The 72089-nt window shown below is 35.7% G+C and overlaps 1 protein-coding gene across 2 annotated transcripts; it reads left to right on the plus strand.

Moving 5' to 3' along the window:
• The first annotated feature begins 21064 nt into the window (after positions 1-21064).
• On the plus strand, positions 21065-46077 carry LOC131079763 (U-box domain-containing protein 35). 2 transcript variants are annotated; one of them, XM_058017806.2, is made up of 10 exons: positions 21065-21341; positions 21415-21605; positions 33206-33327; positions 33476-33597; positions 42871-43097; positions 43201-43820; positions 43988-44089; positions 44202-44630; positions 44721-45473; positions 45651-46077. In XM_058017806.2, exons 2-10 carry the CDS (start codon positions 21428-21430, stop codon positions 45825-45827), a joined length of 2730 nt encoding a protein of 909 aa, XP_057873789.2. In that variant the 5' UTR covers positions 21065-21341; positions 21415-21427; the 3' UTR covers positions 45828-46077. The 2 variants fall into 2 exon arrangements, with proteins under 2 accessions (XP_057873789.2, XP_057873788.2); XM_058017805.2 differs by having other exon boundaries at positions 21066-21605.
• Positions 46078-72089: the final 26012 nt, after the last annotated feature.

Consider the following 72089-nt stretch of genomic DNA (forward strand, 5'->3'; position numbering starts at 1 on the left):
AAGCAATGAGTAATATATCGGTAATGTAACAAACACATCTCAATGTGGGTAGCGAGTCACCATTTGGAATGCCACACATTTTAATTTCAATTCTAATGGTTGATCTTCCAATTTATCATCTTGAGGAAGGTTCTATTTTCCTTCTCTTCATCTAGGAGATGGCAAGACTCTTGTTGGTGGTGTGTAGAGCCATCATAGAGAGACTAAGCAGGGTAAGTGCACAAAGATGGTGGTCAAAAAGGGGGTATAAGTGGACACTTTTTTTTCGAAATCAGGTGAACCTGAACTTAGAGGCAAAATTTGAAAGTCATCCGCTCAAGATATGAAGATAATCAAAGAACAAATATTGTAGTACTCTGAATCTAGTTTCCAAACTACTAAACTTTTTCAAAATTGGATAAGATTAAGGGGGTCAAATCCTTCATGCACGAAAAACTGACCTTGTTTTTTTTTTTCTGAAAAACATAACATAGTGTTTGACGTGCGCATCAAAAAAGTCATAGTTAGATTTAGTATTTTGACAAATCCTTTGGCAAAAAGATAGTTAAGAGTGAGCACTAGAAGATGTGTATTTTTTTGTAATTTTTTATTGAGTTTATTTTTTTATGATTTTTCCAATCGAGCACATCTTGAAAATTCGGTACATGTTCGTGCGCAAAGCATAAGTTACACTAAACAAATCGAAAATACAATTTTTTTTTTTTAAAATTGTAAAGAATCAAGTGCATTACAATAATGTATAAAGTTTTTTAAATTTGGATATGTATATCAAAAGTTATTCAAAAAATGGTGCACCTATGTCTGTGAGAACTATGGAGACACTAGTAAAAGAAATTCAATAATAATATGTTATTGTTGTTCAAATTGAAAAAAAAAAAATGGTTAGAAAGCTCAGAAGATGGGTGAAAATATGGTGGCAATTTTAGAAATACCCACTTTATGAACAAATCGAAAATACAATTTTTTTTTTTAAATTGTAAAGAATCAAGTGCACTACAATAATATATAAAGTTTTTTAAATTTGGATACGTATATCAAAAGTTATTCAAAAAATGGTGCACCTATGTTTGTGAGAACTATGGAGACACTAGTAAAAGAAATTCAATAATAATATGTTATTGTTGTTCAAATTGAAAAAAAAAATATGGTTAGAAAGCTCAAAAGATGGGTGAAAATATGGTGGCAATTTTAGAAATACCCACTTTATGAAGTGTAAACCTGATGATGACAAAGTTGATAAACCAAGTTGATAAAATAAAACACGTCAAAAATGAGAGAAATGGAGGAAAATCAAACTTTCAATCCGTAGCTTTGTCATCCAAGCCTATTTCCAAGCCTAAAAATTCAAAAGCGCGTACGGGGTACTTATGGTTTAAAAAGCGCGTACGAGGTATTTATAGTGTAAGAAGTGTGTACGCGCTTGTTTCCCTTTAAACAGCGTGTATGCGCTATTGTATAATATGATATTCTATGTATTATATGTGTATATTCATATAATATATGTAATATATAATATGTGTATAATATGACATTGTATATATAATATGTTTATATACATATAATATATTAAACATATATATACACATGTAAGTGTATCGTCTCTCCCTCTCAAACACATACAAGGTTTCTCTCTCTCTCTCTCTCTCTCTCTCTCTCTCTCTCTCTCTCTCTCTCTCTCTCTCTCTCCATACCCCATCCCTCTTTCTCTTCTTCTCTCCCTCCATACCCCACTGCAACTATGTCTGCACTTCTATAGAAGTAAGTGAATTTATTTCTTATCTGCAACTTCCTCTTTGATTTTTATCATGTATTATCTCCCTCCCTCTACCTCTCCCTTCCCCCCATGTTCTCTCCCTCTCTCCCTCTCTCTCCTTCTCCCACCCCCCTCTTCTCTCTCTCTCTCTCTCTCTCTCTCTCTCTCTCTCTCTCTCTCTCTCTCTCTCTCTCTCTCTCTCCTTCCCTCTCTCCCTCTCTCTACCTTCCCTCCCCCTCTTCTCTCCCTCTCTCCCCCCTCTACCTCTCCCTTCCCCCCATGTTCTCTCCCTCTCTCCCTCTCCTCTCTCTCTCTCTCTCCCTCTCCCATCTCCTCTCCCTCTCTCTCCCTCTCCCACCCCCTCTCTCTCTCTCTCTCCCTACCTTCCCTCCCCCCTCTTCTCTCCCTCTCTCCCTCCCTGATGGGATGGGGTTTGGGATAGACTAGCCTAGTCTATACTCTTGGATCCTTCCCTTGGATCACCTAGTGTTCTCTTCACACCCTAGGGTCTCTAGGTCTTCCCTTGCTTGAGGAATCCCCTGACCTTGCCCAATCCACCCACCAATGAGTTGCAATGCTGCTCCTAAGGTCTCACCTACTCATGAGACTCAAAACCCCTTACTATGGCTAATAAGGGTTGGGCTTATCCTACTGCTTCCTAGGTCCTAACAAGGTTAGGACAGGTCTTAAACCATGTTTTACATCCATCCATGTGCCCCCAAGAAGTTGCAACCTTCATCCCTCCTACCAATTCCACCATTTTTCTCATTCCCCACAAAATAGGGCTACAAGGAAAAGCCCCTATTAGGCCTCCAATCCGGACTTTTAGGGCTCTCTCTTGCAAATGATGCACAAAATACCCAAACTCCCAAAATGGACTACCATTCATTTGGTAAGGGCTCAAGGATTTCTCTGGTTTTGGGCCTCCAAGTGGCCGTACAATGCCTTGGGCGAATTTTGGGGTTTTTAAGGGTTCTGTGAGGGTTTTTATGGTCTGCCTGGGTCACAGTGTATGTTTTGTGTTTTAAACCTCGTCTAGATTGGTGGAGGCTCCTTCTTCACACTAGTGGTTCTTCACACACTCCTCTACACCTCCTCCAAAGGGTGCACTCTCCTCTAACCAACCTTTCTCTCCAAGACCTCTGCACCAACAACCATTCCTAACCGGGCACTGTCCAGTCTCACCTAGGAGTGGCTAAATGGTTGGCTTCCTTGCATTTTCAAAGGCCCTGCTTGCATTGCATTATAGTACAAGGTCTTCACTTCCATTCCCCATGGTTTCATGGTGGCTCCATGATGGAGAATGGAAAGTTAACCCATTAGTACAAAACTGTCCCAAAACTAGGCAGTGACAGAGTATTATACAAACTATTTATAAAAGGACTTAACCTGCACCACACACACTATCTAATTGCCAAAAATGAAAGATCAAACACTACACAAAGCTTTCCACATAGTTTAGTCTTCAGATCAAACCATTAACTTGCTCGGTTGCTTCATTCAAACTGATTGGTAACCAACAAAATAGTCACAGTCAAGCTTTCCTTACTTGGGTCGTACAATAATGATTAACCCCCACCATATTTTAGGGTTTGAAACATCTTATACTACCCAGACCTCGGTCGGTGTGCCAAAATTAGGGCTCTCCACGCTCAATAAGGGTCTTTGACCTTTTGGGTGGAAAAGTTGCTTGACAACTTTTAAAAGTTGTCATGCAACTTTTGCATCTTTTGAGCAACTTTGCCATTGTTGCTTTTCATGACTCCTAGGCCTATTTTGGGCTATCCTAAGGACAAAATCATGCCAATAAGGCCTAACACACATCCAAGGCACACTCAACCTCTCTTGCACAAGAAATCACAACAAAAACACTAAGGATCTAAAACTAGGACCTAGTCAAGAACAAATGAGCTCATGGCTCTTATTACATATACAATGGATTCAAAAGAAGCATAACACCAACAAAACAAAGAAGGAGGAAGAGCTTGGAAGGGTGCTCCTGCACCACTCCCTCTACCTCTCCCTTCCCCCCATGTTCTCTCCCTCTCTCCCTCTCTCTCCCTCTCCCCTCTCCTCTCCCTCTCCTCTCCCTCTCTCCCTCTCTCTCCCTCTCCCTCTCTCTCCCTCTCCCCTCTCCTCCCTCTCTCTCCCTTCCCCCCCTCTTATCTCCCTCTCTCCCTCTCCCTTCCTCCATACCCCTTCCATTACTTTTTTAAGGCTTCATAGCACGTACGTGGTACTTATTACTCATAAGCACATACAGAGTACTATTCCCGTTATTCGCTACCCTAGGATAACATTTTTAGGCTTAGTAGCACGTACGCGCTACTTATCAGCTGAGAATACCGTTGGGCTTGCCAACATTTTATGGCCTAGTAGCGCGTACGCGGTTATCAATGTAGCACATATGCAGTTTATAGACATAGTTTTAGTTGCCCAAGAGCCTCAACGACCTCAAAAGAAGTTTTTGAGGTCATTGAAGGCCCCACTGGAACTGTGTCTGCACTTCTATCACTGTTGTATACATAAAAGTAAGTGAATTTTTTGTTTTTTGCATGATTTCAAATGATTGAATTGTTGTTTTTATTAGTTTTTTGTTTTTGCATGGTTTCAAATGATTAAATTGTGATTGTTTAATAGTTTGATTCTAAAAAATGGTGATAAGATGCATACTTATGGTTATTTATTTATTTTTGAAAGTAATATGATTCTATTTAGGTCAACTAATCTCAACCATGGGAAAGAACAAGCGAGGAATGATGGAACAACGAGAGGCTCAAAAGGAAAGACAAAGGCAACGTATGAAGAAATTGTGTGACATAAGAACAATGGGAGAAGAAGGTATGTCAACCTCAACATCTCAATTCGATTTACCAAACGAATATAATGCACCTAATGCAATTGAAGAAGAAACATTTGATAATTTACCGTTTGAACCTAATGCAATTGAAGAAGATACCGCATTGAATAATCAATTAAATGATGAACATATTACACCTTTCTCTACTTGATGAATTGAATGTACATAATGCACCGATGTTAACACCTCCTAGAATCATTCATAGGAAACCAAAGTATCTAATTGACATTGATGAGAATATATTGAAGTCAATGCCCAATAAAATGAATGAACGAACTTGTAGGAGAATGGTTAAAAGAATATGGCAAAACTATTTTAAAAACGTAAATCAAACCGCAAGATGTCAATTAATTGTTCAAATGATTAAAAATTTGAATTTTAGAGAGACAATGAAAATTCTAGGCCTAAGATCATCTGAAAGTAACAGTGAAAGAACTATTGTCAGAAATCTATTTGATGCATATCAATCTATTGGTTCAAAATCACGTAGTAAAGATTCTAATGCTACTCGACGTGTCATTACATCAACCATAATGAGCAAGAAAATAAAAAAAGATCGTTTGATAAGCAAAACAAGTAAGTCATTGAACGTTAGTAGAACAACATTAAGTAAAGCATTAAAGAGGCGAGAAAAAATAGAGGAACCTAACAATAATTCTCTTTGGGCATTCTTGGGTAGACTACCACGCAAAGACAAGGTTGTTGTAGATGCACTAAAAACATTAATTGAAAATTTTTGGCATGACAACACAAGAGTATCGCCCAACCAAAGAGATGTTGTTAGAAGGCGAATTGGGTCTAAAAATCGTGAGCCACATGCGAAACACCATTTGGATATGACTCAAACTAAATTTTATGAAAGATTCCTTCAAAAGTTTCCTCAAATAAAAATTTCTCAAAGACTTTTTGAAATGGCAAAACCTTTTTATATTAAGATTAATCATGTACACACCACGTGTTGTTGTAGGATGCATATTGAATTTTCCATGCATTATGATATTTTTCGTCATATTTGTTCTACTTTGCACACTAACGATGTTTTGCAGGAATGTAATATACAAGCACCTCCTAAGTCGGCAAGAGAATTTATTTCAAGTGTGTTATGTAATAGACATGATGGTTGCATTTATTATAAGATGCCTTGTTTGGAAGGTTCTTGTGCTATATGTGGTGGTTTGCAACATTTACCAAGATGCATACATTTGGAGAGCACACATGAAATTGGTACGAAACTAGTTTCTTTTGGAAAATACAAGACAATCACATATGAAGTTAAAGATGGAAAAGATTTGAAGAGATGTGAGCTAGTGAAAAATGATATATGTGTAGCTCACTTTATGAAAATATTTCAAGAGAAACTAGTTTATGAGTACATAATACATACACATAGAGCTTGATGGTTAGATGAGCAATTCAAGTTGTGTAAGGACACATTTCCTCTTGGCACCATTGTCTCTATCGTTGATTTCGCTGAAAATTATACACTACAACCTCAAAATGAAGTGCAATCCATGTATTATCACTCTACACAAGTTTCTATTTTTGTACACATAGCATTCATGCATGCAGATGATAGCACAAAGGAGGATAGAAAGGTTGTAAGAGAGTATCACTTCTACATACGTGATGATCATAATCATTCATCGAATTTTGTACAAGGATGCTTTAAAGTTTTCTATGATAGTTTAAGGGAAAGGAACATACAATACAACCGACACTTAATATGGTCAGATAATTGCACCGCACAATTCAAGAATACAAGGATGTTTTATTGGCTGACAAGGATGCATGTGACAACCGGTGTACAACATTTTTGGAAATTCACTGAAGCTGGACATGGTAAGGGAGAGCACGATGGTGCAGGAGCATGTGTGAAAAGAGCCCTAGCCAGGGAAGAATTGAAGTACGAAGGTGGTGTTGAGTTGGTAGATGTAGAAACAATTGTACGATGGTGTAAGTCTACGATGGGTCCAGGTAATCTAGGTACGTCATTGGTTTGTAGATATTTTTGGTTGATTACTGAATCTAACATTGAAAACTATCTAGATTGTTGTACAATTGTAGGATCGAGTGACATGCACTCATTTATGAGTTCAAATTCAAGTTCACTGGTAATTTATACGAGACAGATGGTATGTTTTTGCTCTTCATGCATGTATTGTTTGTGGGAAGAATGTGAATCAGAAGAGTGGGTTGACAAATGGTCTTGTAGACCGTTGGTTCCCATTGATTCATATCAAATTCCCAAAGCACTACAATTGAGCCAGATGGAGACATCAGTGGATTTTGACCATGTATCCGACCTAGTGGATTTAGGTGATTTTTTGAGTTAATTTTTTTGCAAGTATTCTTTTTGGTTCATTTTGTTGTACATCATACTTTATTTTTGGTATTAATTAACACTTTATAAAATGCAGGTCATGTGTATGCAGTTGTTGCAGAAGAGAACAATGAAGAAGGAACATATTACTATTTGTGTCGTTGTGTTGAACCTAAAAGAAAATTGACAACCACAATCATTAACGGAGAGGGTATTGAGTACCCAATAGGGTCTGTTGTCATGATAGGAACATGGCTTCGGAGATACCCTATCAAGAATTCTAATGTTTGGTTGTTCAAGGACTTTGAAACACACAGACATATTCTTCATTTCTCTAACCTTGTTGTTGCAACAAATATTCATTTGATGAAGTATCGTGGTAGACCTCATAACAAGATTTTATGGAAAGTTCATGAATCTGACCACGAGGCAATACTTGACACAATACGGGTTAGAGCCAATCCTGAAGGCTCACTTGATTGATTCTACGGTTCAGAGTAGAATGATTTTGAGAATTTTGTATAAATCATCGACGAATTGTTCTATATTCATTTTTTGTATATATAAATGCCCATGAGCTGATTTTTACATGTTTAGGGGCATAATTTTGTATATTTAAGTGGCAATGAGCTGATTTGTACATATTTACATGCCAAATTTTGTATATTAAAATGACAATGAGCTAAATCGCACATATTGTAATGCCAAATTTTGTATAAAAGCCCATGAGATGATTTGTATATTAAAATGGCAATGAGCTGAATCGCATATATTATAATGCCAAATTTTGTATAAAAGCCCATGAGATTATTTGTAAGACAATTTTTTGTATAGTCAAATAGCCAAGAGTTGATTTGACCATATTTAGAGGCAAATTTTTGAATAATATGTGACAATGTTTTGTGACTATTTTGTGTGTCAATGTTTTGTGACTATGTTTTGAGTATATGTGATGTGTCCCTAGTCAATCATGAGCATTCTTGATTCTTGTATAATCATGGATAATTATTTGAGTCATTATCGGGTCATAGGGGTGATAGATTGAGACTAGATACAATTTGAGCAAAAATTGTCATTGTTGTCAAAAAAATTGTCAAAAAAGTTGTCAAGCAACTTCTACATTGCGTCGGTAGGGTATGACTCTCGACATTCTGGTGCTTTGGGATGCACAAAAGGGGCATGCTTAGCGTAAACATGCCCACCTGGACGCGCTCGCGACGTCGGTTTGTGCACACGAGGAACATAATCAATTCTAGCCAATCTTGCAACTTTTCCTTGCAAGCAACTCACGGTTTTTTGAGTAGGCAAAAAAATGTTACTAATTGAAAATGGCTCCGAGCCGTCAAAAACTGAGATAGGCCATTGTATAGGAGCCTCACGTGACCCCACGAGATCAAACAGATTGATCGTATGTGTCGTGGATTGGAAGAAATAGCTCGTCAAATTTTGACAATTTTTTGGACTCAGGGCATTTGAGAGATCTCACCGGTAGGGTATGACTCTCGACGTTCTAGTGCTTTGGGATGCACGACAGGGGCATGCCTAGTGTAAACATGCCCACCCGGACGCGCTCGCGATGTCGATTTGTGCACACGAGGAACAAAATCAATTTTAGCCAATCTTGCAACTTTTCCTTGCAAGCAACTGACTGTTTTTTGAGCAGGAGAAAAAATGCTACTAATTGAAAATGGCTTCGAGTCGTCGAAAAATGAGATAGGCCATTATAGAGGAGCCTCACACGACCCCACGAGATCAAACAAATTGACCGTATGTGTCGTGGATTGGAAGAAATAGTTTGTCAAATTTTGACAATTTTTTGGACTCAGGGCACTTGAGAGATCTCACCGGTAGGGTATGACTCTCGACGTTCTGGTGCTTTGGGATGCACGATAGGGGCATGCCTAGCGTAAAAATGACCACCTGGATGCACTTGTGACATTGGTTTGTGCACACGAGGAACAAAATCAATTCTAGCCAATCTTGCAACTTTTCCTTGCAAGCAACTGACAGTTTTTTGAGCAAGCGAAAAAATGCTACTAATTGAAAATGGCTTCGAGTCGTCAAAAAATAGATAGGCCATTGTAGAGGAGCCTCACGCAACCCCACGAGATCAAACATATTGACCGTATGGGTCGTGGATTGGAAGAAACAGTTCGTCAAATTTTGATAATTTTTTGGACTCAGGGCACTTGAGAGATCTCACCAGTAGGGTATGACTCTCGACGTTCTGGTGCTTTGGGATGCATGACAGGGGCATTCCTAGCGTAAACATGCCCACTCGGACGCGCTCGCGATGTCGGTTTATGCACACGAGGAACATAATCAATTCTAGCCAATCTTGCAACTTTTCCTTGCAAGCAACTAACGGTTTTTTGAGCAGGTGAAAAAATGCTACTAATTGAAAATGGCTCCAAGTCGTCGAAAACCAAGATAGGCCATTGTAGAGGAGCCTCACACGACCCCACGAGATCAAACAGATTGACCGTATGTGTCGTGGATTGGAAGAAATAGTTCATCAAATTTTGACAATTTTTTGGACTCGGGGCACTTGAGAGATCGCACCGGTAGGGTATGACTCTTGACGTTCTGGTGCTTTGGGATGCACGACAGGGGCATGCCTAGCGTAAACCTGCCCACCCGGACGCGCTCGCAACATCGGTTTGTGCACATGAGGAACAAAATTTGACCATTGCGAGCGTGAGGGTGCTCTCGCACCAAACACAATGTTGTTTAAATTCATATTGTCGATTTTTGTTGTTTATATTCATATTGTTAATTACATCTGCAAATATTCATTTAAATTTATAAAAGGGAAGCCACCAAATACAACGAATACACAATAATGAACAAAATACAAGGAGTTTTGTAGGGTTAATTCAACATTTTAGAAATTTTATCAAATCATATTCCACGATTGCAATGCTTTATATCATATTTTTTTGTTGTTTATATTCATATTGTTGATTACATATGCAAATATTCATTTAAATTTATAAAAGGACAACCACAAAATACAACAAATACAAAATAATGAGCTCATTACACATTTATTGGATCAAATATCGATATTTATAAATAAAAAAAAGGCATGTCTGCTAAGTCAATACAAGTATTACAAAAATGTGGCATATGCCATGTCCAAATCGATATACAATAAAAATGTAGAATATATCTACATGTATTGGTCATTCTATGACCAAAACTAACACTATATGATCCTAAACTTCTGGTGGATCATCAAAATCAAGCCTCTTCGGCGTAGTACGTGGCTCTGTAGATGGCTGCAAAACCACAATTCAAAAGCCAAGTTAGAATTCTTCTGTAGAAAATAGTTCACAATTAACATCATAACTATGCATTTAACTTTAATTCTTTTGCAATTGAAATGTAGATTACCTCATCGATTGATCCAGGAGCTAATGTTTTCGCTCTCCTCTCCTTGTCACTCTTAGGAGTTTTCTTGAAGACATACTTAAATTGATCCACATTATGTCCGTACCGCGAAGGAGTCTATTGTAGATTAAATGTACAATTAATACAATGTACTAACATAAATATATCAAAAACACTTAAAAGCTATAATATAGAGAACAATGATGTACCTATGCCTGAGATGCTTCTCCAATGGACTGAGGATGGCTCACTATCGATGTAGAAACTGACGCTATTACCTATACAAAAAATGTACAAAGATTAAATACAATTAATATAATGATAAGTATTGAAGGTTGAAAACAATTAATTTTACATATCAAACAAAAGTGTACTGGATCCTAAGATGCTTCTCCAGTGCAAGGAGGAGGGTTCGCCTTTGACGAAATAGGTATGGATATTTCCTGTATGAAAAAATTATAAATTATAATATATCACAAGTTCACATGTACGCGTGCATATAATCATGAAATCAAGAAAATAAAGTAGAGATACATACCTCCGCCCTCTCTTGATCCACAGGCGAATCAAGTGCATTCAACATATCCACAAAGCTCAATGGCCGTTGTACATGTAAAATAGACAAAAAACACTAATCAATCTACAAACCCCAACTAATACTTGATTTCAACATTTTCAAACAATTGTACAACTAAAAATGTGTTCAATTACCTTCTTCACACGTTTTGGCGTCTTCAAGGAATTCTTTTTCTTAGGACGAGCCCTAGACGCGGAGGGGGTACCCTAAAAACACAAAATTAACATGAGATATTAGTACAGATAATAAATTAAACATAATTTTAAAAATCTAAAATGAAATGACTTGCATATTCCATCAAAACAATACATAAAAAGAGTTGTACAAAATATCATACCGTATAGCCTTGTAGGCCAAAATCGATCACTGAGAGCATGATGTCATCAATCTGGGACATTTCGTCCCTGTCAACACCTACAAACCAAAAATTGGACCAAGCATTAAAGATAGTTAGTATATCTTGTATTTTTTTGAATTCAAAGTGTACTATTCTATTTTAACATGTTACAAAATTTATACCTCAAGCGTCGAAGTTGCAGCTGTGGTAACTGGGGGAGGTGTATGGGATACCACTGCTGCATCTTGAAATGCATATTATTTGTCTCAATTTAAATCGATGTATAAATGAAAATTCATTTATGTAATTACAAAATTAAAGTGACTGATAAATAAAATGTTATGAATTCAAATCAACACACCTGTGTCTGTGGCTCATGGGCAAACACCATGTCCATCAACTCATCTGTCAGCGTGACATCCTCAATCATGTGAGCCTGACATCTACAACCGCAAATCATGCATAGATGATATGAGTATCCATCTGCATCGGCTGCATCATCTATCCTCGAGCATATCCTCGAGCAACTGACACACATATGCTCGATGGGCTCTTTGTCGCCCTCTAATGGCTCATCATCCAATACAATAGGGTGTGCTAATGATGTCCCATGCTGGATGATGGCACCAGTCAATGTTGTGGCCGCCTGAAGAGTCTGTAGCTCCATCGACTCTTTCAGCTCTAATGGGACAGCCTGGTGCACCTTGGGTTTGGGTGCTAGGGGGCAGCGACTCTCCGCGGCTAATTGCCTATGGGCTCCAGGTCTATCTTGGGTAGAGCCACCACCTCTACCATGAAACTCTCTCATGTCAAAATAATTTGGGTGCACATTGAGCACAAACTCACAATATATTTTTCTCAAAAAATATAATGGCACCTCATAATTATTACAAGGTGGATCGTCAAAGACCATCCACCACCTCTACCAAAAAAGATTCTTCATCTGCACATTGGTACACCAATGTATGGGAAACCTCTTTGCATTAGGAGGTAATGACTGACCAGTTTTGGGGTCAACAAAAAGGGCACATATTTGTTGTTTAGAAATATTTTTGTTTTTAACTCCATCGTATGATAGCCCATTGGCATAGAATGACGATACCTATCCCTAAAGCTTCCCCATTTGGTAATTTTTGTGGAAACAACTATGACACCACTAACTAATGTTTCTAGGCTAGTGGCGAGGGATTGATGATGGTCAAGTTTAGAAGTTTTCAATTTTACAATGAGTCTATTGATTTTGGATGTATTTTGCCCTAACTGATTAATTAATTCTTCCTGTGTTTCAACTGTGCGGTCAAAAGGAGGAATTGGGGGTTCTTGTGTGTTTTCAGGAGGTGCATTTGGTTGTTCTTGTGGGTTTTCAGGAGGTGCATTTGGTTGTTCTTGTTCTGGATTAGAAGAATCTGGTTTTTGAAACAAAAAATGAAAAAACCTAATCAAAATTAATGAAATTAAATTCAAAATGTAAAACAAATTGCATAAACCAGAAAGAAAGACAAAAATAAACAAAAACTAACCTTGATCCATAGCCCGGAGGACAAATTTAGCACCCCGTTCGCGGTTTAGGTTATAAAATGGGAAAAAAATAAAGTAAAAAATGTGTTTTTCGGGTAAATGAGGACCTAGTTTTTTTATCAGGCACCGCGTACGCGGTTTTACTAGGATTATTAGCGCGTACGTGCTCATTTTCCTATAAGCAGTGCGTACACGCTAATTTTCCTAGGTGTAGCGCGTACGTGCTCAGTTTCCTAAACGCAGCGCGTACGGGCTACCTTTTCTAGGCTCGAGAAGAACAAACCTAAGTGCGTACGCGAGAATTTGAAATTTTAAAACCGTGTACGTGCTGCCTGTTTTTCCAAGTTTTTTTTGGGTGGTGTCCACTTTTCTGACCACCATCTTTGTGCACACGCCCAACAAGTGTATGTTACTGCAAGTTTGTGAGTAACATAAGGATATATTATTTACAAGTTCACAATTATTAAACTATGTTGAGGTAGATATAAATTTTACAATCCAATAATAATAGAACGAGGAGTCATTTCTTCTTAGTTTGAAGTTTTTCATCTAAAATTAGTTTTCTCTTAGAGACTAAATTATGTGTTTTGTTTTGATATTTATTTTCACATTTTGTAGTAGTTAAATTCAATGATTTATTATTGATTTTTTTTATATTAACAACTATATTAGATGATACAAAATGTTCGCTAAGATGCATTGAAGAGAGTAAAACATTGTATCTATTTATTATTGATTTGAGTGTGGGGAACTTCCACCTCATTTTAGAGATAATAGAATCAAGAGTTAAGGACATACACGATATTTCTTATCAACGGTATGAATTTTCTCATGGAAAACCACGTATTAGGAACAAAATTATTTTACTTGCACCTAGATTAGGAGTAAGTGCAAACTTGAGACATCATTTTGCAATTGGCATTTACCACAAGCCCTTAGTTTAATTAATATTATTGAAAATCATTACCAAAACAAAATGTTCTAAGATGTTACAGAGATGGCTAAAGGAAATATTACACATGGCCCAATGTTTTATTAAAATATTGTTGCACAAATTGATAGCAACTTTAATAGATTTATCTTTATGAATTCATGTAAGAGAAATCTCATTAAAGTTTGTGTTTTGAAACATCTTTTATTTGCATACATCCTAGCATATTTAATTATGCCAATGGCATAGTCCAAGGGGTTGAGCTTAACTGGTTAAAACACTGGGTTCTCACTGTGGAGACACAAGTTCAATTCCCAATAGGGACATCTAAAGTGGAATTCTAAGCTGTGACTCTTGGCCTTCCATAATGGGGAAGGTCATGGGTCAATCTAATCAAACATAATAATAATAATAATAATAATAATAATAATAATAATAATAATAATAATAATAATAATAATAATAATAATAATAATAATTCAAAATATTGCAGCTTCGGCCTATTACCTATCAAAAAAACAAAAAAAAAATTATGCCAATGGCATCCACCCAACTTTTTTATCGTTGTAATTTTAATGATAAATAACGAATAATTTAAAAATAAGTTATAGACTATAATCTAAATTAAAAAAGAAACTTTCTATTATTAATATTTATTATGACTAGACAATGGATAATTTAAAAATAAGTTAAAAACTATAATCTAAATTATAAAAAAAAACTTTCTATTATTAATATTTATTATGACTAGACAACGGATAATTTAAAAATAAGTTAAAAACTATAATCTAAATTAAAAAAAACAACTTTCTATTATTAATATTTATTATGACTAGACAACGAATAACTTAAAAATAAGTTAAAGACTATAATCTAAATTAAAAAGAAACTTTCTATTATTATTATTCATCTAATATAAAAAAAATAATTTTAAATCTACATTTAAAAAAACAAATCTAAATTAAAAAACAACTTTCTATTATTATTATTTATTAAATGTAAAAAAAATAAAATTTTAAATCTAGATTTAAAAAAACTTCTAATTTAAAAAATTATGTTTTTAAATCTAGATTTAAAAGAAACTTCTAATTTAAAAAATTATATTTTTAAAAAGAAACTTCAAAATTTTTTTTTCATACAAATCATTTCATATTCTAGAAACTAAATTCTAATAAATATTAATCATATGAAACTTATTATTAATCTATGCTTAAGGTAAATATTTTTTAAATTTGATATCTCTTTGCTTTGTCTAGATTTTATTTATAAAATATAGGTATGCTAGTTTTAATATATGGAGATACATTATGTCATAAATGATTTAAATAAATTTTAAATTTAATAAACAATCAATTTCTAAAATAGAAAAACATATTCATTTATTTAAAAAATAGAATGTTGGAATCATTAAAATCATGTTTGCACTCATTAAAATAATAAAAACTTTTAAATGGAAGCATGTTCATATTTTTATGGTGGCGTTAAAAAGCAAATCAGATCTAATATGAAATTAAAATTTTCTAAATAGAAACATGTTCATGTTGTATGTTTTCATGAATGTAATGAAATAATCTTAAAAAAAGCTAAAAACAATTCTAATTTTTTAAAAAGTTGTCATAACCTTCTAATTGAACTAAGAAAATTCAGATATCCATTAAAACCAATTAGAAAATATATTAAGGTAGGCTTCTCCATTTCTTATGTATACTATTTAGTTATTAGTGAAAGTATAGATGAAACTGCATTCCCTAGACATGTTTCAACATTAAGAACAATGTTAGAGAAAGTAATTATATATCTTGAACAGATTGTCTAATTGTTCCTCCTTTAAACAGGAAATTCATTAAATCTTGATCAAAACTCTACGTGGGTTTAATTCACACTATTCTCCAGAGATTATCTTGTTTTCCCATTGCCAGGACTTATTAAAATCAATTCCATCACTATCGTTCTTTAATTTAGTCCTTTTAAAGCCTGAAAACCTTGCAAGCTTTTTTTTTTTTTAAGGTAACGTAGGGTTATATGTTTTCTCATCTAAAACACCGAGAAAGAATCACTAGAAAAGAATTGTCATTTTGTGTTTTTGTAAGTGCATTTTTTAATTGGGAGTAAAAAATTAATTTATAATTCTTAATTATGTCATTTATCAAGGATCAATTTAAAAAAATATAATATAAGAAATGAGATTTGTATTATGCTTTAGACAATTTAGGGGAATGGATATCTCCCAATCTTAAAATCTTAGCTGAAGAGATATCAGGTAATAAAAAAATCATAAATAAAATAAAATGGACCTTTATAAAAATATAATTGTTTGCTTTAAAATATATGCATTTCCACTGAAAAAGATGTAAAGAAAAGATAAAAAACTTTTGTTTGATTGCATAATATTCATATTTACATTTTAAATATGCTTTTCATATTACATTTATAAAATGACATAATTTAAAATTATATCTTAGAAAATGAAAATTGCATTTACACTTCAAATTAGAAAGAATTAGCATGAATCGCATTCAAAAGATCTAAGAACTCAAAATTTGTATTCACATTGTAGGAGCAAAAGATCTAAGAACTAAAAATTTGCATTCACATCGTAGGAGTTTGCATTCCCATGGTACGAATTCGTTTTTTCCATTTCATTGTGAATTTTATATGTTTCTTCTAAACTTGCCTGATTGTATTTTATTGAAAAGATATAGCAAATGTATTGTTTTTAAAATTTAAAATTTTCTTTTCATTATCATTTAGTTAAATCTATTTGATAAAGTTTATCTGTTGAACTTTGCAATGATTGTGTTTTTAGAATAAAAAATACAATGTTAATTATATTTTATATTTTATATTTATTTCTAAATTTTATAGATTTAAATTACTATTGTTAGTTCAGTTTTTCATTGTTGTCAAAATGTTACAAGACTTTTAAAATGATCAGAATAACTCAAACCCATTTACATCACATATCTATGCAAAATTACAATTAATTCCTTGTGTTGGGGCAATCTAATGTGTTTTGGGCACAAATATACATAGATAATAGATTGTGGTAAGTGGTGTTTATCTCTACCTAAAAAACAAACAAACTTCATAGGGGAGGAGGATCAACAAGTCCCTATAAATCTCATTAGAAGAACATGCAAGCCTCCATTTCTATCTATTCCTCTTGATCACCAACACCCCAATGATAACCACCTAGACCACATATTGGTTATATTGGTCTTTTCGTGGCTTGCTTTGGCCAAACCCCAAGAAGTCATATGCTACAATTTTTTATCAACATAGGAACCTCTTACCCTAAGCGTGTGAAGAAGAATGAAGCAACCATCTATCATTCAACTTTTGTATTAGTGACAAGCGGTGTACTTAAACAGTGGGATTTCAACATATGATTTCTAGCCTTTCAAGCAATGATGACTAGACCACACACATTAATTTTGTGTTGCAAATGAGGAGGTATAATATCAATAATATTTGTAAGCTAAGAGTGCCGAGAGAATGTGGCCTTGGAGAAAAGACCTTGAATAGTTTGAATGCATTTTTTGAAAAACTTGAGGGCATGGATCTAAGGAACTTTAGCTCGTGGAACATCATGTCAAGGGATAATAGGAGACCACCAAACTGAAGGTTCATTAAACAAAATCCCATTGTGAAAGCCATTGCCTTTTCATAAAAGCCAAGGTTTGACAACTTCCCAAACCTTATAGATACTTATAGAGGCAAAGATGCCCCAAATATTAACATGGGGCTCTAATAATAAAAAAGAGTGGAAGCCCAAATTTTTCCAAGTTGTATGATCAAATGGGAGACTCAAGTAGGTGTAATTTTTCAAAAAAAAATTCTAGTTCAACTCATTCCCTCAATAGAGAATAATTCATTAAGCTCATTGGACTATGCCTTAATGATGCACATCAATAGGCTAGACCACCAAAATCCTTGGAAAGGCAACACAAATCCTAAGTACCTAATGAAACCCTTTACCTTGCTTAGAATGGGCCCAAAGAAAATAATTCACCAATTTTTTTTGTCTTGCTATATGCTTCTTTAAAGTAACCCCACAACAAGAATGTTAAATATGCATAGCTAATATTTAACCTTATAACAAATATGTTCTAGAAGGCTAATTTTTCTGTCTACTTTATTGTGGTGTGTTGCCATAAGGAAGAAGGAGAGTCTTGGAAGAGAAAAGGGGTACCATAAAAGTAAAACTTCACCATGATTAATCCACTTTCATACATAAATTTGCAACTAAGTAGAAATCAATACGAGAGATTGTGTTATTTCATTGGGTTTTATGCCATTGAATACATTGGATCTTGAGGCTAGGTGGAAAATGTCAAGGCACTTCAAGGCTTGCTTAATATTCTTATCCTCCTTACTTAAAGTGAGGAATGAATGATGCAAAGTGCCCATTGATTGACTACTAAGAATTTTTAGAAGGATGATACTACAAACCAAATTTTGATAAATGACATTGGTTGGCAAGTATCCAAATCCTTTAAGAGTGTAAATAGTTTAGATTGGTGTCATTGACTAATATATAAGAAGAAGCATCAACAAAAGGTGGAAAATGTCAAGGCACTTCAAGGCTTGCTTAATATTCTTCTCCTCCGTACTTAAAGTGAAGAATGAATGATGCAAAGTGCCCATTGATTGACTACTAATAATTTTTAGAAGGATGATACTACAAACCAAATTTTGATAAATGACATTGGTTGGCAAGTATTCAAATCCTTTAACAGTGCAAATAGTTTAGATTAGTGTCATTGACTAAAATATAAGAAGAAGCATCAACAAAATCCTAATATGGATGATTTGTATTGAAAATTATGACTAAAATGTAGAGCCCTATGCGTAGCAAGAATGAATGGCCATTTAATCTTATATTAGGCTTGAAATTGAAATTTAATTGCAATGGAAATGGATTGATAGTTTAAAGCCAGACTACACTTTGCCAAACTAGAATTGCGTTGTTTAAAAGTACATGTATTTTCTTTTGATACAATTTTATTTTGTATAAATGATGAGCAAGAAAAAAACATGAATTCAAAACACCAAGATTTAATAATAATTTATAGGAGCAATTGAGAAAGGTATTTGCTATACAATTGCAAATTAGCTTAGCATTGCCAACTTTGAGTGTGAATTTTATATTTCCTTTATTAATTGAATGACTTAAAGTCTTGTTATTATAGGCTTCTAGGAAGACCTAGAAAAAGGTCATTGTTAGTAGTTTTCCAAATATTTATACTTAATAAATATCAAAAGTCATCATAAGAGCCTTATCATTGACCATGCTTAGGATAAACTTGTGTTTATTGTCCATGGTGGTTTGTTGCAAGCTAGTGGTTGGACAATTGGAAAACAACAAGGAATCACATCTAAAAATTGTTCAAGAGCTTGAGTCTACACAAGAGAGGGCTCTTGGGCTAAGATAACTTGCTTACAATATGTTAAAAAAAGCTTGAATAACCTATGACAATTTTCTCAAGTGCATATCAACCTCACAAATGGCACTAATTTTTGTGTCACATGCTTGAAATAAAGCATATGAAAAATAAATACTTTGGAAATTCTATCTCCAATCTTTTTTTAAAAGAGGGTTAAACGATTTTGATATGGAGCTATGAACCAACGAGGTCACAAATTGGGGACCTCATCCCCAATATACACTCAATAATAACACCTCATTGAGGTTTGAGCTTTGGTGGAAAGGATAGTTCACACCACATGTAAACCATCATATTATACCAATCTTGGCAACTCTATTTTTAATCTTACATGAATGAAACTTGGCTTGATTTGAGCCCCTCTAAGGTCATGCACATCTAAAATTTAGAATTGATGGTATAAGTTTGCAACGTGGAGCTATAAAGAAGGCTCATGAAAGGATCGAGACTCAAGCACAACAATGAATAACTAAGCTCTACAATCATATTGACATATGAAATGGCAAATAAAAGCAAATTGGTGGTTGTAAGTGTACAAAAAGTGGGTAGTGCAAGTGATGGAATCAAACCACCAAGTAGTCCATTCATTTTTCCCCTAAGGATGTGGCACCAAAATCCCATTGAGTATGTGAAAGTGTGGTCTCATGTTAGAGAATAACTTAAGTATTACTTAAAAACTCCATTTTTTTTCAATCTTGGACCATTTGATGTTCTATCAATGTAAAATAAAATTGGAGAATAGTTAAAAATCATAAAATTTGATAAGGGCTCCATTGAAAGAAATAACAAATAGCAATAGAGAAGTAGGGTTGGAAGGAAACCATTATTTTATCAAGTCTCCTAATCAGTCTCTCAATTCTAGGGTGGAGGTTAGACCATATATATCAAATGGTAGTCTCTTTATCGTAGTCCACTTGGGATCATAAAGGTAAACTTTACTGTAGATATAGAGCCATACCTTTCTCTCCAGTTATTCATGATATTGGGAGATGGCCTTGTTTGTTAGATGACATCTCCACCTTATTAAAGTTGCTACATAAGATCCACTATGTATTGGATAATTTGTTAGCAAGTCATCATCAAAGCCAAGTCCTTTTGACCACATCATTCAATGCATAAAAAATAATTGCCTAGAGATCATTAAAGCCAAGTCCTTTTGACCACATCATTCAAGGCATAAAAAATACTAGAGATCAATTTTTAATATTGAAAGAAAACCACAAAGACCTAATTAGATTACCATTTGAGGGAAATAAAAGCAACCACTCTTCAACTTATGGAAAATGTCAACTCTTTATAAGCATCTCTCACTCAAGATCTCAATTTGATAATCTACCTTATCTATCAAGCAAATTTTTATGATGGTTATCCATTCAAAATTTTACACTTCATATATATATTTATGCTATAATTTTTTGTGATGGTTATCCATTCAAAATTTACACTTAAAATATTTATATATAATTTCATAAATAATTATATTATATGTTAAAAATATCTTAATATAACTATACAACCATCGAATTTAGACTTTGAACCACACTTCATTCTTCATTCTTGGCAATTAAGTAGTACGCCTAGAAAAGAATATGATGGAATTTTTTCCGTCCAGAAGACAAGAGAACCCATCATTCTAGGATTTACACTTCTAAACGACTGGTAAAAAGCTTGATGATGAAATCTGGGTTCTGGGTAATGACCTGCCTTACTAGGAAAGATAGATCATTTAAAAACAAATTTGCACTATGAAATCCTACCCCATTTTGCCAGGCTGTCGCCGCTTCGGTCGTGGACAAGCAGCGTTGACGCGTTATTCATGGAAGCCTCTGTTTCGGTGACGGCATTCGAGAGCGACCTCCAGAAACTGCCGTCCACACAAGTTTCTATTCTATTCTATACGAAAGTACCTCGTTAGATCCTTGTAAATACTTATTCAGCCTGAATGCTTTAAGTTATCCAACCACATCACTGAATATGCCTCCATGGCCTCAAGGAAACCTGTATGATTCAGACCTTGATGCAACATGGATGCCTGGTGGGCTCTGCGTGGGACCCAATTCCATCTACGCATTTAATTTAGTACTATCGAAATTAAACTGACACAAGTACAATTTGCAAACTACGAAGAAAGCGGGAACCTGGAGGAGAAAACAACCCGTGCACCTAATTAATTACTGTTTGAATAGTCGTTCTTTGCAAGAAATGGTAATTTGGTTACATGCTGACTTGGGTTGTGGGAGTCTTATTTGCATTCTTATTCTCTGCCCCTGATTTTCAGCGGAAGAGCTCTAATGGAGATGGAAATAGAAGAAGCCACCGTTGCACCTGCAATAGGCGTAGCAGTGGCCGTTAGCAAAGATACTAACAGCAAACATGCAGTAAGGTGGGCATTGGACAAGTATATGTCCCCGGGTCAATCTTTGATGCTCATTCATGTCAGAGCACGTGTTCTTAGAATTCCTACACCAAGTATGATTCTTTAATCCTTACTCTGTGTAGGATAAGATGGGATGACTGATTTTGGGTAGGTGTTGATCACTGGGTATTGAATTGTAATTTATGATTGCTCTAATTTTATTGTATTGAAGAGTTTTCCAGTAGCCCCTAAATGACTCGGTACTCTCATGTTAATAAAATCTCTTGCACGCTGTCTGTTTCTATCATATGTATTGATTGTTTTAGCAGCACTTGGGCTATTCATTAAACGTCTTATGATGCACTGTTTTGGAATTGAGATTAACAAAATGAAATCTACATATTGATGAATGCATTTGGCAAACAGAGACATATCCCGTGGGAACAAAATGTAAGAGCAAATGTGTTGAATATGCCAAATTGTCAATGCATTGGTACTTATTTATGCAGTCGATTGTAATTGTTTTGAGCTGGGGAAGAAAAAGTCAGCTTCAGAGAAATTCCCAGAAATGCCACATAGCGGTTACTGGAGCCTGGTGTTCTCAGTAACCTGTTCATCACGCCTAGCCACAAGAGGAATGAACCCAGCCCTGGCAAAGATAAAACCCGGAAGTTTCACTTCAGGAACCAAACAAGAACAAGTAATGTTGCCCTTGAAGTGTACAAGTATATACGAGGGCAATAAACCAAAAAGATATCCTTGTTAGACTGAAGGAGGTGAAAAATGTGTATATTAATGGGCAGCAGCTATACTAATAAATAAACTTGTAGCTAATATTTCATAAGTACTTAACAATAAGGAATATAAACAAATATGAGTTACCAAAGACACTAGGGTTTTTCCCTTACCTTATCTGTAAGGAAGGATAGATTCCATGGATTCTTCAATAAGATCAGTTGGTGAAGAATTGTTTAGCAAAATTTGTTTGAAACTACAAAGTGGGCCTTTTAATGGACTCGGAGAAGGCTGCTTGGAGAGTCAGTGAATCGCGGCCTTCGAATGTGTTCTGAATGTTGAGAGTCAAGAGACTTAAGAGAGTCAAGGCCATACACAATATTTCTTATCAAGGGGACCTTGCTCGTGGAAAACTATGTATTAGGAACAAAATAAATTCACATGCTTTTAAGCAATGAGTAAGTGCAGTCTTGAGACATCATTTTGCAATTGACATTCACCACAAGCCCTAGTTTTAATTAATATAACACAAATCCATACTGAAGCAAAATCATCTAAGATGTTACAGGAAATAGCTAAGGAAAATATTATATAGTCCAGAAGCATTATTGAAAGATGGCCACATCAATTGATGCCAACTTCAACGGATTTGTCCATATGAATTCATGTAAGAGAAAAGCTAGAAAGATGGTGCCTTGGAAAAGCTCTCAGACTGATATGAACAATCTTGAAAAGGATTAGAAACTGTTTTAAACTGTCTAGCAACTATTTGGAAATGGCCATAACCGTTAACTAAATTATAGAGAATTCAGAAATACAATAAAATCCATAGGAAAATACATTCGAAGGCATCATATACAATGATATCCTGCTGTAAATGGGCTTCTCCAACTGTTATACATTGGTACCTCATGTTGCAAGTGTATATTGAGGAATCTTAAAGCATTTGATGACAGCGGGCATGTGTTCTATATGCTAAAAAAAATTCTGCAAAATACTAGAAAAAGCTAACCTGCATGAAAAAAGATTTTCTAAGATTTAATGCCCAAACAATTTCTGCAAAACACTAGAAGATTGTAATCTGAACGAAGAAGTTTTCTCCAAGATTTATATGCCAAACATATAATTTTGTGTGAACTTCAGGAAGGCTTTAACTATCAAGACAGAGAGAAATTCATTTATTTTATGCTGTAAAATCTATCAATTCTCTAAACCATCTAAAATGTGCCAACTAAAGTCCATACAATCTGCACAGCCAAAGTCTTCTAGAAGCCATTCTAATTGCTAAGATTTCCTCAGGATGTTTGAAAATTGTACCAATAGAAGTTTCCATAGTTTGAAAATTTAAAAAAATACATAAAACTGAATTTAGAGAACTGATAAGTAGTTTTTCATTCATTTATATAATGATAGATCGAAAAGGAAGTTCAATATACTATTAAATATCATTGATCATTTCATTTACTTATTACTGTCAAGTCCAAATTTTCAAGAGTCATAGTCTAAGTTGCTGGTTTGGATAAGGGTGGTATGGTAACCCCCACCTCCCTCCTCCCTGCTTTCCTCCCCTTGATTGGGTACAGCTGTATTATATAATATATTAATATACTGATAATTTGCCAAAAGAAAAAAGAAAAAGAGAAAGAAAATATACAGAATTCAAAACACAGCATATGCATTCAAGTTGGCCTTTTCAAGGCTTATGCCCCAATTTCTTCATTGCCCCTTTCTTGTTGTTGACTTCCTTATATGATAGGAGGCACAAATTGGACTGCACATAAACCAAATCATACAAGTAAAACATGTAAATGGGCAATCAATTTTAATTGGGGGAGACCTCTCCAGAACTTGCTGTTGTTTTAGAAAAAGTAAATATATAACTGCAATAGCAAATATCATATACCTACCTAATGCTAAGTCCAGCGAAGGCCATTTTCTTCATCCATGCTTGTGTCTATTAGGCAATGGATCCCTCATAAATTTCACAACTAAAGTTCTTGAAACTTTTATTTATCTATTTTGAAAACAATAAAGCTTGCAAAGCAAGGAAAAAAGACTTAAAATTTCTTCCCACTGATACTAAATGACCACAAAGGTTTTCCAATGTTTATTCTTTGATATACATTTTTAAAACAATTTTTAAAAGGTCATCAACACAAAGAAAAAGGAAACTGAAGCCACCATGGTTATAGTGAGTTTGGTGGAATAAAGAATTATTGAGTGCACCATTTTCCACATGTAGAAAGACAACTAGGTTTGCTAGATTCTCTTAGAGATCTAAAACTCCAAGCTTTAAAATTTGTTTTTGGTTTTTGGCCATAGGTTCTCTTGGAAATAAACATGCACAACTCTACCATTCTTGAAATCCTATGGGTACATTTAGGTTGTAACCACAACCTACAAGGTTCTTGAAATGGCAGGTTGTGACTCTGGATTTCCCAAAATCACTATTGCTCATTCTTTTGTGACTGATTCAAGAATGACCTAATCAGGTCATAATAGAAAATAAATATGTTCATAAATCTCAAGCATCATAGTCTCTAGTGGAATGTCATAACACATATGTGATCAAATTTGTAATTATTAATAATGTTTTGTGCCGCTACATGTGCCAACATCCATTTTGCTTCATCTCATATTAAGAAAGGAGAGCTATAGCCTCTTGCATAACATTGGGCTCTACTTTATCACACAAAGAAAAATCACTTTCACAAATCCATGCAAGATGTTATTTGAGGCAGTTGATGCCTTTGATCTTCTTCCCACAATAGTTACATACTACTTGTGTTTTTCTCCCTTTGGCTTTCCATTCTTCCAACCAGGGTCCCTAGGATTGCTACCCAATGCGATATCTGAACAAAAAAAAACTGAAATTGAAACCGTACCATAAATAAAATAAATAAATTGAGGATTAGAGTACATTTTCTAGACCAGCTTTGCACTGAGGGTGAGATTTTGAAATTTAATGTCTCTAACACCAGCCCCACTGTCCATTTGATATCTGCAAACCAAGTCCCAATTCATTAAAGGGATCTTGTGAGCCGTGTTTGAGCCCTCCCAAAGAAATCTCTTAAGTATGCTCTCCATATCACCCATCGCCTTGGTTGTTAGCTTCTGGCATGACATGCCATAGATCGGAAGGGCACACAAAACAACCTTTGTCATAGTAATGCGCCCGGCTAATGAAAGCCACTTACCTTTCCACAAGGCTGCTGTCGGTCTGCACTTTTCTACGCATTCTTCCCATAAAGACGACTGAATGGCTCCCTTGAACAAGGGGGCTTCGAGGCATTTTGTGGGGAGGGACTCGATTGAGAAACCAAGAATGTTTGCCACCCTCCTTTGACAAGCCTTCTTTGTAGTAAAAAATGATATCTTGGTTTTGTGTTTGTTAATGATTTGACCAGAGCAACAACTATAATAGTCGAGTGTTTCCTTAACTATTTCACCCTCTTTAACTAATGCCTCTCCCATCAATGCAGTGTTGTTGGCAAATTGTATATATGACCTAAGTCACCAGGTTCGGCCGAATTTCATCCTTGAAGTTCGAAATTCGCCGAACTTTAAAACATGCAATAAAAATTGTTGAAATTTGTTGAAGTTCGATTGGTCAAAAAAGTGATTTTTTTTCTGTTAATATTTTTCTGTTGAAATAGTTGTGACTGGATAAGTCACCGCATTCGCCAAATTTTCGTCGTCAGGTTCAAAATTCGGCGAACGTATAAAAAATGTATGAAATTCGCCAAAAGTCGTTTAAAATTCGCAGGAAATAGGCAGAGGTGTTTTTTTGCTGTCGGCAAATGACCAGTTCACTATTGCCGTCGGGAGGTACGAGGGCTGCGGATCAATGGTCGACGCAGTGCTTGCCGCCAGTAGGGTTTTTAGATGGCCACATCGGGAGAAAGAGGATATAGGTAAATGTTAAAATTAAAGAAACTTCATAAAGTTGCCCGATAAATGTGAACCTTTATTAAACATTTAATAATATTAAACGTCTAATATAAGTTGTTGTCGGATGTAATGGTGTTGCCCGATAAAATGTTAATTAATATTAAAATTTAATATAAATGTTAACTAATAATGTTGTTAATATATTAACGTTTAGTATAGAAGTTGTCAGATTTAACATTTAATATATTAAAAATTAAATATTTTTAAAATATTTAATTCAAATTTTTAATTATTCATATATTAAATTTGACAAATTTAAATGAAAATATATAAATTAAATATTGTTTATTCTGATATTTTTAAGATATATTATTTATATTTTTAAAAACTCAATTTATATAAAGACATTTAATGACAAATTTTTTTTCGAATTTTTACCTCTTTTCGAATTTCATCCGAATTTTATAGTTGGTCAATTCGAACTCGAACTCGAACACGGTGACTTAGGTTGTGAGTCATGTTTGTGCAAGGATTGAGAAAAAAACATCCCAGCCAAGTGCTCTTGATGACTTAGAGTTATTTTAAAGTTCTAAAGTCTTTGACTATTATTGTAATTTGTACCTTTTTGACAAAAGAACATCTTTGCAATCATGAAAGCATATGTTTCCTATGGTTTATATTTTATAAATATGTCATCTCTTTGTAATGATTTCAAATCTATTTATCAATGTTAAACTATCTAGGCAATTTTATAGATATGTTACATATATTTATTAAAATTTTAAAAAAATTACATATGGCGAATTTAATTCGAATTTTATACATTTAGAATTTTAATTAGTGTTCCACGGATGTTGGGGACGGGGAGACGGGGGGACGGGCTTCGGGGACAGGGGGACATAAGGAAAAAGTTTTGGGGACGGGTTTCGGGGATAGGGGGACTTGGGCCTGGGAGGGGGAAACGCGTTTCCGTGGAACACTGAAATTTTTTCCTCATCGAACTTCCTTCGGATTTCAAAGCTGTCGAACTTCGAATTCAAATTCGAACCTGGTGACTTAGTATATGACAGAGGGGCCATGTCACCTACCACATGCACACCACACCAAATGCCCCGAGCCACTCTAGCCTTGGTCAGTCCACCCAACGCCTCGACCATAAGGACAAAAAGAAAGGGAGATAAAGGGTCTCCCCATCAGAGGCTCCCGAAAGATTGAAAAAATCCACATAACGATCCATTTACTACAATAAAAAACCTGACAGTAGATACATAGCTATAGATCCGCTCAATGCATGGACAATAGAAACCAAGCCTCACAAGCACTTGAGTTAAAAACCTCCAGCTGACCATATCATATGCTTTTTTAATATCTAATTTGATCAACATACATCTCAAATTTGCCGAAATGATTGAGTGGATGGCCTCATTTGCCAAAATAATGCTATCCACAATTTCCCTTCTAGGCGTGATGTCACATCCCCATCCAAGCAGTCAATGGGTAAGAATAAGAATAAAACAGGAAAAAGAAATAATAAAAGGATTCTTGAAATCTAAAGAGGGGACAGGAGACACAACATGCATTAAAGAGGAGAGGGTGCTTGTTATAGAGTACGGTCACATAATAAATAAGGTATGGTGCCCTGGTCATTACATCAAGGAATGCTATGTGGAAAATATTGGTACCGGTAGTTAATAGAAAAATAGACAACCTTCCCCTGTTGACACACACAGAGACTGCTGGAAGCAAACATGAGTAGGTGAATATAAGGATGTGAGGATCTGTCATGGATAAATTTGTGTGGAAAAGGTTTTAGAAACTTTGAAGCAAAGATGACTGGCAGGTGCAAAGCCTAGCTAAAAAGTTGATGCTCACATCTTCCCTGTGTATGTTACAATGTGAGCTTTAGAACAGAGAATAGAAGTGCGAGCAATGGAGGAGGAACGAAGAAAAGAAGCCAATAGGAGAAGAGTGCAAGGTACAGGTTGAGGGTGAATTGTGGTTGTTTGGAGGCATGAATGAGAGTTTTGTGTGACATAAGGGCAAGTTTTACGGTTAAGTCCAGAATCCACAATTGATGATTATGTCCTCTCTTGTGCCACCATAATGAGAGCTTGTGGACAGGCGATGGATGTCAGTCAAAGCATAAGTAAGAGAGGAATTTTGGCAAATGTTGTAGTTAAAATTGTTCTGGTAGAATAGTGTGAAGAATATGGAAGCACAGACAAAGCACGTGAACTATTTGACATAATGTCTAAAAAGAAAAATGTGGTCTCACGAAATGCAATGAATGCAGTATACGCACAAAATATATTTGTTGAAAAGGCTTTTGAAACTATCAAGCAAATGCAATTGGTAGGCATAGAGCAAGAATCTACAACTAGTGCAAGCATTCTCCCTGCTTGAGCCACTCTTAGAACTTTGGAACAAATGGACATCCATCGATGTATAAGGGTTAGATGGATTCTTCCATGACACAGGGGAAGGGAATTTTGGAGCAAAAGTTACAAGAACGCGAGAAGAGGAAATTCTAGGAGTAAAAGTGGCATTAGAATAAGGAATATAGCAATACAAGCACTAGGAGAAAGGACTGTAGATTCAGTGCCAAAATCAGGAATACCTTCAACTTTCCCCAAAGCTAAGTATAACATCTTTCATATGATAATTGAGTTTGGAATATTTGCTCATTGTTTATGTAAGGATTTTCAAGATTTAAAATAAAGGATATGGTGCAAATAGAAAATGACAACTAAAGTAAGCTTATTGATTTTAAGTAATTTTGCCATGTTTTTCGAGACTTTTCAATTGCTAAGATTATTTGGGATTCGATTCTAATAGTGATGAAGTTATATTCATATTCCCATGCGGGATGCAGAATGTTGAATAATAAAAGAATATTTTCCAAGGTCTTATTCTAGCTGTAAAATATGTATAATGTTAAGATGTTGTGATCCTCTTTCTTATGAGCACCATTTACAAATGTTACTTGTTTTGACAATAACTAATCAACTTGCAATTGGACTATTAATTGGTAGGAGAAGGGTACTCTGTGATTGTCCATTACATAATCAATTATGAAATATGTTCACTTGTGCATAGAAGCATGCAACCTATGAACTAATGGATATTAATTAATATTACTTGATTCCCTCAATGTTGAAAGGAAACTGAGAAGTAGGATTTTAATCCTCACAAAAGTAACCCCCTATATGTTCTCTTTAAAGTCTAAATATATATAGATTGTAAAGAAAATTATTCAAATAGGGATTTTGGTCTTGTTGAATATGCACCCATGATTATATTCATGCATGACATTACTTAATAAACACTTGCGGAACTTAGTATATCGGGTCATAATCATCTCAAAAGATTATTGCCAGCAGTGGCATAAGATGTCTGTGTAAACACTGTGTTATTATTTCAGGGCTAAGAAATGTGTCTAGATTATAATTTCTATCTACAAATTTAGATTGCTTTCATATGGGGAAAAGCTTCTAGCGGGTTTGACATTTAGTGAAATATTATTTAGGATTTTGATGTCATTATTTTAGGAATAATAGCACTGCCAAATAGCTATTACTCATCTTTCATATACTTGGTATCAATGTGGCTTTTAATTCAATAAACTATGAGATTCTAGATACTTGTAAATATTTAGAATATATCAAGATGTGTGTAATTTTGTAACCATTTGTGATCATGTTGTATGACATATACCAATATCTTATAATCGACCGTTAAAATCATAGTTAGATATAATTTGGGAGTTGGAATATTATATAGACAAAGTATTGGATTATACCATAAGGTAGAAGAGATTGGAGAGTTAAGAATATTAATATTAATATTATTAAATAAACATCTTCGTACAATGATACAAAATATATAGTGATGCTATATGCCTTGAGTATGACTGGGGTACTAATCATGCTTAATTAGAGCCGTAAGGGATCCCAACTCTATAATGTTGTGTCTAATGGGTGTTGTTCATTCTGGTGTGCTAGTCAATTGAACCTTACATGACTTGCATTTGGATATAGCTTCTTGGATGAAGTCATATGATTACAATAATGCAATTCATTGTTTATGCCCCATTATGGAATGGTGTCTTGGTCTAGGAATGAGTGTAGTTTATGTGAACAAAGACAATCGGGTGATCAACTCAACCTCTATGTCAGGAGGTGAACCTATAAGAGGTTTAGGATATTCATGTTGAATAATGGGATGAGGTTTTAATTTGAGATAATGACCTATGTGGATGGAAGGGTTATAATATGGGTTGTTGTATGGTGAACGAACTTATGATTACCTAGCTATTGTTAATTATTATTATTTGAAGCGAAACATTAACAAAATCTTGGTTATGGGAATTTGAGTGTAGGTTTCCTTAAGAGACCTAGTGAGGAGAACTATGTGTGACTCTGACTCGTTTGGAAGCGGGAATGTAGGCAATCCTTGGGTGAAGGATGCCCTTGTGACCTCAAGTCCATAGGGGGAGGGTCTAGGGGGGATAACTCCCAAGTTATGGGGTTGTTCCTAATTGTTTTGACCTTCTCTCTTCACTAGTTTTCAAATAAGGTTGAAGTGGGTATTAGATGGTTGTGAATGAGATACAAAGACGTGATAACTCGTATTTAATACATAATGTGTTTTGAATAGTGAGTTGAATAAAGTGAAGAGGTCAACTACCTTATAGTAAATTTGTTTATCTATTGAGTAGAGGCCATCTTATGTTGGATCCAAGTGATCTTATGTGCTTGTGGAACTTAATCCCAAACCTTTAAGACTTTGTGTATATAACTCCTAGATCAGTCAATTGTGATCTACTCGTTCCGAGTTAGGAACATCTCTTCCAGTTATAGTGCTAAGCTACGTACAGGCGCTGACTTTTACAACAACAAATGGAGTTAGAACCCTACGAGAGCATAGGTAGAGGATTAAATTCCTTTAACACATAGACTAGTCCTCTTTGTCCGAGGTGATCACCAAAGGATAAATCCTATGACTCAAGATAAGCTTATCCGCTCTAGATTGATAGTAGTCAAGGAGAGTACTATGACGATAGATTGTCAGCCATACCACCTAGTTGCAAATGGATACCACCAGTTGCATGCAGGTGAGGGATACTCTACATTGATCTAGGGTATTGGACAGATTCTACCAAGAGCATGTGGGCCTGGGGGCCAATTGCATGCTGACAATGGATGTTCTTGTTGCTTAGTCGTCTGATGGACTGCAGGGAAGAGAACTTCTAATGAAGAATAGGTAGGTAATAATTGGACCAACCTTATAGTATAGTTTTGGGTATACCTTGATGTGGAATTGGTATACTTGACCTTGTTAGGATGAGGACGGACACTCAGTGTAGACTATGGGATACATTGAATCTTGTTCCCACTTATTCGTTCGTGCAGAAGACCGGGGAAAGGAATGTGACCCACGGTGTAGTGCGCAATGCATCGACATTACTTTTATCTGGGGTGCACTAGGGGCAAGTGATAGTTAGCCATTATGGATGTGTCAGTCTCTCACTGTGTATATGTGACGTACAGTGGAGCTAATTAATGTGTATAAGTGACGTATGCAAGTGCTAGTCACCGAGTGTATGAATATGCATGAGCCAATCAACATGTGTTTATGTGATGTGCACTCAAGTCACTCTCTATGGAATTGGAAATTATGGAAGGAATATGACCCAATGTAATTGTGTATGCTTGTACGCTACCTGATGGCCAATGGTAATCTTCTATTGAAATGGACTAATTTAATTGATTGCATGTAATTACAACCAGGGTTTAAGAGAGATCAAAGATCTCATGTGAGAGGAGGGAATGAACTCCCTCTAACCTTCAAGGGCAAACTACGAAGCCTTTGACTTCCCTCAAAGGGATATGTAGGCAGGGTCATCAAGAATGATCCCTCGAGGCACAAGTCTAGGTCTATTGGGGATCTTGACCTCAAGAGCTTACCACCTTTGAGTGCAAGCATAAGTGGTGGTGTAGAGTTGTCAACACTATGGTGATTGAAGAAATTATGAAGTTGACGCTTCTAAGATAGAACAAGAAGCTTGGTCAATTAAGTTGGTACTTGTGAAATAAAAAAAAAAAAGATTAGTAGCAACAAAGGGCAGTTTTTGCACGTGAAGCCATTTTTCTCCACCGAAATCACCTAATTAAGAATGGATTTCAACCTGTTTGCTATCGCTCTAGATATATACATAGTATTACAAAACGATATAGGACAAAAATCACTTTTAAACTATGGAAGTCTCTATCAAAACGACACAGCCATTATAAGATGCATCATGCAACCATTTATTGCAAAGGTTCTGCTTTTGGAAAACATGATACCTTCTATTTTGAATTATTCATAGGTCCCATTGGGTCAAAATTCATGCTATAATTTTCTAGTTTTAGTTAATTTTTGGAGTAAATCATCAGCACTTCTTCTAGTGCCTTGTTTCATAAAAAAGCCAACAAACATTGTCTAAAGTATCTACCAAAAATCTTATATCTTATCACTAAGTAGGGGTCTTGATTTCTTGTAACAAATTTCTGGATAATAAAATCATGATGTAATTGAGTTGATTAGTTTACCCAGATCTTACAGGAAATTTTGCATTCAAGCTTTCAACTCATGTAATAAAGGTTGCATCCGAGTCCCATTATTTTTCAATGGATGTGCTGGAAAATTTTAGTCTTATGAATGGGTTTCATCGTTCATTGCATTCAGAAGTTAAAGTTTTGCCACTGATTGGGGCATTGGATTTTCATTTTGCAAGCCAATGGGTGGATTTTATAATTTACATATCTAAAATTTATCTGTCCACTTTAAAACTGCAGTAAGTGTAGAATTTGACATTTTAGCACTTGACTGTAAATCAAACTTTCTTTCCCAGTGTCTCTGTCAAAATGAAGAATCGCACAGTGACTCCCTCAACAAATCCTTGTCATGTATATAAATTTTAGGCTTTCCTTCTGGGTTCTAGAGCTACAAGGAAGTTATAATGAAAAGAAAAATATAGAATTAAATCTGTTGATTTTTAGGTTGCATCTAGTTGATTTGATTTGTTTCATTTTTGCATCTGTAGTGGGAAACTATGTACCAATCTCCCAGGTATGCGAAGATGCAGTTGCTGGTTATATGCAAGGGGTGGAAGCACAAACAAAAGAAATGTTGTTGCCGTATGAACAGCTGTGCAGAAGGAGACAGGTCACTGTTAAAATTATCTGGTTTACACTATGTCATTTAAACCTTGTGCCTAGGCTGGCAATAATTTGAAAAAAGTAATTTACAGTAAGCAAAAATACGTGATGAAGCTGTACTACTTGTATTTACCAGTTGATCATTGGGATTGCAGGTGCAAACAAAGATTGTGGTTGTAGAAGAGGATGATGTAGCCTTGGCTATTGTTCAGCAGATCTCAAACTTAAGCATCAGCAAACTTGTGATAGGAGCGTCTTCTCGTAATGCAATCACAAGGTAATTTGCTGGCATCTTCTAAAGCAAAGTGAAAAGAAAAGATGATTTGGCACTTTTTTAAGAACCAAGGGTTTATCATGAATTCTGTATCTCTATTAATTTATAAATTTTACTCTGTATTCATTACTAGATGGGACATAGGTCTTGCTAATTTGATATGAAAGTCATAACATTGGATCCACTCAGCAAGAAATGAGGAGAGTTTGATTTGATACTTGGCAAAACATAGCATCCTTTATTTCTGGGGTTTGATTATTTGGGATCTATGCCTTCTTAATAATTTATGAGTAATCCAAAGCTTCAGTATCTTTCCTGCAAAACCTCATCTTGATTTGAGGAAAGAAGGAATCCTCCTCCCATATGATTTGTCTCAATAAGTTTATTCCCTTTTTAAATCTCTCTTCAAACTCTTCAGGCTTAATATTACTAGTAGCTTGGGGAGATGTGTTATCTGTCACGGTTCATAATCTAGACCAGATCAACGACATTGTTGGATTGTGACAAGTGCCAATATGGGTGGCAGATATGAAATTTGAATGAAAGCTTCTTGGAGCTTATTCTTCCCTTAAGGGTATGCCCCTAACTTAAGAATGACTTTCTCCATAATGTGCTTGCTGGTGTGTAGGTAATTGTAAAAACAAACATAAAGGTAGTGACATATTTATGGCAATAGTTCCTTTATATGGTCAAGAGCTTTCCTCTAATATTCTAGAGGCGGGGTATACATTCTGATCCACACTGGGATTTAGGCCAGGTTCTCCTTCTATGGTCTGAAAGCAGGCAATTATAACTATATGTGTAAACCAGCATAATTGTAAATACTAATACAGTAATACAGTAATACTACAATTAGACTATATTATTGAATATTATGAAAATGAAGAATGCAAATTAAGCTAAAAAAATTTGGCTGCATCATCACTTTATTTTTGTGTGAGCTTTTCAAATCCTCATAGTATGAGCTGGTAAGATCAAACCAATAAAGTTGTAGACTAAACATGCTTGGTAAAGTATATCACATCCTCAAGAATCTGGTCTTTGGTCAGATTCTCCATGATTGGATTCAAGATTGCCTTCGGGAGGTTACCATTTCTCATGATCTTGTGGTCTAGATTAGGCAGATTCATGAATTTTAAGCCTCTTCGTCCTTTTGTTTTCTTACTGTGAACCATGGGGAAAAAAATCCCCACGTTTCCAGGATGGGGGGACTTGGGGGAGATGTCCCTCTGCCGCATCGCTACCTTTGTTCATGGGAATCCCAGGAGTCCCTTGATCGTCACAGGGACACCTAGGCATCTCCTATGGCCTCGACTATAAATTCCATGTGAAAATAATAAAGGTGATAAAATTGTGAAAATGACATTCGTACATGAAGGTTTATGAGGTTTTGGAGGCCTTATTTGTGCTTGTTGGTAGGGGCTCCAGCCCTTGGCACCTTGTATCTAGACAAGGAGCACGCTAAGGGTGTTTCCCTTGGATCTCGTGAGGGGTGCTTCCCTCAACCCTGCCGGGGGCTCTACCCCTAGATCCCCACAGGAGGTGCTGCCCCTTGACCCTGTTGAGGGCTCTACCCCCAAAACCTTGCAAGGGGCACTGCCCCTTGACCCAAAACCTCCGCCCAACATTGTTATTGTTCAATGCAATCATTGCCATGTTTTTTATGTTTATTAGTTTAAACTTTACTTAGGATGCCAAAGTTTCATTTGCAATTCTTATACTTCTTCTGATTTGCTCCCAAAGCTCCAAAACTTTGCCCACCATTGTTAATGTTCAATGCAATCATTGTCATGTTTTTAATGTTTATTGGTTTAACTTTAAACTTTACATAGTATGCCAAAGATTCATTTGCAATTCTTATACTTGTTCTTTACACATCTTTTTATAGCTAATTTTTCAAGTATTATATGTATTTGCACCACCCACTTGCCAACCCGTCGCCGCCGTCCCCCCACCATCCCCAAACTTAGGCCCTTGGTCCACCTATCCTAAATCCGTCCCCTCGTCAACTTGTTGCCCTTTCAGGAAACTATGTGGAAGTATGGTTTTCTAAAATCTTTTTCCTTTCAGAAATTCTGCTATTAGATATGCAATTGGAAACAAAATTCCTTTTTTTTGTACTAGTCATGGTTCAATTAAAAACCAGAGCTACAAAAATTATATAGCAGATTAACATCTTTGATGCATGTGTCTTTTATGATTTGAACCTCGTAATGAACATGTTAGTATTATCCACCATCAAAGACATATAAGGCTGACTTGCATAAATCTATTCCTAAAATCTTCATCAACCAAATCTCATATTGATTCTATTTTAGTAAGTGTTTGTTATAGAGTCTATGCATTCTTTAGTGATAAAATATATCTCACAAAATATGGAGAATGATAGATTGTTTGCATTTTAATAGTTTATTATCTTATTCAGATGTGATATATTGAATGTAGCTTAGAACATACTGAATTTATCTTTTGTACTGGCTGCTAATTTTATCTCTAAATTTGCAGAAATCTACTTCTTAAGGAAATACCTCCAAATCTGCCTGATATCCACTTTAAAATGCCACTACTTGTTGCTAGTTGAGGGAATGTTTTAATTTAAAGTGTAATGAATCCAATTTTGCACAATGGTGATTTCCGTCTGACATCACTTTAAGTAATAGAGGGTTTTCATCCTCAAATTCCAAACCCAGAGGGGTTTCGTCCTTAGGCTAATTGAATCATAGTTCCATGCTCCATAAGGAGTAAAAATCAGATGATAAAATATTTCTCAATGACGCTCCTCCTTGCTTCGTCTCTCTTTAATACCTTTTTTCTCTAATAGACAACTCTTCACATGCCTCTTGATCTTATTAAAATAAACTTTAATTATAGTTTTCATTTTATAATTTTAATTAATCCCTTGTTGGAAGTGGTTAACTTTAAACTCGAATTACTACCCAAAAGGTGTTGTGGTCATTGAATAGCAATAACTATTAAAGCAATGATCAAGTTGAACTACGAAAACCCAACCAAATTTGGCATGTTAAAAATGGTATCCTAAAGTGCTGCCACTGTTTTGAAATTGCCAAAATTCTTCCTTTAAGCAACCTCCTTGATTAATATTTTATTCTATTTCTAATAGGAGACATTACACTCTGCCTTTCCCAAGGTTGCTTGTCTTTAAGCAATTGAAATTAGGATGTTGAAGAGTTTCTGCACCCTCCCATGTAGCATTCTCTTCAAAACGATCTTTTCATTGGACCAAATGTTTTGTCATCGTATTATTCCCTCACTTTCTTTGAAATTAATAATAGCCTCAAGAATCCAAATCAATTTCCCTTCATCATCCATTAGGTGTAACACTACCAAAGAAATAATTTGACTTTTGAATGCTCTTTTTAAACAAGAGACATGAAATATGTTATGAATCTTACTATTCTCTGGCAATTCTGGTTTCAGTGCCATCTTCCCAATTCTTTGCCTATAAGGGCCATAAAATCTTGGTTTTAATTTCTCTACTCCACTCCTTCTCAAAGAAGATTTTTTGCAAGGTTATTCCAATTCCATATCTCCTACTTTGAATGTTATTTCAATCTGATGATAGTAAGCATATAAATCTTGTTGATTCTGTGCTCTCTGTAGGTTCTCCTTGGGTGATTCAAAATTTTTCTGACTTTGCTTGACTAGATCTCTTACCCTTGGTAGTTTTCTATTTGTGACGACTGAATCCACAAAAGGATAAAGCATCATAACCATATAGGGTCTTGAAGGTGAAATCCTAATGAATGTATGATATGCAGTATTATAACAATTTTCCCCCAAATAAAACCATTTTATCCAGTGTGTTTGATGTCTTGGTACATAATTTTTTAGATAGCCCTCAATCCATTTGTTGGCCATTTCTATTTGTCTTGTCAGTTTGGAGGTTAAATGAAAGAGTTATTGCCAAAACAAACCAAGGAACCTACTATCTCTATCACTTACTATGTTTTTAGGCAACCAATGCAATAGAAAAACCTCTTTGAAAACTAACCAGCCACTTGAGGTGCCTTAAACTTTGTAGATATGGCAAAGAAATGATCATATTTAGTAAGTCTATGAACCACAACATATATACTGTTTTTACCTTTTGCCTTAGGAAGCACTGTAATAAAATCCATTGAGATAGTTTCACATATCTAGTTTGGAATTGGTAAAGGTTGCAATAACCTTGCCTGAAAAACATGTTTTGTTTTATTTTGTTGGCATGTAAGGCATTCTTGAATGTAACTAAGAACATCTCCCTTGAGACCTTTTTGTGGAAATTTCTCTCTGATTTGTTGACAAGCCTTGAAGTAATCTTGATGCCTTGCCAATGGTGTGTCATGTGTGGCTTTTAAAATTTTATTCTTCTTTGATCTTGGGGTAAGATAGACTCTATCTTTAAATACTAAGTTGCCGGTCCTGGTTAGGAATCGGATTCCGGTTCGAGATTCGGGTTCGCAATTTCGTTCAATTTTTTTGGGGGGTGGGTTCGGGTTCGCTTTGGGTTCGTCTGTACAAAAACATATAAAAATATAAAAAATATATACATATATGCAGCAGCAAATAAATAGCAAAAGACACCGCCATATATATTAATGTTGTAGAATTTTAGTCCAAATGGCAAATAACATAGCAAATTGCCAAAATACACCACCATATCGATGTTTAAGTTCAAAAATAATAATATCAACATTAACAATCAGCCATCACTGATCAAATATCATCAAAAGACATCAAACATATTATCATCCTTCTCCTGTGGCAAATTAGAAGCACAAACAGTGCCACTGGCAGTGGTACTAGCAATATTAGCCTCAGGAGCAGCCTCATGATCACTAGGTAGCTCATCATCATCATCATCTTCATCATCAACTCCAGGTGCATCAAGGCAGACAATTGAATCATCCAACTCTGCATGCTCTGGTTCAACATCCCAATGCTTTGACCGAAATAGGCAAAAAGAACTTTAAGAAAAAATTAAAAAATGTGTCAAATCACCCAAATTCTCCTTGGGTTCTGCTGCTGGGTTCAAAATTCTTTAGAAAAGTGCCAAAATTCTCCCCGGGTCCTTTTGATTGAACCCACAGAGCAAAATACGAACCTTGGCCGAATTTAGAACGAATTTGCAACGAACCCAGGGAATTTGCAGCGAATTGAACCCGAACCCAGGGAATTTGCAGAAGAATCTGGTAACTTAGTTTAAATAGAATAAGATTACCTACTACCTTAAACCTATCATCTTGGATCTTCACTTCAAGAATATCGATGGCAAATGCATCCTTCCGGAATTCTACTATTATGTTAGCCTTCTGGTCGAGAAATCTCTCATAATGAATATAAATAAGGCTTTCTTAATAGAGCATTGGCTACCACATTATTCTTACCTTTGACATATTTGATGTCAAATTCATAGGTTTGATCAGCTTATTGACCCATTTTTGTTGTTCATATCTCTTTGTCTAAGAAAAATCTTCAAAGATCAAACTATTGTGATTTTTTTGACTACAAATTTTCCACAAATTAGATATTGCCTTATTTTGTTGAGAGCATGCATTATGGATAGCATCTCTTTATCATAGATTGAATACCTTTTTTCAGTGTCTTTTAGCTTTTTGCTTTCAAAAAGCTATTGGATGTCCTTTTTGCATTAACACTACTCCAATTCCTTCACTCAAGGCATCACATTCTAGAACAGAAGGAAGTGAGAAGTTTGGAATAGCTAGTATAGGACAAGAACTGCCACCTTCTTGAGTTTATCAAAGGCCTATTAAGTTGTCTCTGTTTAGGCAAATGCTCTCATCTTGGTCAAATCCATCAATGGAATGGCTAATTGAGAGAATCCTTTGGGAAATCTTCTATAGTAGCTACATAGCCCAAAGAACCCTCCCAATTGCGTTAAATTGGTTGGTGGATGCCAATCTAAAATAGCTTGTATTTTTTGCTGATCTATTTGCACTCCTTTAGCACTAATAATGTCCTAAATATAGAATCTTTGTCAGTCCAAACTCACATTTGGATCCCTTAGTAAAAAAGGATTGTTATCTTCAAAATTTTCAGAACTTCACCCAAATTCTGTAGATGCTCCTTCTATGTTTTGCTTTATATCAAAATATCATCAAAGAATACTAAGATAAACTTCCTTCATTGATTTATGAACATATGTGTCATACAAGATTGGAAAGTAGCGAGAGCTTTGGTTAAACCAAAGGGCATAACGAAAAACTCAAAATGTCCAAAATGACATTGGAAAGAAATTTTATGCACATCATCTTTTCTCACCTGTATTTGATGATACTTGGATGTCAAGTCAATTTTTGAGAAGTACACTGCTCCGTGCAATTCATCGGTTAACTCATCAATTCTAGGAACTGGGTGCCAATTTTTTATAGCTCTGAAATCTATGCACATTTGCATAGTTCCTCTTTCTTTTTTACTAGAACGACTAGAAGATGCGAAACGGCTAGAAAGAAAGACTGAAAGATAAAGTAACACCAGGTATTTTCCCTGGAAAACCCTCAATGAGAGAAAAATCAATTTTGGTAGTCGCAACTGCACTTCTACTGTAACCTATTAAGAAATTTGGTAACTAAAATTAGTATGCTGAAATATATGGATGCAATCTGTCCCTTGTTCCATTCAGGAAAGAATGAAAGATAAAGTAACACCAGGTATTTTCCCTGGAAACCCTCAATGAGAGAAAAATCAACTTTGGTAGTGGCAACTACACTTCTACTGTAATCTATTTAGAAATTTAGTAACTACAATGAGTATACTGAAATATATGGATGCAATCTGTCCCTTGTTCCATTCAATCAGCTGCGAAGACTGTGGATTGCAATCTGCTCCTTGCCCCACTAGCTGCATAAACAATTGGCAAGCCTGTGCTTCTAAATACAATTACAATTTGTAAGTCTTTTGTCAATATCTACAGATTCATTCTTCTTCTCATTAATCCAAAATGTGCTCTTGACCTCTATATATAGCATTGAAGCATTCCCCGCGGGTTCAAGAAGGATCCTTTGGGAAGAGGAAGTGGAAAGGTTGCCTTCTTGTTTCATATTCCAATTCGCATAGTCGAAGGTTAAAATCACAGGTGTGGGTTCAACTAAATTCATTCTTGCAGGTGGAGGTTTAAACCGTCACTTCAACTCCACAGGTGTTAATGTATCCCTGCATAGTTTTTGTTGCAGCTTTTCATGTGAAGACTGAAAGTTATTGCTCTGATTATTTTCTGATTTTCATGATCTATTTCAGATCACACCTCCCTTCTTACAGGAGCTTTTGGTCCCACAAAAGGCTTATGTTCAGGGCATAGGAAATTTTCTTCCCCCATTTGTGAGGTCTCTATGGGACTTTCACTGTGGAAATCCTCGATGAGGAAAATACTTTGATAGTGGTAACTGCACTTCTCTTGTAAGCTATTAAGAAATTTGGCAAGTATATGAGTGTTAAAAGATATCAATGCAATCTACCCCCTGCTCCCTTCAATAAGATGCTAAGACTGTGGAGTGCAATCTACCCTTCGCTCCTCTAGCTGCATACACAATTGTCAATCTTATGCTTCTAAGCTCAATAACAGTATGGAATTGTACTTTCAATATCCTCAACCTAATTCTTCTTTCCATTAATTCAAAACACGCTTCCCAGATCTTTATATGATGTTGGAGAATCCTCCTTGTGCCTGAGAAGGATCCTCTCAGAAGAGGAAGTTGAAAGGTTACTTTGTCATTACATATTCCAATGTGCACAGTTGGGGGTCAATTAAGTAGGTGTGGCTTCATCCTTGCACAGTTTCTGCTGATGCTCTTATTCTGAAAGTGATTCCTCTGATTATTTTCTAATTTTCAGAATCCATTTTGGACCAGCACACTAATGAAACCAGTTAATTTAGGTATATAGAGAATTTGGTATAGGCTCTAATTGATCAGATTATCTAGTATGAACTAAAGCATACCCATTGTATTAGGATTCTTACGTAATAGTTTCTAAATAGTCAAGAAGGTTTAATGTCCACATCAATCCAAGTGATATACTCTTTAAGTGATATTTAGCACAGTTCTTGACTTAGGAGATAACGCTAAGGAAGCAATGAAGGACCATGTCTTATTGAAGGGGGATGCATGGCATAATTAACCAATACAAGCACTGCTCAAAACAAATGTTTTGTTTGTGTAGTTGACAGTGGTAAAACATCATGCATCTCCGCATAATTGTATCTGGCACTGCAGCATCAACTAGTGTATAATGACTGCCTAATCTGAAGCAAGTCAATACCTTTCATTGCGGCTCATTAGTTCAGCCGGCAATGTTGAACTATGCTATAAGATATTCTCTTATCAGTTATCACTTATGTATTCAAAAAAAGGCCTAACTAAATATTACACTATTGATGTAACTGTCAATTTGTCTTCGCATCATATATCTATGTATTCTCTAAGGTTTCTTCTCTTCCTGTAACTGTATTCTCATCAATCACCTTTCAATCCTTTTTTGAGGATCTTGGCAACACACATCCTTTATCTTGGTCATTCGATGTGTGTGACTTCTTAGTCATCTACAGCTATGTCTTGGATATAGATGCCTTGTTAAGTACATGTTGACAATCAAATACAAATGGATCCTCATGTTCTTTGAGCTTGATATGTTGTGATCAACATGCAAATTTGTGAGATGCATTTCTGCATTCAACTGTGTAGAACTATTCTTTTTCAATGTTTTGATCCTCACCAATGTGCTTATCATCAGGGGAGAAGCTATTGCTACCATTGTTCATCATAATATGCTATTGTTGTCTTAATCTATCAACATCTATATCTAGGCAAGTCTTGTGATTTTTCTCCGAGTTGAGAAATAATCCACATTGGGTGACTCTGCAGACACGACCTGCAGACTAGTGAGTTCTGATAGGTAGACTTGTCAAACCTGCTAAAGAAACAGAAAAAATAAAAATAAAGAAGGCATTAAAAACAATTGCAGAGTCCTAAACTAAGACCAAAATTACCCGTTGAATTACAAGTCTCATTACTCTATTATGTACATTACTTAACATTTCTACTAATTGAGTAATGCTTACACCCCTTGTCATAAATATTCATGGGTTAAATAGACAACCAAACCATTCATTATTCTTGGTTATGTGTCTTTACTCTGGGACATTCTTTGAGGTACATTTAGGCATTTATAATATTCACATCTTACAATTTTATTTAAGGATTATATTCACTGGAGTTGTATCTGAACTGTCCTTTATAAGTTATGCCTACTGTTTTCCAGGAGATTCAAGGGTGTTGATGTGCCAGCCAGTGTAGCAAAGAGTGCCTCAAATTTCTGTACTGTATATGTCATATCAAAAGGCAAGCTCACTTCAGTTCGCTCAGCTTCTTCCACATTATTCACAACTGGCAGCTCAGTCTCGTCCACTTTATTCACAACTGGCAGCACCGAAGATGCTTACAGTGTTTCCAGCTTTTGCTCAGATATAAGCTCTAGCAATTCTCCAGGTATGGTTATAACACCTGATAGGATTTTATTCAGATAACCTTTGTGTGCGCAAATGATTTGAGGTATTTTAATACATCATTGTTGATTTTTTATAACTTACAGGAGTAACCGAGTCAACATCAGAAGATTCAACTTGGTTTAGCTGTCTTTCTCTACCTTCACAGAGAAATCAGGCTCTTTCAAACATAAACCGAACTGTGAAACGCAGCATATCAAATCTGGCATATGCAGACTCAAGTACAAGTGGTTCCAGATACAGTTCAACTTCCTTTAGAAGCCAGATCTTTGGCACTCAGGAGGAAAATGAAGTTATTAGAAGTGGAAGTTCATCCCGGTCAACAAGCTCAGAAGTCAACTATGAAGGTACCAGTACACCCAACTCAGAAGAAAGAGGATCACCTATTGGTAACATAGCACTACGAGGATTTCCATTTATTCAAGAAGTTACACCATCCATTATCAATGCAATTCCATCTACACAAAATCGTGGCCTTTTTGAGACCACAAACAGAAACCAATATATCTGGGACACTCCATCAAGTATAGATGGTCTAGTTGGAACTTCACAAGCAGAAACTAATATCTATGATCGTCTCAACGAAATTAATGAAATTGAGAATATAAATAGTGAAAGCAGAATGCAAGAAGAGGGAAGCTCCTCAGAGTTCAAAATGACATCTACATCAAATATCCAAATGAAGGAATCCTTCTCACAGGACCAGGTAATGAACACATTGATCATTGTATCAAGCGTTAAATTTTCTGCTTTTTTGAATTTCATTCCTATCATTTAGAATTTATATTTTATTCTATCTGAAATAGCCAGTTCTCATCATAGTTGACTAAATACTGGTTGAATCTTTTACAAGCTAATTTTTCCTTTGTGCAGCAAAATATAATGTTTGAACTAGAAAAATTGAAGCTTGAGCTCAAACATACTCTAGGCATGTATAATTTGGCCCGGCAAGAAGCAATTGATGCGAGAATCAAAGTGAGTTATTCTTTTTATGTCCTTTTAAAATTATAACTGATTTAAATCTTAGATATCCACTTTCTGGCAGTGTGTTGTAGGGCTGATTTTAAAGGCTAATTGCTGGTAACAGGCCAATGAACTGAATCTCCAAAGAATACTGGAGGCAAGGATACTTGAGGTAGCTAAGGCAAGAGAAGAGCAAGCAAGAGCAATTGCTACAAGAGAGAAGGCAAAGAGTGAAGTAGCCATAAGGCAGGCAGAGGAATCAAGACAACTTGCAGAAAGAGAGACTCTGAATAGAAAAGATGCAGAATTGAGAGCCATAAGAGAACTAGAGGAGAGAAAGAAAGCTGAGGAAGCACTTGCATCTGCCCATTACAAATACAGAAAATACTCTATACAAGAAATCCACGATGCCACAGACTTTTTGTCTGAATCACTCAAAATAGGTGAGGGAGGTTATGGTGCTGTCTACAAGTGCAAATTGCAACATACAACAGCAGCTGTCAAAGTTCTACGACCTGAAGCAACTGAAGGGATACAGCAATTTCAACAGGAGGTATGAAACATCAATCTGCAGAATAATTGTATACTTTGATCTCTACTTATTATATTCTAACTGAGTGCATTTCTTTTCCCTTTCCTTAAGGTTGAGGTTCTGAGCCGAATCCGCCATCCTCACATGGTATTATTGCTTGGAGCTTGTCCTGAGCATGGGTGTTTAGTGTATGAATACATGGCAAATGGCAGTTTGGAAGACCGTCTGTCATGCAAAGGTAACACTCATCCTCTTCCATGGTTTGTGCGCTTCAGAATTGCTTGGGAAGTTGCATCTGCATTGCTCTTTCTTCACAGTTCCAAGCCGAAACCAATTGTTCATCGCGATTTGAAGCCTGCTAATATCTTACTTGACTGCAATTTGGTGAGCAAGATTGGTGATGTGGGTCTGGCCAGGCTTGTGCCTGTGAAGGCAACCACCACAGTAACAGAGTACAAGGATACAGTCCCTGCAGGCACTTTTTGTTATATGGATCCTGAGTACCAAAGAACTGGCACTCTTGGGCCTGGATCTGATGTGTATGCTCTAGGCATTACGCTTCTGCAATTGTTAACGGCAAAATCACCTATGGCTATTACACATATAGTTGAAACAGCTATTGAGGCGAAGTGTTTTGAAGGAATTATAGATAAGAATGCTGGGGATTGGCCCACAGAGGAGGCATTATGTTTGGCACAGTTAGGATTGAAATGTGCAGAGTTACGGCGTAGGGATAGACCAGACCTGGAAAAAGATATTATGCCAGAACTAGAGAGGCTTAAAGCCCTTGCTGATGCAACATTTCATGTCAGGGAGGGAATTGATATCTTGCCACCAAGTCATTTCCTTTGTCCTATTCTTCAGGTTTGTCTTTATCAAGTTGGGTTGACATAGATTTTAAAAGCTGCTTCCAATATAAGATTGCACAAAATATGGTAGAATTCATATTATTGCTGCACTGTAAACTTCCTATAGCTTCTTCTCAGAAGATCAACATAGTTTCTAATGATATGGGCGTGTTTGCATTACTGTGATATGCAGGAAGTGATGGAAGATCCCTATGTAGCATCAGATGGCTTTACTTATGAGCACAGAGCCATCCAGACTTGGCTGGAGAGCAACAACACATCCCCCATGACAAATCTGCCAATGGCTCATAAGAACCTAATTCCAAACCATACACTTCGCTCTGCAATCCTTGATTGGTTACATAAATAGGTCTCATTAGCATAGCTTATGGTCTTTATTGATGAGATTTCTGTCATTGAAACCTGCTTGTTTTATGTGAGAGTATATTTTACAAAAACTGGCATACATAGAAATTAAAGTATGCATGCATGTATAATGGCACATGTATTCCTTTAAATGAGATAATTGAATTGAATTGCTTCTGTAAAATAACCAAATTGTATACATATGTAACATAGATAAACACAGTTTTATTGAATGGTGTCATGTGTTCTTTCAAGTTTGAATTCATTCTCAGCACTTCCAACCATTGTGAAATACAAACTTAATCATAGTAAATGCTACATGGAATTTTGTGCAGTTCATGAATTTATCGTTTGGCCATTATTAACAAATTTGAGTGGCACTTATGTTGATGCACATCAGTAATCCAGACCTTTAACTTTTTGGTTTTAGTGTTTAAAGCAATGTTCCACCAAGTTTCCAGGAAGCGGGGACATGTTTTGGGGACCGCAAAGGGATATATATATGGAAATTTCAAATATTCATATGATGACATTGATAAAGTATTCATCATATTGACATATACATTATGAAATCCTTAAAACACAACAATAGAGTTTACATGATAATCGAACAAATTAATATTTAGTTGCTTCCATAATTCATGTCAATGCGCATGTGATATAAAATTGAAAAATGGTAATACTCCATACACCAAAATGCCCAAAGGCTACAAGTGTGCACTACTAATGTCAAAATGACAAAGTCACAAATGTCAAAAGCTGTAAAACATAATGATGGAAAGTATGATGGCTGCCTCTATTTAATGCTAGTTTTTTCCAACAGTACCTTCAGACCCTGTTGCTTTGTCTTTCTAACTTGGCTGCAAATATTTTTAATGTAAAAATGAAGTCAAACGCTACTCATTGGAGTGTTATGTTTAGTCATGTTAGGGTTAGAGGGGTGTGGGGGCCACAAACATCATTTCAAAACGTTTTTTTAAAGTTGGGTGTTTTTTCATATTTTTTGAGCACTGGAAAAAGGGGACAGCTTGCCATCTCCACTGCATTTCCGGGGCCTCCCCATTGATCAGGGACGTTTCGCTTGCAATTTTTTTTGGACACCTTGGAAATGTCCCAAGGCATCCCCAGTCCCTAAAACATCCCTAGAGCGGGGACAAGGGCTAAAACCCCTGGGGACACGTCCCCTTGTACCCTTAGTTTAAAGATGAGGAATGCTAGCTAGTTTGTATTTTTTTTGTTTTTTATGAGCACGGCAACGCAGCAAGGGCATGAAGCCCACAAGCACATCAGCCCAGCAAGGGACTTCACAGAGTAGTTTTTGCTATCCGATATGGGGGCACAAGCCTATAGGCTGAAACCTCTTCGGCTAAGAGCCAAGGATTGAGGGGTATCCATTCCGCCCAATTCGCCTGGGGCATGATCCCGGCCTCACTCCTTATGATGTCGGAGCCTTGCACTCACTAAGATTTGATCCCTGGTGGGCTTATTTGGAGCCATTCAACTTCACCAACAGATCATGGCCCATTGACAGCTAGTTGATATGATCATTATTACTAAGTTATAACTATTTACATGGTTGGTAGTTTTTCATATATTAATTGAATTTGTTGAGCTAACATTATTAAATACATGTTACATGTGGAGTGGGCTTTGATTTATTTTGTCCGGGTACACCTACACACCCCAAAAAATCCAGAAATGCACTTTCTTGTGGGAACAAGGAGTAAAAGAGAGGAGAGAGGAGCTTTGATAATTGGAGGAACAAATCCCAAGGCAGCAGCATAAACGTATCCTTAACTCTGTCATGCTTGTATGCTGCTGTGTATTGTTCTGTTTGTAGCTAAAATCTGCCTTTCTGTCTTCAGCTGCTGTCAGTCCTGTTCAACTGTTTAATTTTCAGTATTAATGTGCTGATTTTTTATGGACTATGACTTTTGGCTTATTCAATAAAAATAAAACATAAATGCGTCTGGTTTACTACCCACGTGTATATCAGCATAACATATTTTCCCTCGCACAATTTTTTAATCATAATGATAGGAGGCATATGACCAAGCAAGATGTAACACAGACTTGCAATCAATGTAGTTGATCATAGTAGACTGGGTAATCACTTCCTTTCATAACCCCATTGGCAAAATCTTGATGATATGTAGTCTTCTACACCACCGCAGGACATCTCTCACTTGCAACATGACAGTGTGTAGACGGTTTTTATAATCATAGGAACAATCTCAAGGTACAAACAAAAGATCTGTTTATTTACACACCACTGCAACTAACTAAACACCCTATTTTGCATTTCACACAGCCTCAAGGATATCAGGACAGTTTGGAGAGAATCCTTGCAGCCAATCTAGTTAAAGTAATCGCCACCATTAATGTAAGCTAGATTAGATGCGTTGGCGCTTCAAAATAACAGACGCACTATTGTGTTATTAAAAATTGCAAAATTCGTTGTACCATGCTCTTTTAGCCTTTTAGGACCTTTGAAATGCTTCCACAATCCAACGCTGTGGAAACATCCATAGTATATCTAACAGTTCAGAAAGCAGTAAAACAGATCTAATGAATCCAAGAGTCTCACAATAGATCCAACGGATCGGAAAGCCTTCAATTTTAAAAATCCGATGGTAGCGGGGCATTACAATCTAAGCGAAACCGGATAATCGAAGTTTAAGCTGACAAGCCCTTCTAACACATTAGAAGATTTACTAACGCATTGTCTAATAATTTTGTGCTTAAATAACCTCTTTTAGATTCCACGTACTCAAAGGCATTTTAGAAGATGTATGCTTCGGAAATCTCCATAATGGATGTAATGGATTGGAAAATTATTTTAACAAATCCAATGGTCACTGCAATTTTCATCAGCAAAAGTTGCAGACAGTCTACACATTTTCTTTTTTAAGGGCCTGTAGACAAAAAAGTTGTACAATATTTGCGCGCACACGAAATTCTTCACTCAAAGCATTAAAAACAACGTAAAACTCCGCCGTGGATAATTCCAGCAAGTTTCGGACTGTAGGATCCTTTAAAAATAAAAGGTCATGCTATTAATATGAAAAACAATGTATACATGAAGAAGAATACAAAGACTTCATTGTTATATACAAAGCATAAACAAATTGTTCTGAATATAGAATTCATTCATTCATTTGCAGTGCATGAAGAAGTCTTGCATCCAATTCTCTTCATCTTGGTATTGTATTACAATACAACTTGCATTGCATTCTATTACATGGTATGTTTTAATTTTAAGTTGTCTTATTTGATTTTTTAATTCTTAAACAATTCTAAAATTTTAATTAGTTTAAATTTTATTATGTTATGGTTTCAATTTTAATTTTACTTATTTAATTAATTCATTTAAGTTATTTAAGTAAATTTAATTTAAGTTATTTAATTCAAATGCATGGATAAGTCTTGCAATCCAATTCTCTTCATCTTGATGTTGCATTTCAATGCAACAACCATTCTTTCTATGCTTATATTTTAATTTAAAGTTGTTTTATTTGATTTTTAATTCTTAAACAATTCTTAAATTTTAACTAGCTCAAATTTTTTTATATTATAGTTTCAATTTTAATTTTAGATATTTTATTTTATTTTAATTATTTAATTTAATTCATTAAGTTATTTAATTTAATTTCTCTGTGTTGCATTTCAATGCATTGCCGTTTTCTCTCATGTGTATGTTTTAATTTAAGTTGTTTTATTAAATTTTTTAAAATTTTAAACAATTATTAAATTTTATTAAGTTATGGTTTCAGTAAAATTTTAGTTATTTAATTTAATTTAATTCATTTCAATTATTTAATTTACTTAAATTTAAGTTATTTAATTTAATTTAATTTTTTTTAATTCTTCAACTATTCTTAAATTTTAATTAGCTTAAATTTTGTTATGTAATGTTTAATTTATTATGAAAATCAAGTTTAAATGACACACTTAATTTTAGTTATTTATTTAATTTCATTTGGCACTCACAAGCATGCCAAATTAAATGCCTTTAATTTTTATTACATCAAAGGTGTATTACACTCACATAGTGGATGCACAAACATGTGTTAATAAAAAATAGAATAATTAAATTTGACGTGTTTGTGACACTTAAATGCATGAAAATGAAAAAATATATATTCGTTTTTCTCTCAACTACCACTCATTTTGAGTTTAGTAATTAAATAATTCTATCTATCTCCATCATACTAATAATTAACTTTGTAATCAAGAAAGTGAAGACATTTAAATAATTCTATATATCTCCATCATACTATTAAATAATTCTATCTATCTCCATCATACTCATTTTGATATAATTAGACTATAATGTAGATGCATAAAACTTGGATCTGGAGAATGAAGAAAGTGAACTCTATTTATAGAGGAAATAGGGCAATGGATGATTAAGATTTAATAATCTTAACAATGGCTAGGAGTGAAAGTTACTCAATCCATGTTTACAATTTTCACCGATGAAATGGTGACAATTGTCAACAAGAGATGGCTTGAGAGGAGATGTAAGAGGCATTAAATGTCTAAGAAGACATGAAGGTCACCCTAGGAGAGTGTGGTTAGGGTTAATTAGGATTAACCAGTGGATAAATCTTTTACCCAAAGGGTAAAATCTTGTGCAAGGGTTAATAGGATAACTAGGGTCAAAGGAATGAGTGCTTGATGAGACCCTTGGGTTAGATGAGGGTTGAGTTAGAGAGAAAGTCTCTAATCACATGGTAAGGTTGAGTTAACCATTAATACCTCGAAATAATAAAGGGCATCCGCCCAATCAGATATTGGGACATATATACATAGGGCATCTCTAGCCCATCCTCAACCCATACCTCGTAGTCCATATACGGTCTCCAGATGACCGTGTCTATATCATCCAGGGCCTTGCACCAATGCTCTAGCTTGCCCAGCTTACGCTAAACAACTACACCTATATACTCGTATGCATATGGCCGACCAACTTATCTGTCTCTATTTGCAAGCGATCACGTCACCGCTATATGCTCCTAGGCCCACACCTGTAATAATGTAACTCTTGTAGATAAAGACTGGTGTATCCTAGATACACAATCTGGTGGAGCTTCCTGTATAGGTGGGCCAACATGCATGACCAACATAATTAACTTCGTAATTATGTCAATCTAATATTATAATAACTAGCATACCTATATTTTGAGAAATCTAAATAAAGTACATTGAGAGATATCAAGTTTCAAAATATGGAATATTTACATGTTCAATGATAAAGTATGAAATGCAATTAAATTCAATGATCGATGATGTTTTTAATTTAATTTTGGTTAAATGGACCGATGATCGATGGCATGCGTGCGGGCTCTCGTAGGCGGCCAAACTAGGGCTTCGATGCCCTAGCTCGAGGTAGGCGGAGCTACAGGTGGGTCGTTGGGGGGAGGGAAGTGCAGGCGCGGTGGGGGGTGCAGTTGCAGGCGGGGTTGGGTAGGGTTCGACGGAGGGAGTGGTGGGTGAAACGGGAGGCTGCGGGTGGAGCGGTGTCTGCGAGCGACTGGGCTTTGGGGTTGTTGTGGGCCATGGGCTTTTAGGGGGTTAGGGGTTTCGGTAGGCTCCCTCTCATGATGGGCTTTGGGGGGGGGGTGGGGTTGAGGGCTCCGTGCTTTCCCGTGTGGCCCTTTGGGGTGTGTGCCTTTTTTTTTTATCTTGTTTAATTTTTCGGAGCTCCGATGACGAGTATTGGTGGTGAGGACTCGCAAGTACCTACAACCATGGATTTTTGCGCTACGATGGGCTCAAAACCCCCATTCCAGAGTATGAAGACTTTTAACAATAACCTTTTCTCATCTGAATCGGGATCGGGGACTACTGGTGGTTCTCACATTATGAAGATTAATGGTTGCCAGGAGAGATACAGTGAGAGACTGAAGCTGGTTATTCCTCTTGAACTGATTACTGAAGACGTTGAGTACTTTTCAAAACACTTGCTTTATTGCAAGTTTTTGGGAATGAGGGTTTCTTTGCAGTTTTTGGAAAACTGGGCGCAGAGGACTTGGGCTCCGGAAGGGGAAATGGAGATTATGATGCTGGCAAACAACTATTTCATGGTTACCTTCAATTACATGGAGGATCGCAATAGGGTCTTTGAAGGAGGCCCATATTTTTACAACCAGGTGGGGCTGTTCATCAAGCCTTGACATGCAAAGTTTAACCCTTCGGAGGAGCTCCCAAATAGGGTTCTAGTGTGGGTTCGTTTGCCATGTTTTCCTGTGGAATGTTGTCGGGAGGATGTACTACGGTTACTGGCCGTACTGCTTGGGAAGCTAGTGGGATCCTCAACGCAAACCCTAGGGAGAAAGGTAATGAATTTTGTGCGTATCTGTGTTGAAATTGATCTTAATAAACCTTTGCCAGATGCTATAGAGATGTGTGCGGGCTCTTATTCATGGGTTCAACAGCTAGATTATGAGACTTTACCTTTTCGCTGTCGTCTGTGTCATGAGTATGGTCATTTACAGCGTAAGTGCCCTAGATATAAACCGGTGGTATGCCAACCTCAACAGCCAACCTAGAGTCAAGATAGGGCTGATAAAGGAAAAGCTACTATGTCGGGCGAGGTAGAGGGTGCTGATGGTTTTGTCTCAGTTAAGACAAGGAACATGAATCGAGGACATAAGAGGTCCTTACAGGAGAGACAGGAGGAGGATACCTTTAACAGATTTGAGGCCTTGGATGACCTTAGCCATCAGGAAGTGAATCTGGGGTTAACTCCTTTGGAACAAGGTGCTTCAGGGGGGGTCCGGAAAGAGGCATTGAGGATTTTACCCAGGCCCTGCAAGTGATTGGAAGCCAGCAAATGGAGATGGATCAGACAGTAGGGGTCCAGTTGGGAATCATTCCTGGTTTGGAGGTAAATTTGGCTGGGGGGGAGGGCTCTCCGATAGCCTTGAAATTGGAACCGGCTGGGGCTAAAAGTAGCAAGTCTTCCATTCACTTGGGTCTGCATCAGAAAGATATTAAGAAAAGTGCTACGGAGAAGAACTCAAAGGTTGGTAGAAAGAAGGATTTGGATAAAATCAAATTGATGGGAGAAAATTTGGTTGAGTCAGGGTTAGTAAAGACTTTGGATTCTCACTTTTCTAATCCTCCTAAATGATTGTGCTCTCATGGAATGTAAGGGGCTTGAATAGCGGCCCTAGACAAAAAGCTGTTCAGGATTTGATTAGGAATTAGTCACCTAATGTCCTGTTCTTGCAAGAAACTAAACTCTCGGTGGAGAGTATGATGGGTCTGGTGTCGAAGCTTTGGGGGCAAGGCGAATGTCAGTGTATTGGGCCTGCTGGCTCCTCTAGAGGGGTGGCCTGTCTTTGGAACCCTTCAAGGATTCGCCCTGTCTGGTGGATGGCTTCCAGATCTTCGCTATCCGGGGTTGGCTCCAATCTTGAGACCGAAGATCTTATTTTGTTTACTAATATATATGCCCCCATCGATCTTTAGGGCAAACAAAACCTATGGTCTCATATTTCTTGTATGCGAAGGCTGGTCCCTTTCCATCCTTGGATTATGGCAGGAGATTTCAATGCTATCCTCGAGTTGAGTGAGAAGAAGGGGGTGTCATGCGGTTGGAGCCCTCTTCTCTCCTTTTTCGGGATAGTATTTCATCATTGCATCTTGTTGACATTAAGCCTGGTAATGGTTTGTTCACTTGGAACAATAGGAGAGTGGGGGAGTGTTGGATTGCAGAGAGGTTGGACTGATTTCTAGTTTCCAGTTTTTGGGTTGGGGGGGGGGTGGTCCATAAGTTTTGAGATTCTTGACTGGAGAGGGTTAGACCACTAGCCTATCAAGTTGGTTTCCTCTTTTGCCCGGGTTGCTCGCTCTCCTTCATTCAAATTCCAACTTATGTGGCTTCGGGATCCTGCTTTGCCGGCTCTTGTTGAGCAGTGGTGGAGGAAGGGGAGGCCGACCTTTGACACTGCTATGTACACTTTCGCCAAGCAGCTGCAGTTTGTTAAGTTCTAGCTTAAGCAATGGAATCGACAAGGTTTCGAGAACATTTTTCACGCTAAGAAAGTTTCCCAAACAATGTTAAATGGCATCACTAGTGAAATCAGAGAGCATGGTTTGTCTGAAGCTTTGCTTAGGGAAGAGGAGAGGGTTGTCAAGGCTTTAGAAGAATGGGAGCTCAGGGATTAAATTTACTGGAAACAGAGGGCCTGTATTGATTGGCTTCAAGCGGGAGATAAGAACATGACTTTCTTTTTCAACTCTGTGAAAGCAAGACGTCATGGAATTTCCATTCCTGCTCTGGTCAATGATAGAGGCGAGGTGTTATTATCCTTGCAGGAGATATCTAGGGAGGCTTTATAGTATTTCTGATCCCTCTTTAGGGAGGATTCTCAAGGGGAATTGGTGGAGGAGAACCAGGTTCTTGCTTGCATTCCTCCTCTTGTTACTGGGGAGATGAATGAGCAGCTTATGAACCCTATTTTGCTGGAAGAACTCGAGAGGATTGTTTTTCATATGAGGAAAGGAAAAGCCCTAGGCCCGAATGGGTTCCCTGTTGAATTCTTTCAAGAGTTCTGGGATATCATCAAACTGGACTTACTGGAAGTAGTCCAAGAGTCCTAGAGGAATAAACAGATGCTTCAGGCCCTGAATGCAACCTTCATTGCGCTTATCCCTAAGTGTGAGGGGGATGACAGGTTAGGCCAGTTCTGCCCTATATATCTTTGCAATGTGATTTATAAGATCATCTTGAAGCTGATTGCAGAGAGGCCGAAGAAGTGTCTGGGGGGTGTTATCTCTGAGGAGCAGAGTGGGTTTGTGGAAGGGCGTCAAATTTTGGATGGTGTGGTCATTGCTACAAAGACCATTCATTCTATGGCAACCTCCAAGGAAAAAGCTATGTTTATCAAGTTGGACATGGCTAAGGCTTACGACAAAGTTCGGTGGTCTTTCCTCTAGAAGATCCTTAGGGCTTTTGGCTTTGCTGAGGAATGGATTCAATGGGTTATGAGTGGAGTTACATCCACCTCTTTGTCAGTGCTAATCAATGGGGATCATATCGAGCTGTTTGGTGCATCTAGGGGCCTTCGTCAGGGGGATCCCCTCTCCCCTTACTTATTCATTCTCCTAGCTAAGGGCATGGGGAGGTTGATCAAGCATAATGTGGGTTAGGGTAGTATTCAGGGTTGGAGCTAGGGTAATGACTTGCAGCCACTGTCTCATTTGCAATTTGTTGATGACACGACCTTGATGGGACTTGCTCGGATCAGAGAAGCTATGAATCTGCATAAGGTTTTGGATGTTTATCTGGCGGCCTCGGGCCAGTTGATCAATGAAGATAAATATTCTATCATTTTCTTCAACACCCTTGGAACTATTCAAAGGAGGATTGCTCTTATCTTGAGATTCCAAGTTGGCTCTTTGCCCTTGACTTATTTGGGTATTCCTCTCTCTCCTGGTAACCCTCCTCGGGAGTCATGGCAGGGTATCTTGGATAAATTTCACTCGAAGGTTGAACATTGGACTCATAGATGGTTGTCATTTGCTGGGAGGGTTCAACTGATTCAGTCGGTGGTTCAGGCTCTTCCGACCTATCGATGTATGCTTCAAGTGGCTCCTAAGTGGTTCTTGAAGGGCTTGGATGCTTTGGCAAGGCAATTCTTATGGGCAGACAATCTATCCTCGTCCAAATGAAGTCTTGTCAATTGGGACTTGGTGTGTAGCCCGAAGCAATTGGGGGGGCTTGGTTTAAGGCAGGCTATTCTATTCAGGGAGGCTCTGGTGGCAAAATTATACTGGAGGTGGTGTGTCGAGCAGGATCATGGCTGGGCTAAGATTTTGGCCATCAAATATATGCAAAGGATACCAGCTCGGGAGGTTCCAAGATATCTACTTGAGGGTAAAGGCTCTACGATTTGGTATACTCTCAAGAAGGGGGCCTCTCTCATTAAGGAAGGACTCTTTTGGATCTGTAGGAGGGGAGAAGAGGTCCTTTTCTGGAACGACTCCTGGGATGGGTACCCCCCATCCTTGATCAGTTTCCTAATCTTGGGAACCTTAGCCAGAGGTTTTTGGAGGTAGGGTGGTCAAGGGTGAGTGATTTCAAGACCGTTTACAGGTGTGAGCAGCTGGAGATGGAGCGGTGGAAGGATCTTAATGAGTGACCGGTTGTTGGGATGGAGGAGGACTATGCTGAGTTACAAGGCATTCTGGCGAGTAGACACTGTTGTGGCATCAAGGGTAGGGATGGAATTGCCTGGTCTCCGAATCCTAAGGGCGTCTTTACTGTAGCTAGTGGATATAGGGAGCTGTTGAACTGAAGATTGGAGGGAAGAGAGGTGTAATGGTGGAAATAGGTTTGGAACAATTCTTCTTGGCCAAAGTGCAACTTCTTTGCTTGGACTCTGGCCTTGAATAGATGCCTAACTTGGGATAATATTCGCAAGCGGGGATTCTTGGGGCCTTCGATTTGTTCTTTGTGTGGTAATGGGGAGGAAGACTCCTCACATATATTCTTCAGATGCCCCTTCTCTATGCTTATTTGGCATTACTGGTGGGGGGTGTGGAAGTGTCCTTGTGTTCACGCAGATTCTATTGGGCCCATTTTCATTCTCTGGCAGATTTGGCTTGAGAGGAACGGAAGGATCTTTCATGAGGCCAGATTGTTAGTGCAACAAGTGTGGAATAGAATCATGGTTATGATTCGGGAGACGGTGGAAGCAAAATGTGAGGTAAATTTTCCTTTGGATAGAGATGAGGCGGATATCGTCAGTAGGTTTGGCTGGCAGGAGTTGTCTCCCGCCTTCGCTTGTGTCAGAAGAGGTAGGTGTTCTATGAAGAAGGTCTAAAGGGTGGGAAGGTGGAGACCCCCCAGGATGAGATTATCAAGATTAACACTAATGGCTCCTCTAGGGGTAACCCAGGCCCAGTAGGGGTTGGAGGTGTTGGTAGGAATTGTTTGGGGGAGGTGGTTTTCCTCTTTTCGGTGCATAAAGGGAGGCAATCTAATAATTTTATGGAGGGACTTGATATTCTCTATGCCCTGGAGCAGACTTGGGAGCTGGGTAGAAGGAAGGTTATCTGTGAATCAGATTCACAAATTATAGTGAATCTGTTGACTGAGAAGAAGGTGAGTGGGATTCATTGGCAGCTGGCAAGGATAGTTCATCAGATTCTTCAAATTAGTTCTTTAATGGAGCAGGTGTCCTTCATCCATATTCCTCGTGAATGGAATAGAGCAGTTGATTGTTTGGCTAAGTGGGCTTCGGAACATGACAGTGATTGGAAAATTGAAGGTTGGGAGCATCTTTCCCTGGATTACTATGAGGTCTTGCAGAAGATTTTTGCAGAGGATATGGATAGTAATGATGTAGGTTGATCTAGGTCGGAGCCTGAGGCTCTTTTTTGGAGCCTCGGGGCTTGGGCCCTCGTTATTTTTGTGTCTATGTTTCAATAAAATTTTTACCCCTTTTTATTCAAAAAATAAATAAATTAATTTTGGTTAAATTTGAATTAATGATAATCAAAATGAGATAAAGGCAATATCATACTTTTTAGAGGTATAATAACAATATTTGTAAAATATTATGCAAATTAAAAAAATGGAATCATTTATCAAAATGATATTTAAAAAATAGAAAAAAATTCAGTTGACTAATCATTCACGGAGTAGTAATAACTGTTAAACAACATCATTACTATATTATAATAATTGAATTTAGTCATAGATACAATGTGTCAATAGGTTTTCAAAATTTGTGTCAAGTTTTACTTTGTTAACCATTTATGCACTAGTAATATCTCTTCATTTTCAATATCATGAAGAAGAGCCCGAACTTTGATTGTTATGTTGGACTTCACAACATATAATGTAGGTATCCCATAGTGAGCACGTAACAACTTGAATGATGGCATGACTTGATGCACTGTGAATCTGATTGAATAATTAAACTTAAAAGTAGCAAGCAACCATTCTTCAAGTGGTCTTGTGTGAAAACTAATTCATGATTGTCCCTTTAGAAATCTCATGAACTTCATATTGAGCTGTTTAGATAGGTTGTGTTTTTTGATTGTCATCGTTGGCCTAATAGTGACCTTCCATATACATCTAGCAAGGTAAAGGTCTTGAAGCTCATGGTATTGAGAAATTGACCAGTCACATAAATTTATAATCTCAATTTGTAAATTATATTTTTTTCACATCTAAGTTCATTTTCACCTTGGAACCATAGAGGAAGTTAAAGTGTAAAGCATAATTATCAATTTTTAATTTATTAATATTAGGTCCATTTTTGTCAATTCTATTGATCATTTTTTCTCTCAACCAGTAACAAACACTTAATTCTTCTATACAAAGGATGATATTGAGTGAAAGACGGTAGTGGTACTTTTTCAACCAATTGGATGCCCATGCACATACATTACATGACATTTTGCTCACCTGCAAGGAAATTATTTTTAGCTTTTAAATCAATATTGAATAGAAGGTAAATATTTTAAACTTAAAGGCAATATATGTAAATGTGAGGTAATTAGATAAATTTATAGAAAATTTCTTCATTTGAAGTAAATGTATGTTGTTAAATAGGAAATAAAGTAGAGCAACATATATCTAGCATTTCTCTTATCATAACAAAAAAAAATGATGCAAGGTTACATGATGTATATTTAGAAAATGCTACATATTTGAATTTTTTTTCATTTGAAGTAAATGTATGTAGTTAAATAGTAAATATAATAGAACAACATATATGTAGCATAACTAAAACAATGATACTTTAATATTAAATTATTATTAAGATATTAATTAAATTGTATATATTAATCAATACCAAATTATTATTGAGATATTACTATGCTTTTGTATTTTTATATATTTATCTCTTCAGTATTAAAAAAAAAATCTATTAAGACTAATTATTATCAAATGAAGAAGTGATACAAGGATGTTAGAAATTATTATAACGGTTGAAAATCACACATTTATTAATGATAATTTATTTCATATTATTTGAAGAAAGATATATTACATCAATTATCTTCTAATAATTTAATCTATTTTCTTTGGTCTTTCGCTTTGCAAGTTGTCTACCTTTTTTCATTTATTCATAATGATCAAATGAAAATGTTGGCATTATCTTGAGACTTTCCAAATACTTTACACGAGACATTGCCACAAATGTTAATCTTGTTCTTTCTCGTGGTCCTATATCAATTGAGACTTTTGATAGAGCCAACCCTTGAGATTTATGTATTGTTAATGCCCATGCCAATCTTAATGGTAATTGAAGTGTTCTGCCCCTTTGTATTGTTGTTATTGGAGTTGTATTTGGATGATGATTATCAAATGGTATTCTTGAATAATGGTCAAATTCAACCATTACATATGTTGTTGGTTTAGGTGGAGAACTTCATGGTTTATTGATAATTTTTTGAATATATCCTAGAGCTCCATTTACAAGTCGTGCTTGTATCCAAAGATCTTTAATAATACACAATTGTAGATTGGAATACATTGATAAGATAATGAGAAAGGATATATGAAGAAAGTATGAATGATAAAACAATGTTAGAATATGTGAATTGTTGTGCACCTTCAAAGTTGCACACTAACATTGTCCTTTCCTTTCCTAGGCTTCCTCAAAATCTACAATGGCTTTTTATTCTTTTGTAATTGAAGGTAAATAAACAAACTTTGTCGATTTAAATAAAGTATAAACAAAATTTTCTAAATATAGAATGAATTTATCTATTGGAATGCATGGAGATGTCTTTTTATAACTAGCAGTTATGCATTACATATTGGATATCTAACTTCTTACAATACTACACATGCAATTTATTTTAATATAAATTATTTAATTTATTTTAATTTAAGTTAATTTAATTTAGATTATTTTAATTTAAGTTATTTAATTTAATTTAGGTTATTTTAATTATTTTAAATTGTTTAATTTAATTTATTATTTAATTTTATTTTATTTACATTAATTTAAAGAAAATCGTATATATTTTATTAATTTCAATTTATATATAGAGTAATATAATGAAAATTTTAAATATGTAATTTGAGAACTCTTATTATAACTGGTTGACCAGATTAAGGTTATTTGGAATATTTTTATTACAATACTACACATGCAATTTATTTTAATATAAGTTATTTAATTTTTTTATTTAAGTTATTTAATTTAGTTTTATTGAAATTATTTAATTTCATGTATTAATAATTAGATATAGTCAAATAAAATTAAATATTTAACTGATTCTAACTTGTTACAATACTATATTATCCATATTCATATGCAAAAAAGTGCTCTGCAATGCCGTTACTTGTTAATGGCGGAAAGGGAGGGCACGCAGAGGAAATTCGAATAGACTTCACTAAGGAATTGAAGGAGGATGTGGTGTTCTGGGAAGAGTATGCGGTAATCGCCAAATTTATAGGTTTGAATTGGCCAAGAAAGGATATCAAAAAATGGGTTGAATGCAATTGGGGAAAAAGAACTGTAGTTAAATTTATTGCAAAGGGTTTCTTTGTAGTTTTGTTTGAAGAAGAGGAGGAGAGAAATAGTGCGCTCACTGATAGGAACTGGTTTGTCAATATGCATGTGGTATACATTCAACCATGGACGCCTCATTTCGACCCAACTCCGTTGGCAGGTTATTCCGAGCCGGTATGGATACATCTATATAACCTTCCGATAGAATATTGGAGTGAGGAACTATGGGAGAAAATTGGTAGAACATTGGGCACATTGCTGGAAACAGATTTTGATGATGAAGAAGACATTTGCAAAAGTGCCCGAATGAGAATTGCAATAGTTAAAAGTATTCCTGAGAGCTTAACCTTGTTTTCTGAATGTGGGGAATGAATTCAAAAAGTGGAGATAGAAAAAATTTAGCAAGATGCCCTAGATATGGTAGCAAATTCCACGGCAAGAAGGAATGCAAGATGCATGTTAGAAAGGCGAGAAATGTTCCTAGAAAACCAACACAAACATGGAGAAGAAAAATAGAGGAAAGCAAGAAAACGGTTGAGTCTCAAGGAAAGGAAAAAAATAAGGAAGATGAACAGACACATATGAAAGAAAGAAAAGAATCGGAAATACTGCTAATGGTAGATGAAGGTGACAAGGAGAACATGATGGATAATATGGAGATAGCAATAGAGAAATATGGTGAGTTCATGGGAAAGGAAAACAATTTTGAATCTATAAAAGTAAACATAAATGGCAGTAGAAACAATGCAGAGGAGGATTGTAGAGGCACATCTTCTAGAGAAAAAGGGCTGTCAGATACTGAATTTGATTGTGAAAGGGGTTCAGATGATGAACCATTTCAAACTGATGAATTGGATAACATTGACCCTAGATGCATCAGCCAATCGACAAGTGTTCTGTTGGGGAAATCAAAAGGAGTAAGGGGCAGAAGAAGCAATAAACAGAAAAGAGAGGACAGAGCAAAAGAGAAAGGAATAATTGGTGTGATGGAAAACAAAAGGAGTAAGGGGCAGAAGACGCAATAAACAGAAAAGAGAGGATAGAGCAAAAGAGAAAGGAATAATTGGTGTGATGGAATTCATAAAGAAAACCAAGGGAGAAGGAATCTCCCTTGGTAAACAATGAAGATAACAACATAGAATGTCAGGGGTCTATCGGCCCCTGACAAAAAATGCTTGGTCAAGAGGGCAATACAAAGATTTTCAGGTGATATTATAATGCTGCAAGAGACCAAGCTAAATGAAGAAAAAACATCCTTTTTCAAATCTTTTAGTAGGATGTGGGATGGTGATTTTCAAGAGGCGAATGGGTCCGTGGGTGGATTGGCGGTTCTATGGAACCCAGATAAAGTTTCAGTTTGTTCGATCTCCAAGCAAGAAAATTGGATGCAATGTAAAGTAAGAGTTTTGTAGGAAGATCTGGTATTTTCTTTGTTCAACGTTTATGGTCCGACCAAGACAGAAGAAAAGAAAAGGGTTTGGAGAGAAATCTCAGAACAAATTAGAATGGTTGATTCGGAGAAAGTGATAGTGGTGGGAGATTTCAACGCCATACTCAATAACGAAGAAAAAACTGGAGGTTTAAGAATGAATGCCCGTGTGATGGAAGATTTCTGAGATTTTGTGACAAATAATAACCTTTTCGACGTTATCCCTAAATCAGGAAACTTTACATGGACTAATAGGAGGGCGAATTTTAGTAGAATTTCGGAGAGATTGGACAGAATATTCACTGGAACATATTGGATTAGAGGACAGTTTGACTTGGAGACAACAATTTTGCCCTTAACACTCTCAGATCACTTCCCGGTTCAGTTGAACTGTATCACATCAATGGCAAAGGTGAAAGGGAATTTTAAATTCTTGAGCATGTGGTGGAGAGATATAAACTTTGGAAAAAATATTGAGAAGTGGTGGGAAGAATGTATAGATTATAAAGGTACTCCAAGCTATTGTTTTGTTAAGAAGATGAAATATTTGAGGAACAAGATTAAAATATGGAATGTGGAATCCTTCACGAATATTTTTTCAGAGAAAATGAGGGTGGAAGTGGAAATTGACAGGCTCAATAACTTGGTGATTGAGAAGGGGATGTCAAATGAAGAATTTAATATTGAGAATTCTCTTAAAGCAGAATTGGCAGAGATTCTTTTGAGAGAAGAAATGTTTTGGCAGGACAAATCCAGAGAATTATGGATTGAAGCTAGAGATTCAAATTCAAAATTCTTTCATGCTTCATTAAAAGCAAAGAGGAACAAAAACATAATTAATCATTTGGTGGATGATTCAGGCAGATTGGTTGGTAAAGAAAAGGAGTTGGAATGCATAGCAGTAAAATATTTTGAGAAAATTTTGGGATTTGCGGTGGGGGAGAGTGATGAATCTGTTGGATATTATTGACAAGAAGATTACGGAGGAGGATAATGCTATACTAATATCTCCAATTACAAAAAGATGAAGTTAAAAAGGCTACATTTGCATTACATCCGCATAAGGCTCCTGGACCAGATGGGGTGACCATGGAATTTTATCAAAAGTGTTGGAAGTTCATGGGTCAGGACATATGGTTGGTGGTGGAGGAATTTCGTAGGAAAGGAAAATTCATGAAAGAAGTGAACAATACACTTATAACTCTGATCCCAAAAAAGCAAAGTTGTTCGAGCATTGCTGATTATAGGCCTATATCTCTGTGTAATTCGTTATACAAAATAATATCTAAGGTAATGGTTAATAGGATGAAGCTTGTTTTGGACAAGCTAGTGTCTCTAGAGCAACATGGATTTACCCTTGGTAGAGAAATTGCTGATAGTATAATCACAATTGCTGAAATCATGCATTCGATGAAAAGGAGCAAGATGCAGGGGATAATGGTCAAATTAGATGTTAGTAAGGCGTATGATCGGGTGATTTGGTACTTCCTCTTTTCTGTTCTTGAAAGATTTGGTTTTGATTCTAGTTGGATAAATTGTATAAAGCATTGTGTTACTTCTGTTTCATATTCTATTATTGTAAATGGATCTATAGATGGTTTTTTTTCATGCCACGAATGGTCTTAGACAAGGTGACCCCTTGTCTCCATTTTTGTTTGTATTAATGACCGAAATTCTGGGAAGAAATATTAAAAAACTTGTAGAAACGAGATTGTGGAAAGGTGTACACATCCATGACAGTATTGATCCAATTTCCCATTCTCAATTTGCTGACGAAACAATTCTTTTTAGGGAAGCCATTGAGAAGAAAGCTAAGGTAATGAAGATGTTACTAAATGATTATGAAAAAGGGTCGGGACAAAGCATCAACATTGATAAGTCAATGATATATTTCTTTAATACTAATGTAAGGATGTAAAGTAAAATTGGTGAGATATTGGGATTTTCCACTAGCAGTTTTCCTCTGAAGTATTTAGGGGTGCAACTAGATCCTGGTAGATACCAAAACAGAATGTGGGAGGAATTGATTAATAAATGTCAAGCAAAGGCATCTTCATGGAAGAACAAATGTTTAACACAGGCGGGGAGAATCCAAATGATTAAATTTGTTCTTTCAGCGATCCCTATATATCATATGTCATGCTTTAGATTATCATATAAAGCTGCAAAAGAGCTAGACAGTTTGCTTAAAAAGTTCTTATGGGAAGGGGCGCATGAGAAAAAGAAAATTCCACTCATAAATTGGGATACGACCTGTCTTATTAAAATGGATGGGGGAGCGGGTCTAAGGAAAATGGACTTGCACAATTTGGCTCTAGGTGCTAAGTTAGCATGGAGGATGTATGAGCAACCTCAAAAAACCTGGTGTAAGATCATGACTGCAAAGTATTTGGACTCAAATGAAGTAGATAGGATTTTTACCTGTGGCAAACTCGATCAATGGATCTCCAATTTGGAAATTTATTTGGGAAAGCAGAAATATCATAACAGAGCATTTAACTTGGAAAATTGGCAACGGTGGAAAGGCATAATTTTGGAGAGATTCTTGGAATGGAGACATTTCCTTAGCTGAGGAAATGGATGATCCAGTGTGGATTAATAAAGTGGAAGCACTGATTGGTCCTTTTGTGGCTGATTAAATTTTGAAAGGGCAGAAGGAGGTTGAGTGGAAAATTGTGGGTGAATGGAAGATGGAAAACTGTATTGAATTGAAGGATATCTTGAGCAGAAAGAAAAAAATTATCTACCAAAAAGAAGTAGATTGTTTATTATGGTGTGCGTCCAAATCTGGAAAATATAAGGTTAACTTGGGATACAAGATTCTTAGAAGCAGAGCACAAAATGTGGATTGGCCTTTGGCATTGTGCTGGCACAAAATGGTACTGCCCAAGGCAAGGTCATTCCTTTGGACATCATTGATTGGTCGTATACTAACAAGGGAAATGTTGAAACTAATTGGAATTGTAGGTCCAAGTGTATGTATTCTATGTAAGGAGAATGAAGAGACTGTGTATCATCTCTTATTTTGGTGTTCATACACTAAAAGAGTTTGGGATTGGCTATTGGATAAATTGCAGTATGGATCGGTGAGAAGTCAATCACTAAAAGGTTTTTTATTGGCATGGCCTACCTGCTATAAGAAATCAAAATGGAGCATTCTGTGGGTGGTTAGTCTGGCCATGCTTGCATGGCATATTTGGAAGGAGAGAAATCGAAGGGTGTTCAATGAGGAAGCTCTGTCTTTTGAGCTTCTAATCCCAAAAATCAAAGTAGCCATTGAAGAAGTTATAAACGTCAAAGTAGTGGGAAGGAAGTATTGCACTTATTCTTCCTGGGACAAAGAAATGGAAAGGCTGTGGAATTTGACGAAGAACAGTGGTTACAAGTTTGTCGAAAAGAAGCAGAACAGAGGAAGTATAGTTTGGACTCCTCCCTTGGCTGGAAGCTTGAAGCTTAACTTTGACGGGGCTAGCCGTGGCAATCCTGGTAAATCAGGCTATGGTGCCATTATAAGGGATGGATTTGGTAATTTTGTTGGTGCAAATTTCGGTCCCTTAGGAATCACTACAAACAATATGGCAGAAATTGCAGGGCTATTAGTTGGATTGGAATGGAGTGTGGGTCGAGGATTTCAATCCTTAGAAGTAGAAAGCGATTCTCAAATTGTCTTAAACGGGATAATCAAACAAAAATTCGAGAATTGGAAATTGGAGGTGTGTCGTCCCAAGATCCAAGGTTTATGTGATAGCCTAGATAGATATTCTTTCAAACACATATATCGAGAGGGCAACTCGGCGGCGGATTCGCTGACAAATAGTGGAATTGATTGTGATGGACCAAAACAGCTGTCTAATGTGGAGGAATTGTTGGACAGTCTGCTTTCAGTCCTTGCTGCAGATAAAACCGAGATTCCAAGATCTGGAATCGGATAACAGAGATCTTTTCTGAGATAGGAAGTGTGCATTGAGGATAGGTGATATGGTATTAGTAACATGATTGCACATAGTATCCGAGGTTTGTCAAATTACAGATTCAGTATTGATTGGGAAACTATCTTCAGGGGTCAGTAGTCTGTGTGATTATATAGATGCTGAGGTGAGTGTGTGAAGCAATGCTTGTGTTTTGGCTGGCTCAGGTGCTAAAAATGATTTCTGCAATAGAGGATATCAAAGGACAATGCTTGAAGGACTACAGAAGATATCTTTGATAGGGAATCAGATAGCACGGCTATGTCCTTTTGGTCCCCATCAGCTTCCAGGGTATTGTAGTGGCAAATTGATAAGCTTTGGCGGAGTACGAATTGGAGGCTATAAATAGGACATTGACTCTTTGGCGGTAGGAACACATGGCACCCGAGCAGTTCATCAAGATGCCTAGAAATTGCTACTCATAGAAAATAATATGTTTGTAGAATGAAAGATCCTATCAGGGTATGGACAAAATGCACTTGATTGATATCTCAGATGGGTTTGACGGTGTTGGCAGAGGATGTTTCCCTCACAGCCAGTACGCAAGTTTTACTATTAGTTGGATTGCCTCAAGCTTCATTGGAAGGGGAGCATTGACGAAGGTCCATTGAGAACAATATTTATCGAATCAATCAAGGATTCTTTTTCAGCACTTGGAAGAATGGCGGATCATCTAGGAATTGTTTGTAAATGCAGCAAGATCATCAGGTTGGAGGAATCGCCCGAAGAACAGGTGGAGCAGTTGTTTAAAAAGGCCAATGAGCAGGAGAAAGTCACGGTGGTAGACATTTTGGGCCCCGATTATTGGGCCGGGGGACATGTTCACGACGGTCATCTGATGGAGGATTTGTTTCAGCTGATTATTCAGGTGTTGGGCCACCCCATCTCAGCCAATGGTATCCTGCGCAGGACAGTGGATGAAGGCATTTATCTTGAAGTTATGAGAGTCTTGGACGGAATAGTCTCTAGCCCAATAGATGGTTGTATGCTGGGGTATTTTGGCTTGTAGGAAGAAGGGAAGAAGAAGAAGATGCAGAAAGCCTAGACCATTTTCAAGGCAAGTATTGTTAAGGAGAATAGCATGGAAAGGTTTGAAGCTCTCCTCCAGGAAAATGTTGATCTCTTTCTTGATGGAGTAGGGGATAGGTTGGTGGCTATGGGCAATGGGATTAAGTATTTGTATAATTGATCCATGTGGGATGTAGCCAAAGGAGTTCATCTCCTTCACCCTTTGTAAGGGTTTTTTTTTTGAAGGAAATATAATGGGTACTGCCCCCTAGGCAGAACTTGATTAAAAAAAAAAAAAAAACTTGTTACAATACTAAATATGAAATTTATTTTAGTTTAAGTTATTTAATTTATTTTCATTTAAGTTATTTAATTTAATTTAATTTAATTTAATTATGATTTTATTTTATTTACAATAATTTGAAATAAAATCTAGTAAATGTATTATTGATATATATATATATATATATATATATAGAGAGAGAGAGAGAGAGAGAGAGAGAGAGAGAGAGAGAGAGAGAGAGAGAGAGAGAGAGAGAGAGAGAGAGAGAGAGAGAGAGAGAGTTTATTTTCATTTAAGTTATTTAATTTAATTTAATATTTTATTTTATTTACATTAATTTGAAATAAAATCTAATATATATTTTATTGATTTCTATTATACTCTATAATAAAATAAATAAATATTTAATTTGAGAACTCTAATTATAACTGCCTGACTAGATTAAAAGTATTAAAATTATTTTAATTATTTTAATTTTATTTATTATTTTATTTTTTTATTATTACCATTAAATATTAAACTAATTATAACTTGTTACAATACTACATGTGCAATTTATTTTAATTTAGATTATTTAAAATTAGTAAAATTATTAGAATTATTTTTATTTAAGTAATAATAAAACTAATTGTAATTATGACGGGTGATGACGGGTGTCAATTTTAATCATAGGGGTTTTTTAATCACGCATATCTATTAATCCATTATGTGAGTATTGATACACCTCTCAGCATAATAATATAAAGATACGATAATATTATAATAATAATTAGTCTTAATTTAGATTTTTTTTGCTTTGGTGAAGAGTTTTATAGAAATATAAAAAATATAATAATATAGTAATATCTTAATAATAATTTAATATTGATTATAGTATCATAATGTAACTAGCATACCTATATTTTTATAAATCTAAGTAAAGTACGTAGAGAAATATCAAGTTTCAAAATATGGAATATTTATATGTTCAATGATAAAGTATGACGTGCAATTAAATTCAATGATCGATGATGTTTTAAATTTAATTTTGGTTAAATTTGAATTAATGATAATTAAAATGAGATAAAGGAAATGTCATACTTTTAAGGTATAATAACAACATTTGTAAAATATTTTGCAAATTAAAAATTTGGAATCATTTATCAAAATGATATTTAAAAAATGAAAAAAATTCACTTGACTAATCATTCACAAAGTAGTAAATAATTGTTAAACAACATCTATACTATATTATAATAATTGAAATTAGTCATAGATACAATGTGTAAATAGGTTTTCAAAATTTGTGTCAAATTTTACTTTGTTAACCATTTATGCACTGGTAATATCTCTTCATTTTCAATATCATGAAGAAGAGCCCGAACTTTGATTGTTATGTTGGACTTCATAACATATAATGTAGGTATCCCACAGTGAGCAGTAACAGCCTGAATGATGACATGACTTGATGCATTGTGAATCTGATTGAATAATTAAACTTAAAAGTAGCAAGCAACCATTCTTCAAGTGGTCCTGTGTGAAAACTAATTCATGATTGTCCCTTAAGAAATCTCATGAATTTCATACTGAGTTGTTCAAATAGGTTATGTTTTTTGATTGTCACTGTTGGCATATTAGTGACCTTCCATATACATCTAGCAAGGTAAAGGTCTTGAAGCTCATGGTATTGAGAAATAGGCCAATCACATAAATTTATAATCTCAATCTGTAAATTATATGTTTTTACATCTAAGTTCATTTTCACCTTGGAACCATAGAGGAAGTTAAAGTATAAAGCATAATTATCAATTTTTTTTATATTATTCTTTGGTCCATTTTTTTCAATTTTATTGATCTTTTTTACTGTTAACCAGTAGCAAACACTTAATTCCTCTATACGAAGGATGGTATTGAGTGGAAGACAGTAGTGGTACTTTTTCAACCAATTGGATACCCATACATGTACATTACGTGACATTTTGCTCACCTGCAAGGAAATTATTTTTAGCTTTTAAATCAATATTGAATGGTAGAAGATAAATATTTTAAACAAAGGCAGTATATATTAAGGTGAGGTAATTAGATAATTTATAAAAAAATTCTTCATTTAAAGTAAATGTATGTTGTTAAATAGAAAATAAAGTAGAGCGACATATATATAGCATTTCTCTTATCATAACAAAAAAAATGATGCAAGGTTACATGATGTATATTTAGAAAATGCTACATATTTAAAAAAAAAATTCATTTGAAGTAAATGTATGTAGTTAAATAATAAATAGAATAGAACAACATATATGTAGCATAACTAAAAAATGATACTTTAATATTAAATTTTTATTAAGATATTAATTAAATTGTATATATTAATCAATATCAAATTACTATTGAGATATTACTATACTTTTGTATTTTTATATTTCTATTAAACTCTTTAACATTCAAAAAAAATCTATTAAGACTAATTATTGTTATATCATTATATATTAATATTACTATATTACTCATAGTGAGAATGTGTAAATAGTTTTGAAAAAATACAAATGAAGAAGCGATAAAATGATGTTCACAATTATTATCATGGTTGAAAATCACATATTTATTAATGATAATTTGTTTCATATTATTTGAAGAAAGATATATTACATCAATTATCTTCTAGTATTTTAATCTATTTTCTTCGGTCTTTCGCTTTGCAAGTTGTTTACCTTTTTTCATTTTTTCATAACGATCGAATGAGAATGTTGGCATTATTTTGAGACTTTTCAAAGACTTTACACAACATTGTCATGATTGTTAATCTTATTTTTTCTCGTGGTCCTATATCAATTGTGACTTTTGATAGAGTCAACCCTTGAGATTTATGTGTTGTTAATGCCCATGTCAATCTTAATGGTAATTGAAGTGATCTGTCCCTTTTTATTGTTGTTATTGGAATTGTATTTGGGTGATGATTATCAAATGGTATTCTCGAATAATGGTCAAATTTAGCCATTATATATGTTGTTGGTTTAGGTGGAGAACTTCCCGGTTTATTGATATTTTTTTGAACATATCCTAGAGCTCCATTTACAAGTCTTGCTTGTATCCAAAGATATTTAATTTATACACAACAAATGAATTCATTTGGAAAATAGAGAGATAATCTTAATACATAATTGAAGATTGGAATACATTGATAAGATAATGAGAAATGATATATGAAGAAAGTATGAATGACAAACCAACATTAGAATATGTGAATTGTTGTGTACGTTTAAAGTTACACACTAATGTTTTCCTTTCCTTTCCTCAGCTTCCTCAAAATCCACAATGACTCTTTATTCTTTTGTAATTGAAGGTAAATAAACAAACTTTGTCGCTTTAAATAAAGTATGAACAAAATGTTCTAAATATAGAATGAATTTATCTATTTGAATACATGGATATGTCTTTTTATAATTCATAGTTATGCATTACATATTGGATATCTAACTTGTTACAATACTACACATGCAATTTATTTTAATATAAATTATTTAATTTATTTTAATTTAAGTTACTTAATTTAATTTAGATTATTTTATTTTAATTTAGTTTTATTCAATTTATTTTAATTTAATTAATTTAATTTAATTTAAATTATTTTAATTTAATTTTAACTATTTACAATTGTTTAATTTAGTTTATATTTATATTTAATTTAATTTTTATTAATTTTTGGATTAAATATAAGATAAACACCAATACATATCACCTAGCTCAAAAACAATGAAGTGTCATGGAGGCCCGAAGCCATCACACAGATTGTCACAATGAGTACATAGTGTAAGTATTACAAAATTATCTCACAAGGATGCATAATATTTTACAAATAGAAATAAAATCAGGTGAGTTCTATTTCACCTTCCAGAAGATTGTTCTTCCCAATTGGAAGAACCCAAGCAACCCAACCATTGATCCCATCATTCCAGACCTGTACTCTTCCTTGTGTAATGTACTCAATTTGAGGGTGGACAATTATTGATATGATTTGATCTACTTCCTTTTTAAGTGCATCCAAGTTGTCTTGCCTCTATTCCAGGAACTTCACAAACCTGTGCAATGTTTGCTCAAATGGGGACCTATCACTGTCCACCCTATCCCATGTGAAGCCATGTGATAACTCTTTTGTGTGTACTGTGGTAGAGCCATCCTCAATCCACCGCTGGAACTTATCTTCATCCAACCTAATGATCACTATGACCTGCAGAGAAATCAGATGCACAATGAGTCTCCTTAGAGACTCAGTAAGGTTCCTACATCTGCCATTAAAAAGATCATCATTGCAAAATTTCCAAATCAACCATAGAATTTCAAGAGAGAGAATAGACCAAAAAAGATTAGCTATAGCCTTGCAACTCTTAATATGACCCAGGACAACCTCCTTGTAAGAGATAGACAACATATCAAATTTAATACCAAATAGAGACCGAAATTCTTTTGCAAAGTGACACTCAAAGAACAAGTGAAATACAGTTTCAGGTACCCGACAAGTTTTACATAGGAAATAGACACCATCATTATCTTTCAAGGGGAGTTTATTCAGAAGTAGATGCCAACCAAAAACATTCTCTTTGGGCTCTGAGTGACCAGTCCAAAACTTACCCAACGACTTAGCCCACTGGTCTCTATTCCAACCCAAGGTCCAGGTATGTTTCAAATGTTCAATCAAAAGATCAGAATTCACCAAAGTGTCATAAATTGTTTTATCTTTGAGCCAGGGGATGGGGGAGCCATCAATCCAATCGAAGGACAAAGGAGAGGACACATACAAGGTAAGGGGGGAGTATTGGTAGAGGGGAGATAAAGCCTCTCTCAGAACAAAGTAGGTTCGTAGGTTCAGAAATGGGAGGGGGGCAACTTGAAAGTACAGGAAATAACATCCCAAGAGATCAAGGTCCCATTAGAGAAAATATCCTCAAAGTTCTTGATGTCGTAGTTAAACCATTTCAAAGCAGAGAAGCCTTGTAGAGTAGAAATCAACTTATCCTTGTGCAATGTATTCCACCATATAGATCTATTTTCTGCAATCTGACCCACTGAGATACAACATTCCGTATTGGTCAAGAATTGGTTGATAGCTTCC

The sequence above is a fragment of the Cryptomeria japonica genome, chromosome 6 (assembly GCF_030272615.1).
Source record: "Cryptomeria japonica chromosome 6, Sugi_1.0, whole genome shotgun sequence".
Lineage (NCBI taxonomy): Eukaryota > Viridiplantae > Streptophyta > Pinopsida > Cupressales > Cupressaceae > Cryptomeria > Cryptomeria japonica.

Coding starts and splice junctions, on each gene's coding strand:
- LOC131079763 (XM_058017806.2), top strand. CDS start 21,428: ATGGAGATGGAAATAGAAGAAGCCACCGTTGCACCTGCAATAGGCGTA. Junction 44,631..44,720: donor TACAGCAATTTCAACAGGAG/GTATGAAACATC, acceptor CCTTTCCTTAAG/GTTGAGGTTCTGAGCCGAAT. Junction 45,474..45,650: donor TCCTTTGTCCTATTCTTCAG/GTTTGTCTTTAT, acceptor TGTGATATGCAG/GAAGTGATGGAAGATCCCTA.